The sequence below is a fragment of the Phaethon aethereus genome (assembly GCF_964289735.1).
Source record: "Phaethon aethereus genome assembly, chromosome: Z".
NCBI classification, from domain to species: domain Eukaryota; kingdom Metazoa; phylum Chordata; class Aves; order Phaethontiformes; family Phaethontidae; genus Phaethon; species Phaethon aethereus.
The window spans coordinates 56347920-56408867 of NC_138577.1; the positions used below are offsets into that span (position 1 = coordinate 56347920).

General features: G+C 39.8%; 2 protein-coding genes across 3 annotated transcripts; both read right to left on the reverse strand.

Annotated features, from left to right (window-relative positions):
- Positions 1–4836: 4836 nt before the first annotated feature.
- FKTN (fukutin) lies at positions 4837–20988 on the reverse strand (the record flags this gene model as incomplete). Its single annotated transcript, XM_082012827.1, has 9 exons — positions 4837–5050; positions 9194–9321; positions 10250–10383; positions 11504–11633; positions 13199–13331; positions 14775–15052; positions 16497–16700; positions 19500–19559; positions 20884–20988. The coding sequence occupies 9 exons, from the start codon at positions 20986–20988 to the stop codon at positions 4837–4839; spliced, it is 1386 nt and encodes a 461-aa protein (XP_081868953.1).
- Positions 20989–25455: 4467 nt separating this feature from the next.
- Positions 25456–56059, reverse strand: FSD1L (fibronectin type III and SPRY domain containing 1 like; the record flags this gene model as incomplete). 2 transcript variants are annotated; one of them, XM_082013220.1, is made up of 14 exons in its annotated part: positions 25456–25799; positions 27555–27643; positions 27971–28222; positions 28685–28782; positions 33749–33781; positions 36491–36617; positions 37300–37398; positions 37745–37954; positions 41990–42111; positions 44498–44520; positions 47052–47153; positions 50556–50687; positions 51636–51731; positions 56045–56059. In XM_082013220.1, 14 exons carry the CDS (start codon positions 56057–56059, stop codon positions 25680–25682), a joined length of 1518 nt encoding a protein of 505 aa, XP_081869346.1. In that variant the 3' UTR covers positions 25456–25679. The 2 variants fall into 2 exon arrangements, with proteins under 2 accessions (XP_081869346.1, XP_081869347.1); XM_082013221.1 differs by lacking the exon at positions 33749–33781.
- Between the last annotated feature and the right edge of the window lie 4889 nt (positions 56060–60948).

Sequence of the window (60948 nt, forward strand, 5' to 3'; positions counted from 1 at the left end):
GCAGTATAATCTGCACAGCACCGAGCATGACATTTCACCTAGTAAATTCTAGTTAAAATTGTTGACTTATCTTTTAAGCTGCAGGAAAGATTTATTTCAGGAAAACAGGCACCACCACAACAGTGTTAGTTTCCCTCCTTTAAGAAGAAAACTTTCATTGTCCCTTCCTTTTTTCAAGGGGAAAGTTCTCACCCACCCCCTTAATTACAGCAGTGACTTGGATTTGATGAGACTCATTCAGCTCGTAACCCATATGCTCTGCTGCAGTCTAAATCAACAGGATGTTTATGTACAAAACCAGCTTCAGTGCAGAACTCACTATTAGGCAATCTAATGCTATTAAGCAAGACCATCAGCTGATGTAAATCAGCGGCTGGTGCCTTTTTACCAAAACAGAGGATGTAGATCATGAAATAAAAGTGCTAGACAGTCTTTATGTGCTTGCATGCAGTCTCCCCAAGTTCACACATTTTGTTCTGCAATACATAGTGTGATAGAATTACATGAACAGAAAGAAAACAAGCCTAAACAGAGATGTAGCTGCCCCTGAATTTCTTGAACTGCTGTGTGAACTTGGAGAATTCTGCCAGTGGTTAATAAAGGACAGAACTAAGTTCCTGAAAGTCATTGTACTGTGACAAGCCATGCAGAGGGAAGGAGGGAAGGAGGGAGGAAAGGTTATCTGTATTATTACACAGATGTTACTCCTTTAACATCTCAATAATCTGTGCAAAACAAACAATTCCAACTGGCAGTGCAAAGCCAGAGAAAGAAACTGTTTTTCTTTTGAGCTGACAGACTTTTAAGACTATGACAAGGGGAAAGAATTCTAAAGCAGTAAAGGAAGCAAACTTCTTAACACCAGGAACCAGCATCTGTTTCAAGGCAAAGGGCATAAACAAATCAGCTGCTTTTTCACTTGGACAGCAGAGAAAGACTCAACTGTATTTTCAGGACTCTCTCCTATCTGTATCATCACAGTTTTGTCTACCTTCCATTTCTGACTTTGAAGGAAGAGTGGAGTGTAACATACACAGACCCTTCTTCTATCACAAGATTCCTTCCAGTCAGGTCAAAAACACTGGCAGCCTCCCTCAAACGCTCACTGTCCTGCGCAGCCAAGCATCGTCTGTTCTGTGTAGGAATTACTAGGCTGTTCTACAGCCTCAGTTTGGCTCAGACACACCCTTCAGAAGAGCTGCGTTGCACTCGTCGTAAATGATCACATTTTTCAAGTGTTCAAGATGCTGCTGTTTCCTATAATTTCCACTGTGGGGTGGTGATTCACTCCCAGTATGAGCTCTAGCATCTGATTCTAGAAATATAACCATTCTAAAGCTCATAGACAACGATTCCAATTTCCATTTTGTAAAAGCAGAAAGTTATTGAAAACTGCTAGAGAATCACAGAAAACAGGAACTTCCTCCAGCTGGAAGACAGGATTAACTACAGTCAATCCTTCCCTACAGTCAGTCTTGGCTTACATTGGTCTGACGTGTTCTCAGAAACCCCCAAAGTCATTTCTACATTTTCACATGTAAGAATCATAGAATAGTTTGGGTTGGAAGGGACTTCTAAAGGTCATCTAGTCCAACCCCTTGCAGTGAGCAGGGACATCTTCAACTAGATCAGGTTGGTCAAAGCCACGTCCAACCTGACCTGGAATGTTTCAAGGGATGGGGCATCTACCACCTCTCTGGGCGACCTGTGCCAGTGTTTCACCACCCTCATTGTAAAAAATGTTTTCCTTATATCTCGTCTAAACATGTAAAACACTAGTATGTAAAATACTCCAGTATTCTACATGGGTGACTCCAATTTACATTCTTCCCATTTACTTCTATTTCCTACCAAGTGTAGAAAAGGATCTCATACATCCCTGCCTTTCTGTCACCATCTTTTACAGCTTTTGAAAAATGGCTTTTCTCTTCAGGCAACCCTGTTTCTTCAACCTTTGCTTGCAGTTACTCTGGAGCTTTGAAAGTCTTGCTACCCTCTTCGCAGCTCATGGGCATTCCATCAATAGGCTCTGCTACATTTAACAGTCACGCATATGTAATGTGCTTTCTTTGCTACATGAAAAGCCAAGGTGCTTAGCATGTTGTTGCTTAAGAGCTTAAATGTATGCCATTAAGAGAATTTAAAAGTTGCCCTCCTCTCCAGAGCACTTTCAAAATGATAATAGTTAGGAAGGTAACATAGAATTAAACTTAAGCATCCATTTCAGATGAGGCAATTCAGGAGAATCTAACAGGAAACAAATGTCTAAATCTGGGTGTTTCTGTGGGGAATGGTAAGGCTTCAGCCTCACGGCATGCCTTTGAAGAGCACCAGTTCTACAATGTTTACACTGTTTACTCCTTGGGATACAATCCTACAAGCAGGAAATCTGCAGTCAGGGCACTGCACTAAGCACGACAGGAAAGATGCAGAAGTGCAGTGTGTTTATGCAATTGCAGTATCCTTTTTTCTACCTATGGCCACCTGCTGTATTCCAAGTGTATTTGTTGTGTCCAAGTGTCTTTATTAAAAAATAAAAGCTCAAGATAGACAGTCAATAAGCAGTGTAAGAAACTGTTCAAAATTTTTATCTGTGCGTTATGTCACGATAACTGCAATGAAGTCTGTTAAATGTTGCCCAAGATGACAAACCAAAGGCTGAAACTACATCTTGAGTTGCAAATTAGATGCTCCTTCTTTTTAATCATTGTTAAATATACATTTGTATCTTCTGAAGAGAAAGTACGTTAACCTGAAGAATAACTTACAGGTATAATCAACTATTTAAGACATCCTCCCTTTCAGGGACATGCATTTTTTTACATTAGTCTTTCCATCTGCAAATACAAAGTAAAAAATTTGTCACAAATATAATTTTCTGATAGTATCTTTTCTTTCACTCTTAGACATCTATCACATTTGAAAAATTTACAGGCTTATCTTATGTTATTAAACAGTTCACAAACTTCTTATTAAAGAAGTTCACAACAACAGAGTTCTGAACATGAAAACCATACGGACATTGGCTTTTTTCATTTTAAGGAAAAAATACAAAAAAATTCTACCTGAGAAATTATCCCTTATGATGTTAACGTTTACTTTATCAAGTAAATGGCACTAGCAGAATTTACATCTCTTTCTTCTTAATTAGGCAGAGCTTAATGAAGTTAACAACCGAGGAGCCAGTATGACAAGTTGTTGCTAGAAGCTGAATAATTTACTCCAGGGCTTCAGTGGCGGGAGACCACTGGAACCAAGAGGCTTGGCAGGAAAAAGCATACAGCACACTCCAGGATGAAAACAGCAGGGAAGCCCCAGAGTGCACCTGGAATGATACAGTAGTAAAGCCGTTGCACAGCAGTAGCTATTTCATCTCTCCAGAACTGTGCACGTTTGAATACACAGCTGAAAACTGCAGATCAACAGGATGCAAACCACAGACTCGACCTACCTCTACCCAGCAAAAGGTGGAAAACCCATGACCCATAGATAGCTTTTCTGCTTTTGCATGCAGAGAATGGATACGGGTTTCTTGCAAGTAAACATGAGATACATTCAGTACCTTGACACTGGTTCACAACTACTCCTGGGTCTGTACCATGTATTATAGTTGTAACTCACTAGCAGCTCTAGTGCCCTTGTCTTCCCTGCACAGCAGGTCTGGAACAAACTCAGGACACACACACTCATATGAAAGCTATTAGCCCTCTCCAAAATACTGAAGAAAGCTTACTTCACTGACCAAAAGCACATGCAGAAGCATGATGAGAGAGCAGACAGGCTTCCACTCTCTTCCCATCCCCAGCCTAATGTTACACTAACACTTCACTTGCAATTATGCTACTGCAAATTCGATGGAACAGCTGGTATTTGTACACACTTCTGTTTACACTTAGAGAAAAGAGCTGCGATTCTCCAAGATCTGTTCTGTAAGCCCATGTTAAAAAGAAAACTATCAACACCCCCATTTTTATTTACTTGTAAGAAAGCAGGGATAGTTACAATCTTCTCAAGTCTGGTCAAAACTCTTACATGGAGAACATACTAATGGGGACATCAAAACCAGAATATTTATTTTTTCTTGGGAAAGACATCACTGTGGCATACTCCTTCATGTTCTTAAAAGAGGAAAAAAAAAAGAAAAAAAATCAGGCAATAATTCCCTGTCATAACTGCATGCAGTGGCTAGTTCATGAAAAACCCAACTGCTACCGGAAGATGTCCAATGTGGATAGTTTCTCCTTCTATTTGTTTAGTATTACACCGTTACCCAATACCCCTTACATGTAAAGCACGGTCACATGGGTTCTGTGTCAAAGTAACATTCCACTCCCAAAAGCAACCTGCAGCATATCATAGGGATATATCAGTCTCAAATCAAGCACACTGGAGTTACTCGTAACTCTGGTGTTTAAAAGTTAAACATTCAGAGGACTTTCTCTGAAAAAAGAGGAACTTCTCTGGGATTTTTCCATCCTATCCCTCTCTGAAGCTTGAAAAGTGAACAGTCACAAGGTTTTGATAATCCCAGGAAAGTCTAAGCCATCGGGCCACTGTTTATATTTAAATAGTCAACTGCTTGTAAGTTTACTGCACCATTTCTTCTCTGTTCCCTTTGCACAGCTTTTCTTCCAGCTTCCCTTCTCTTTTCCTTTATCTGGAAAATGCATAAGGAAGGTGAAAAAAAAACCACCTGTTATGCAAAAAAGGGAAATGTCTCCTTAGGAAACAGATGAGAAGTTACAAAAGGAACAGATCTTGAAGCTTTTGGGAAATAGGAAATTACAAACTGACAGTTTCAAGGATAGCAGCCATGCTCCATTAGAAGTCAGGTGGTCAGTAGATTTGAATGACATCATCCCATTCATCGACAGGCCAGACACCATTGTACTGCACGTTGGATGGTGAGCTCTTCCAGTCCCACATCTTCACAGGAACCTTCCAGTCTGGGCCATAGTTGGCTTCAACATATTGAAGGGTTTCACAGGGCACATGTACCTTGAGTTCTACAAATTCAGTCCAACACAGAGTAAACTTTGGAAAGAGATACCTGTGTCATAACAAAAGAACACAGTCACTGGCAGAAGACTGAAAAACATTCATGGAGAAATAAGTCTCTAAATAAGTTCATGGAGAAAGCATGCAACTTCAGCAAGTGGCCGTGTTACATTTATAAATTTTTTTTTCTTACTTCCCAACTTCCTATCTATGAAATATTATCTACATACTGGAAAGAGGTGTTATTACCAACAATAACTAGGTAACATTTGCCACAAGTTCTTAGAAAGGAACATTTCTAATTCCTTTGCTACTTATTCCCATATTCTCCCACCTATAGGAAATCACTTAGTTCCTGTCTCTATTTTTCCACTTACAAACTGAATTTAACAGTTACCTCATTCAGAAGGGTGTCAAGGTGATAATACATGTTATTTGGTAGGGAAGATTTTGATAAAAGCAGGATTAAATACTTCATGATGAGTCAGACCTTTTTTAAAAACATGTTTTTACCTTTCTTCAGCCTTGCCAAACAAAGCATCCAATTCCCCTTTCAGTATCTATATTTAAACATGGTGCCAGACTTGGAGCAGCTGCAAAGAATTACAACACAGCTGCCACCCTGTACTTTCCAAAACATTCTTGGCCATTCAAATTTTTAAAAATAATTTATTCTAACAAACTGACCTTGTTCTGTAATGTTGTTTTCTGTAGAAGGGCCAACATAAGCCCCACCTGTAAGCATGCTTACACCAGTGGAGGTTCAGAGGTAAATTTCACAGTTTGATCAGAATGACATCCTATAGGTGCACAGTGTCAGAGTCGATGTGTTAAACCAGAAAATACCAAAGCCTATGTACTATTCCTGGAAAGGATCACTCCCAATTCTGAAGGTGTGAAATCTTCCACAGAAGAAAAAGGGATCTTAAAAATTCCTTTTCACAGGTTAATGATCTTAAAATTCCTTTTCACAGGAAAGGAATAATCACTTAGACCTTTCGAAAAAGAAGGTTAAAAGATTTGTGCATTTGCACAACTTAGAAACGCCACATGTTCCTTTAAGCATAAAGTTAATTTTATTCCTAAGCTCTGAGCAAACAGTTTCAGAAAATAAAACAACCTTGCTTTTATGTCTTAAATAGAGGGAGATAAAAAAGTGATCAAGCACTTTTGGATATATTTCCAGAGACTACTGATTAGCTCTAAACTAAACCAAAAAGCAAAAAAATGCCAGCTACTAAGGAAAAAACAAGGTAAACAAACTTTATTAGTGGATCTATAATCATCAAATTGCTATTTAGCTGTTTTTAACCCAGGAAATCATTCGTCTATCAGAACTGCAACTTTTGCATATGCACGCCAACTATCAGCAAACCACTGAAATAATATATCCTCCAGAAAGTGAACTCTGAATCATAATTCCAAGAAGGGAATATAAAAAACAGATAATTTAAATAAACTAATCTGAAAATTAAAAGGTCAGTTGGATATTTCACCAAAATAATTATTTAACTATTATTAAAATAAAATGTTTACATTCCCTGACAAAAAAAATGTAGCTTTCAGTGATGCTTCACACTACTGGAATCCTTGCTCATTGTTTTCTCATTCCAAGTTGCTGGGATAAGGCTACGTACTGTTGTACGTATACACTGCTCACTATTCTTTCTTCCAATTTAAGCCTCAATCAATCTTTGGACATAAAAGTAATGAAAAGATATTATGCTTACACACAGTCCTCTCTGTTAAGAACCTAAAGAATTAACTCATTTTAAGGATTAAGGCATACAGTATAGATTTGACTCCCAGATTCACTTTCGGCAAATTCTTCTTGCTGAAGAATGCAACTGTCCAGCATTAATTTTGTATACAACAGGAGGTCTCAACTGCTGTAACTCCAAGACAAGAGAAGAAGGATGTACGTGCTTGCTTGTGTCTGCAATGTTGAGGAAGTATTTGTGTACATGCAAATGCAAACCATACAGCCAGACTTGTAAGGTTTAGAAACCAGCTCTCTAAGGAAAGAGAGATCAAAAATGACTAATGAAAAATATTTTAGAGATTAAATGAGAAATACTTTCATCATACTTTCATTTAGCAAGACGTATAGAAAGTACGCCTGTGCAAATATTTAGCTTTCTGAAGAAAATGTCTTTTACCCTTCATTTTTAAAAACATATCTTGGAATAGAACTCCCACTGTTGTGATGATTTAGTAGCAACCAATATCTCTTCTGATACCACAGAAACAGCTGGTGCGATTCCTTTACATCGTTAAAGTGGATTTAGGATTCAGCAATCAATTCAGCAATTCAGGATTTTAGGATTCAGCAATCAGTTCTCTTTTGACTGACCTCCTCACTTTAGCCCCAGATTTTGAAAGGGCTGAAGGTGAAGCAAAATTGAGAGTCATTCTGGTGTTGCAAACATTCAGATCAAGCATGCTAAATCATCACATCTCGCATCACATCTCACAGCTGTTACCTTTTTTTCTCATTCTAAGAAGGTACTGGGAATAATACATATCTGGAAATATTTGGCTAAGCATTCTGAATAGCCATGTTCTGTCAGGGCTCTGGGCCTTTATAATGGTAAACAAGCAGTTTTCTTGCTCCTTTTCTGTATGGATTAATACAGTAAACTATGCGTAAGAAACACCAGTTCAGAATTAGAGGCTTCCTTACACTATGTCTAAGCAAATTAGTTCTTCTTGAATTAGAAAGCCATATTTGAAAAATTTGAAAATTTTTTGATGTGAAGGTAATTTGAAAAAAATTAGCACCAAAAATAAGTACAAGGCTACAAAAAAAGGAAAGTGTTTTATGAAAGCTGGAGCTCCAAAAGAGCTGTAATATCCTAGGATACAGGAGTTAGAGAATAGCACAGGTTCACATCTACCTCCTATTCTCATGCATTGGACCAGTCATATCAAAGGGGGTAAAAAAAACAGCTCTCAGTATCCAAGGTCTGATGCTACAACGGAATTCTGAAAGAGCACGTCAACTCCACTTGCATAGAAACATCTACTGCAATTTAGACACAACAGAAGCACAAAGAAAAGGAAAGGAAGTTTTTGGTCATCTTCCTCCTCAGAATGCATCACACAAAATCCTCCAAAATCTCATATGGAAAAAACAGACATGAAGCCTGCTTTGGAAAACTATGAAGATACTGTTGCTGTATTCTAAGAAAAATACCCTGCAACACAGCACATTTTCTGTGGGAATATTCCAAGACCTCTTCCTTTAGTCTATTTCTAAGTGTGCCTTTTGACTCTGATCATCAAAACATCTTTCCCAATCTTTGTTTGTCATTTCACGAACAAAGATAACTACGACAAGGACTCAACATTATCATCATCTGGATGACAGTGTTCACTAAGCTCCCATTAGCTAAATATAAGCAAATACATTTCAAGCAAAATATGAAAGATAATGAAATCCTAAATAAGTCAACAAGGTTTTCAACTAGTCTGCAACTGCCTTTTTCTGACTTAAGGCTGGTGACAGAAAGAAGCAAATCTAATTATCAGAATCCTCAATTCAGTTTGCTAAGCAGATTAGGAAGCTGTTGTACTTAATTGCTGATTTAATACTGAAAGGTATGAAGCAAGAAATGTGGGATCCTATTTAAAATTCCACTTTCAGAACATGAACAACAACAGGGTCCACAGTAGTCATCTGCATTGCTGTCACAACATTACAGTCAAAGTATTCCAAATCCCAAACTAGGGGGCTTACTTCACAAGGACAGTTGAGGCTTTCTGCTATAACGCTCTGTCATCAAGATAGATGCCTAAGGATTCATTTTTTACAGCAAAATTAGTTTGTGCAACAAAAACAAAAACAAAATTAAAAAAAAAAAATTAACAAAAAAATTAGTTTTCTTTCTCATCTTAGCTGTTTATTTAACTTGGAGCTTGTCACAGTCAAGATCTACTTGACAAATGACATGCCAGCATTGTTTTCGATTTCACAAAAGAACTGACATTAGACAAGCCCAGCACCTCTCTAGTAAGGCATAGTACTGTTCTATTTCCCTGGTCTCAAAGTGCAAAATCTCCACTGACTCTTCTCTGATAACTGCCTTTTCCACAAAAAGCACAGACTTTGCCAGGCAACAACACACAACATGCCAACACTAAACACTAACTTGTTCCATTTCTTTCCTACTAGAGGTACAAATCTAGTTCATACTTAAATTTCTTGCCCGATTTGGCCTGAGTTCCTCCATTCCATATGTGGTCATCCTCTTCATAGAAGAAAAAAATATCAAGCTTCACATCATCTCCTCCCTGGAAAGAGAGTTCCAAGCTGTCTTCCACCTGCAAGACAAAAATACACACGGTATATACTCATGAAAATACAAGGCGACTTATCTCAGCAGGTTTCAGAAAACAAATTTATTTTGGTCAGGTATGCAGAGTGACTCCTATCCTAACTGAAGAAAACACACTAAGTCTGCAATTTCTTTCTTTTTTTTTTTCCGAGTGCCTTGAGAACATTGGAAATATTCTGCACCTCAGTGGAACGACCTTCTCTTTCTTCCTTTTAGCCCCAGTTTCAGCACCATCTTCTTGTCCTCTGCCACAAGCAAAATCATCTCAGTGAATAAGCACATGGTTAGTAGGTTTCCATTCACCACACTTCCTCTATGATAAAATACTCACTAGCACCAGTAGTGATATATGACTTGAACTGTGGCTGAACCTTCATATTCCTGTATTTTTCTTTCTTTTCTCTACCATTCTGGAGCCTACACTCTGGAAAAGTTACATAAAGATCCACATAAGCTAATAATGAGCAAGCCCTGTACCCACCTCAAGCCATCCTTCCCTTTCTGATAGTTTTACATACTGGGCTACAAATAATCCCAGAGTTATCACCAATCCACCCATATGATGAGGCCCATCCAATCTCAAGACTAAATTCTACCTTAATTCTTAAGTTTCCCTAGCACGACCAACACAGACTAGACCACTTTAAAACTTACTAAAACTTCTTCTGAGGTGGAATTCAGACTCTCCAAAAAGGGCTGAAGCTATTAAGAAGGGTATTTTCTCACACATTGTTCAAGACAACACACAAAAATCAACAAGATTATATGTTTATTATATGAGGTAAAACCCTAATGAGTAAATGTCTTCCGAGGAAACTTCAGATACCCACTTCCACATAAGTGATCTGCAGCTGTACTCAAGCTTAGAAACCTACACAAAGACAAATGATGCAAATTGTTCATTATCTATGTACCTTGCCAAATTTGTGCTTCAGTGGTAACCCTGCTTTCTGAAAGGCTGGAATGATATCTGCTTTGTAGTCCCTTATAAAGACGCCCAAATCCACATCTTTGCTGTGAGGAATGATATTGCACTGCCTATACCAGCCTGAGGAAAAAACAAAAAAGGAAAAAACCAAACTATTAATTCAGGAACACAAAAGCAACATAAAAATGAACTGCCATAAGGTGACCAGGCAGAGATCTTTGAGTGAGGCCATAAACAAGACTTCTGCCTTTCTCTAGTATGAAATGAACCACACCCAAGAAAAAAACACTACTGCACATATAGCCAGCTCTTTCCTCCAGAAAGCCAAGAATGAGAGAGAAAACACTAACTCATTCAAAGATAAGATATCTTCAGTTTTCCAATCCATATGTCTTTAAAGGAAAAAATATTATTTATCTGGGCCCAAATCTAATCAGTAATGAACATTAACAGGGCTACAGCTGTGCTTTCAATTTGAAATTATTATTTTAAATAGTATCTGCGAAGTTAATCAACTTTCAGTCACCACTGCAAAACAGTAAGACAAGAAGTGGGACATCCTTTTGTCTGTTTCATTAAAGCAGCTTTTAGCAACTGTCTATTCAGAAAAGTATATGCCCTAGGACAAAACACATACAAGTCAAATGTGCACACACATGAGTTTTCACAACCTATTTTAATAATAAGAGAATCTTCACCAGTGACAAGATATTACTTTCATCTTCAGCAGAACTGAAAACTTGTCAACTTATTAGAATAGGTACTGCATTTTATTGAAAGGTTGTGTTATTTATTTTAAAATAAATAAATACATGTAAACTATATTTTAAAAGTTGGTGATAAGTACCAAATTGCACGGGAAGAAAAATCAGGTGAGAGTCTACGTGGGCAGCAGAAATATGTGCCTATCACTGTGTTTTCCAGGTAGCATTTCAGTTAATTCCTAGTCACAGAATTTAGGGAACTGCTGATTACTTTCTAAGCAGTGATCAACACAACATAGATAACTGCTAACAGCATTAAAAGCTTCACTGGAAATTTGCTCAGCATCTCCAAGGCTCACAGTTCTAAAGAAAAGGTATTTTGTCAGGAGCAAAAAGGCCTACTTCAATACAGCTAATGCCACATATTACCTTCTAACCCAGTACATTTAACCTCAGTTGATGTCACAAGCAATAGAGGATGAAATGTTTAAAATTTCAGATGAGTTTAAAAATGCAACATAACACAAGTGTTTTACCAAGGCATGTTCCACTGCTCAGCCAGAACTTTACTCCTAAGTTATTCAGTGTCAAGGCAGCCACATGGAGCAAGGATTTTGCTTTTTTTCTGAACTCCACTGCATCAAGAGAGGCATCATCAGGATACAGCTGGAAGGCAAAGGAAGAATAAGCAAGGTATTGTCAGAGAGCAAACTTTTCCCTTCGTTTTCCAGTGTCCTAAGAAAAAATTACCTTTAAAAATTTATGTATCATGTACTAGAATGACAAGTTAAAATTTAACCTCTGAAATGTCCAAACTACCAGAATGCAAAGTTACCGTAAAATGGAGTAAGAATGTATGTATTAGACACTGCTTCTCAGCGCTTGGCAACAACACAGATGAACCCTAGTTCTGCACACGATGAAGTCCATACACAGGGTGCAGGGGGAAATCAAGGACAGAATCAAAGTTACTTCCAGCACATTAATTTATTTGGCGCCATCAACTGGATGTTGACGACAACTGCCATAGAGTAGAAACAACCTGAACAGAAAATGATGCCCAACTTCCAGCTGCAACTGTGGCTGGATCTTGTTATTGCAAAGCCAAAAACATCACGGCAGTCTGGGCAAACGTTACCAAATCAAACACAGGAACAACGCACCACTCAGCTTCATGACTGATTTCTTAAGAGCTCTTGGGCAACACACAGTTGAATACTTACTTTTCGAAACAGATGCCAGCTGCTTATTTCAACATTAAAGCTCCAGCAAAGTTCAATATACCTTCTAAGGCACATTTTACCTGCCTGTGGCAATTACTGCCTGGAGGTTTTAGTGCTGAAGTGGAGCATGCTTACAATTTCTGTCCCTTACAGGTAAAGCGACAACACACAGGTACTCTTGGGTATAGTAACCTCCTGGTACACATACGGGGAGCTACAGCCTACGAGACTGAAAAAGCATGGTCTTCCTTTCCCTGAGAAGCCCCTTCCCCAAGACCTCAAGAGTCTGAAGAATGGAACCTCTTTTTTCCCTTCCATGAGATCAGAGATGGCTCAAATTCAGTGACCTGATTCTGCCTCCACAGTCCTAACTGTGGTAACTCTTGACCACTTTATACCTTGGTCCTTTTCAAGTTAGGACAAAATGCTCCCCATAGTGCAGCAGAAAATTTTTATACCATCTGCTAAATCAGGTAGCAATATTCTAAAAATAAAGCTCTAAACAGTGTTGAAAACATTAACTTAGGTCATGAAAAAGCAATGAAATAAGTAATTTTGGAACAAATATACCATTGCAAATAAATCAAACGAGGACCATGGAACGGCAGTACATGGTTCAGAATAATATAAAATGAAGTATTACTCGTAACTTCAAGAACTGCCATAAGGAAAATTAAGATCCATAAGATCTTAATTTTATTTACATGAAATCTATTTAACAGTAACAATGTTTAAGAACTATGGACATACTGGTTACTACTTCGTTTCAAAGTTTTGGAAAATGGAAAAAAATATGTTCACAAGTAAAAAAGACAGACCATGATTTTCAGCTAAACTTTTAATTTTATTATCACTTACTAAATTCTGTGGATTGAATCTCAGATGCTGTATCTAGCTTTATGTATGCAAACAGTCCCATCTAGGTAAAAAGCAGTAACTGTTTGTAGGTTGGGTCAATCGGTGAAAACACACATTACATCTCAGAGACACTACCCGATTACCACTAACCTGAAAGAAAGCCCGAGCTTCTCTGTACCTACATTCAAGAAATCTAGAGTGTGATATCTCCTCTAGAAAACTGGACGGATTTTTTGGAATTTGAACTTTTAGGTCATCAATGGAAACAAGCAGAAGTTCTGGCCTGCAGGAAAGAAAGATGATACATTGCCCCATTCAATTCCTTTACAAACCATAAGCCACTTTTTCCTCTAGGTCAGATTAAAATCTTAATGCATACTACTGGCAGTGATTCCTCTGTCTAAATACACCCAAAACCGATTATAACAGAAGAGCAACAAGAGCTTCATCAAATTTCCCATACACTTCAAAATTTGGTTTAAAAAGAAATTCTATGCCTTTAAGTCTATAGTTAGTTTGTCAGATCACTGATTCCTTTACTGACTCATGACTTGCACTGAACTTGTTCAGAGCTTTTGTTCAGTGCATTTGAAAATTCAGGCTATTTATTTAGTTGTCTAAGCATGGGATGCACTTAAGAACCAAATTCTTCCCTGTATATTGAGGCTATTTGCCTTTAAAATTAAAAAACTATTCAGATTTCATAATGAATGAAATGTGATATTTAACAGCTTACATGGTCAACTTCAAGTATTTAGGCACATAACTGGTAGAGATTCCATGTTTTAAAAGGAAGAAAGAATGGTGTCAATTTTAAGGAAAAAGTTAAACAGCTTTATTTGACCTGTGAAATGTTTAGCTGATTTTCTCTGATTTATGGCATATACGCATACCCTATAGAAACACTGTTCTCAAAGCCTAGTGGTATGTGCTTGGCTTTAAAAATAGTGACAAGATTTGCCATGATCTGTATTTCCTGAAATACTGCTATTGAAAGCATTGCAAGAAAAGGCAGACATTTACAGTAACTTTACCAATGCAATGCAAGATTTAAGCATGACTATGGACAAACAGTACCACAAATTCAAACATTTATGCAAGAAAGGAGTCCCCTCAGCATGTTAAGAGTGTAGGTTAGATGCAATGGTTGGCATATGTCTTTGTGGTACAAATGTCACCTTTCTTTACTCATGTTTAATACTGATTATTTGGACTGTTACTGAATGGATTTATGTTGCTTCTCCTTTTCATTTAATGTTCCATATCTGTATCAACTTTTGGACACACAGAAAGAACACCAAATATCTATCAGCTAGTACTAAATCTCTTGACACTTCTACTTTACCCTTGTGTTGACAGCACAGATTGTTATCAATAGAATATATTAATAGTAAACCGCTGACTCTAGCAGAAAATCCTCTAGTATATTCAACCTCAGCCATGACTTCTTTGACTTCTCTCATCTTTCTGCCTGCTTCGACTTGGCTACACAGCAACTTCCTCTAAAATGTAGTTCTTAATTTATAATTGGTCGAAGTTCCTATTTTCAGGTAAACAGAATTGGATTTACCATCACACCTTAATTTACCTGCACACTGAGGGCTGAACCATACATGAGCTAAATTTTACAACCTGACTTTAGGAAAGAGAGTAATTTTACATACAGGAGAAATAAGTTACTTTGGAAGTGCCGTTATGGCTTTTCGCTCCTCTGTTTTGAACTCACTTTTCATATGCTCCAGGGTAGCGACCAAAGTGGAGTTTCCGGAAAGGCACAAACTTTCTGTCCATATGTTGCTTGAGTCTCAGGGGGCCATGCCAAAGATAATTACCGGTCCTCTCATAAAAGACCACCAGGTGAATGGCATGAGATGCCAGTTTAAATATGTAGTGCAAGGGAATTTCAATTCCAGACAGGTCATCCATCCCATCCAAGCGGGGGTCCTTGTTTATAATCTTTAGCCATTGAAACCCCATTTTCTCAGCAGTTCTAAAAAGGCCCACCTAAAAATGAGAGAGAGGGAGAGACAGAGAGCAAGCGAGCAAGATGCTAAAGATTAGAGAAACCAAAACTGAATGCTAAATACTTGTTACTAACTGACATTATTCCCCATTTTCATTTTCTAATCAGACTTAAGCACAAACTGCTCAAAAATTTCTAAGACCTTAAAGAACAGCAGCCACAAGCAATTCCAGCCACTGTATTTCCTCGTCTTAAATTTTTTCCCTCAAACTAGTCAAGAAAACACCACATAAATATTGTAAGCCATGCTTGGACTAAGTTTGCTCCTTGCCATAGCACCTTTCTCTGCATCCTCAAACTGTTCTCTAAAGCTATTCTTGTGCCAAACTGGGAGTTCCTAAGTCCTTCTATAATGATAGCACTAATACAAAAACGATCACTGCAAAATCATCTTTTATGATGCACATAAATATTTGTCTAAATCTCACCAAATGTTGCACTAGGTAACAGGCTTTCATATTTCCATAGAAGAAAGGAATGAAATTCTGGCTGAATAAGAAAAGAACCAATCAGCATCTGAAGACCCTTTCAATTATCCCCCCTTGAACTGTTTTACACAGGCATATCAGCTTCTCCTCTGGATGCTACAGATATTGTCAATGAGCCACAAAGGAATGGGGAGATGGATTTATACTAGTGTGCTGCTACACAACTTTATTCTCAGTTTCTTGAACTTTTTTACAGCTATGGGTAAAACAACTGCCCAATGAGATCCAGAGTGCCACCAGTCTTCACTTGAGCAGGATTCCTTCAGTAAAATAGTCACAGACAATTCTAATGTCTCCTGTGTTTGCTACTAAAAAAAAAAGAAGAAAAAAGCTCTTTGTCACTGGTATCTTTAGTCTGTATAAATTAATCTAATAAATATTTCCAGGTGACAATTAGTTGATGAAACAATTGTTGATTCCATTTTGTCCTTCATCACATGCTACATCTTGATTTTTAACATATCCACTTAAAAATCTCAGAACACTAAAGGTAAGCAGATATACCAATACACTAAATGACAAAATAAAATGGTGTTAAGTACAAGGATGTACTAAAAGAAATGTAAACCATCGGACTGTGATAATCCTTCTAGCCTTATCACATGAATACCTGCATTTCCTCTTTGATAAATCCCCAATTCAAGATTTATTATGGCTGTACCTACATTACAGGCTTAAGGTTTTCCTTCCTCCTTTCTAAGAGACCACTTTCTTTTTTCATTTTGGTATGGCCTCTTACTACACGTTTATGAATATTGCTAGTGCCTGGGTACCTTTTGCTTTTTAAAAACATTTTCCTCTAATAATACTTTTACAAGATTTCCACACAATGAATTCAGAGGCCTTAAGACAAAAATGAAAGCATTATTTTCACAAAATCATAGAACAGTTGAATGCATTACAATACGCAAATACAGATTAAAGAAAAGGCACTTACTTCATGTTTCCATGTTTTGTCCAGTAGTGCAAACGTAGTAAAGTCTCTTGGAGCACAGAAATACTTGCATTCTGGACTAGGGCCATCAGAAGAACTTCTGATCTCTTCAATGTCTTTATCAACCAGTCCCAGAATCAAAGGATCGATCAAATACACTGGTATATTGTGACTGGATATTAAGGCTAGGAACTTCCTAACCACATGCTGTTTGACAGAGGATAAAATTAGAAGTTAGAAAAAGCATCTTTAAGCATACAAAAGTTAATACATTAAAACTCTTTGACAGAAGGGGAAAAAAACCAATCCACTGGCAGAAGGAAATTTTATCTCCCAATACATTTGCTGAGTGTGCACTTTACTTCCACGAACGTGGAAATGGAACTCTTCTCTTTCAGAACAGGTGGTTTTCAGGCTTTTCAGGTCCCTAAGACTAGAGTAAAATCCTTTCAGCTTCAATTAGACCTTTCTACAAGTTAAAGCATTCTCACTCTAGAGTGCTAGACTTCAGAATGGACTCCAGGCTAAACTCTAAATTCTTTCCAGCTCTAGACTGAGTTGGAAAGCACTTGAATAAACCCGAGATTATAGGATGAGATATGATGCATGTGTGGTTGCTGAGGGAGCTGGCTAACATCATTCTGAGGCTGCTCTGCAACATCTTGAAAGGCCATGGTGGTGAGGAGATGCTCCTCAAGTCTGAGGAAAGGCAGATCTCATGCCGTGTTCAAAAAGGAGGATCTGGGGAACTCTGGACACCTTAATCTCAGTCCCCAGGATCCTTCTGGAGCAAAAGCCCATGGAAAGTCACAACCAAGCACAGGAAGGACAAGAATGTGATTGGGAAAGCCAGGCAAAGGTAAACTGCATCTAATCACACCAACTGCCTTTGAAGAAGTCAGTGGGCAAGGTGAGAGTAATGGACATTGCTTTGACTTTAGCAAGGCTCTGGGGATGATACTCTGAAACAGTATCCCCAAACCTCAAGTGTGATGCCTGCTGTATATATCAAGGGTGATTCAGTGAGACTGTAGGAATGAGTGCTATCCAGTCTTTTGATACTACTGTGCCCAGAGCACTCAACTGCAGAAGGGCTTAAAAGCTGTAGCAAGAAGGTCCTGTGCCTGATGAGAGGATTTATTAACTTGACTCAGTGGAGACCTTTAATTAAGTACATTTAAATGACCATGGCACACAGAAATTTACAGCAATCATAGCCACCCTACTGTTAAAAATGTAGCTGATGTATTTAACTGTGACAGTTAGATTTAATGACTCAAAGTACCATTCTAATCAGAAAAAAAAAAATATTAGCTTAGAACAGAAAGGTTTTATGTCCGCTACACCTCAAGATTTCTGCAACAGATGTAATGAGGGAAAACTATGGCCTACTGCCCAAGCTACCGACCCAGCAAGCTGACCCTGCTTTCTAGCTGAAGTTCTAACCTTCCTCCTGCCCAGCTGCTGAGACTGTTCAATCAGACTCCACAGACCAGTCTCCAATTCTGGCACAGGGCTTTGGCTTCCAAGAGATGCAAAAACATGACGACAGAATGTGGATCAACACAAAGAATTTAGGCAGCAGCGCTACAGTTGCTGTACAAGCAGAAGCAAGGCCACCCTCTTAGTGATTTCAACTGTATGGAGCTGAAAGGTAAGTGACATACTAGCATTGTTTCTATTACTTCATTATGCACATATGTTGAAAAATACCTACTTTTTCCCCCACTGTCACTTCTCCAGGGAAAGAGATATTTTTAGTTTAAATGTAAATAATTGGTAGAAAGAGATGGTGATGATGTCAAGCAGATAAGAGAAACACATTCAAATAGAGTATTTTGGACTCATCATGCAAGGACTCTGAAGAAAACTCGGAGTGCTTTCCCTGGCAGGACCATGGAGCATTCTGCTTTGTTACTAACAATCTCATAAGATCAAGTTAAAGCTCGGTAAGAACTCTGTCCACAGACTGGCAAATTGGAAATCCACTGTGACTATGTCACCTAACAGCTAGTAGGTAGTTCCAAGGGGTGCCACTTCCAAGAACAGAGACACATTCCTGGCACAAGCAAGCAGTGCACAGAGCAGCTGGTTGGGATTACTCCCAAGAATAGCTCTTAACCAGTGCACCCTTCCTCTTGCTCAGCAGAAACAAGGCATTTAAATGGCTGTTTTGCTAACTTGCAACATTATATTGCATCCAAAGCAGAGGACAGCCAGCTCCCAGCAGCACATCCTACTCTTTAACCATCTGTGCTATTTTTCTGCTGAGAGATCTGTTCACAAAAGACTTCCGTAAAAGTGTTTCCAAACAAATGCCAACTACAAATACCACAACCAAGCTTCTGATACCCCGAGGCCAACATGATGTTTTGGTTGCACTCAACCCCGCAAACCTTAAGTAAGACACAACAAAAAATATCCCACTTCAAGTACCTAATGGCACTCCTAACACTGCTCCTGAACACTGGAATACAGCAACTGGTGCATGCTGAAATGTAACATTCTCCTGCTTGTGAAAAGCTTTAAGACCCAGCACAAGCAAGTAATACAAAACACTGAGCAGCAGCTTAAACAACTGGAGCAAGCAAAGGGGTACTCTGTGACCTGAGACTTGCAGCTGACTCTTTTACCATGCTACTGATCATCACAGAAGTTGCATGTCAAATAAGCCAATCTTTTCAGCACTCAGTCTGAAAGAACACAAAAGCCTGGGTCAAAACTTCTGCGTCAGAAAGAACAAGTTTTGCTTCTTAAAACATCAACAACGCTACTAAGGACTGCACAGGCAAGGGCTGCTAAGCTGTAACCACATCTCAATTCCGTTTAAAACTGATGTTTTGAAACACTTTATAGCTTTACTCAGTGAAGAAAGCATCTCTTAGTCCTTAGTACTAGAAAATCCCCAATGAAGAGGAAAAGAAAGCAGGACCCTGAGTTTGCAATTCCATGTTAGTTCTCTAAGACTTGCAGAAGAACTGTATGAACCAATGACATTGTACATACCCATCTAGTGCTGTCTTGGCCTGACTGGCTTCCTCTGACTTTGGAAAAAACTGCTCCATTCTATCAAAATGAAAGAAAGGGAAGGAGAAAGAAAAAAAAAAAAAAGTAAGTTTCAGCTGAATCTCTGCTTAGGATTTCTTAACAGGACATTCAGGGGCATTTATCCAGTTAGCACTTTGTAACAATTATGGCTGTGATTATGCCTCTGGTCACTCAACTACAGTACTGAACATGAAATCATAAAAAACTGCTCTAGTTTAGCGTATTTAGAAGGACAACGCAAGCCTTGGGGACTTCCAGACATGCAAGGATTGCATGATCAGGCCTCAGCTTACTAAGTCAGTATGCCAGTAAACGTAAAATAGGAAGATGACAAACACAAACACTGTCAGGCAAATACCTCTTGGGGAAAGACAGCAGGACTACGCCTCAAGTCTTTCCAGATGTAATCCTAGAGAATTAAATTTGAAAGAGAGTATGTTCATATGATAAAGCCAAGGCAGTTACTGGCTCTGCTTTTAGCTTTTCAGAAGTATGAAGAATTTCTCATTCACAGCCTTGCTGTTTACAATCAGAAACTATAAGAAAGCAGCCAAAGGCTGCAGTATCACCTAGCACTAAGGCTGCCTACATTTATTAAGAACGTCCTCACCAAAAGGAAACAAACTCAAGTAACATGATACCTATGAGATTTTCCTGTAAAAATAAAATTAGTTCCTTTGCTGAATCTGCATTGCAACTGTAAATTATGAAGCCATCAAAAAAGGAATATTTCATTCATAGTAACATTTACCTCTTCCTTTGTTACAGAAAATCACACTCAGCTGAACATTCCACGGGTAGTATAAGATCAAAATTTAATCTGTAACACTACAGAATTATGAACACTGATTCTCTAAGCACTAAGACAACTGCAGAAAAAGCTGTTGTTTTTTTCTAAAAACACCACTGTCGAAAAAACTGCAACCACCAAATGCTGCCTTCCTTGTTCCTTCAGAAAAGCCATAAGACAGCTCTTGGTTTGACTATTCTTTCAATAAAAATCACTTAACAACAAGAGCAGGAAGAACCGTGAAGACTAAAAGTCTTGGCGGCTCAAACCTGCAGCTGAGAATACCAAACGGCATCCCATTTTAGAACTAATGGGATGCCTTTGGCTGACATGACAACTTGAACATCAGGCTGACAACTGAAATCTGACTGCACCCCTGCCACATGAATCTTGTTTGGGCTACCTAGCTGCTTCAGGTCAGTACTATAGAAATTGCTAATCACATAAGGCAAGTTTGGGGGTGGCATTAACGCTGCTAAAGGACTCTGAAGAGAGCAGGCATTATTCTGAGTTGCTCCACACAAGCAAGCCTGTGCAGAGCCGCTCTCTTACCTTCTGCGATAAGTAGAACTTGTAATAGTACAACTGGAAGAGAAGGAAAACCAGGCTGGTCAGAGAAAGGAGCGCCAGGACCACGTTCTTATTGATTTTCTGCATTAGTCTTCGGGATGCTGTCGATCACCGCCTGGAAGCAGCGCGGCGTCTCTCATCTTCTCCGGTTTCCCAGCTCCTCCCTGTGCGCCGGCAGAGAAAAACGGGGCGCTGAGCAGGCCGCGCCTCCAGCCCGCCGGCTGTAGGCCGGATGCGCGCGCCGTGGCGGCGACTTCAGCTACGGGGACCGCCGCCCGCACCGCCGGCCCTCCCCGCTCCCACCCACGGCGCCGGGGTACCGCAGGCTGCCGCCGGGCTGGCCGCCCTTACAAGCGGTGCGGCTCCCCACCAGCCGGCAGCCTTTCGCGGCGGCCGTAAAGCACCGCCCGCCGCGGGGCGCGCAGGCGCGGGGCGGGGCTGGGGCCAGCAGGCACGAGCCACCCCGCCTGCCGGCAATCGGGGGCCTCTCGGCCCCGCCCCACCGGGAGACACAACACCCTCCCGGCGGTCGAACCCCGCCACGGAGTAAGATAAAACAAGGAAGACTTCGGCACGTCAGGTTTCAAATTTCTGTATTAAACCAAAAAGCTCGCATCACACACAAGTCAAAGACATCAAAACACTCCGCGGGCTCTAAGGCACCCCTGCCGCTCAGGGTGGGCAGCGAGAGGGCTCGAGGCCTCCGTGCTCGGGGCGCTCTCCGCAGCGGCGAGGGGCGGTGCGCTGACAGGCGATACTTGAGGTCCGGCTAGGCGATGGTTGGGTAATCCTCGCTGCAGGGACAGGCCTCGCAGGACAACGCACGGCAGCGGCATTGGGGGCATCAGGCAACGGAGCGTCCCCCCTGCTCAGCCTAGTGCAGAGGCGGTGAGGGAAAACCACGTCCAGCCTTCCGTTTCCAACAGGGCGTTCAGACCACTCGAGTTCAAGTGAGGCGGGGAGGGTGGCAATGATTAACAGAACTCTTTGCCGTTGTCTGTCAAACTGCATGTCACGTTCATAACCTGTGATCCTTATCAGACCAAAACACTGTGAAGTTAGCAGATTTTCTCGGGAAGAACGCCTAAGTATCCCCAGTTTTAATATGAAACAGCAGGAATATGGGAGAGTGCAAGGTAGGAGGAAACAGGATTTTCACATTAGCCTCTACTTTTTCTCCCTAGTGGATGGCTAAAGAAAGAAACCTGTCACCCTCTGCCATCCGTATTTGGTATTTGGAGAAGCACCTATCACCTGGATGCTTTTAAATCATCCCTTTTGAAATTAACATCCCTTGCTGTAGTTCATACAGCTTTCCATATTTCTGATGTATCAAGAACTCAAGGGCAACCTTCAGTTCCTCACAGATTATTCTGAAGTTATTTTAACTCTGAAAGACTACCAGTAATCAGTATTTAAAAAAAAAATAATTAAAAACGCCCTAATTTTGGTCATACAGAAGGAAACTCCATTCTACCCATGAAACAGCATCAACTCCAGAGCACAGAGGCTCAGGGAGCATTAAAGTCATGAGGTATATTATACTAAGTGTTAACTACAGGACAAAACTACATACCTTCAAAAGGTCTAATTCATTGCCAAAGAACAACCCCTCCAATCCCTGAAGTGGATTCCCCTAAGAAAAAGTAACTTCACAGGCTGCATGCATCCCTCTCTAGCTGCAGGTACAAACAGTGCACCAACTGCAACAAAATTATCACCAATATATTGGTACTGGACAGAAACTAGCTCAGAAAAAAGAAAAGTCTAAAAAAAAATCTAAAGTGCTTAAGGCAATTCTTCATATCCCCATTTACTAAAAAGAACTGGACTAGCTTTAGCAGCAAAAATTTGACATCTGTGCAAACTATTATATAACAATTTCATCCTTTAAGGGTAAAAAGTCACATGTTAAATTCATCTACAACATCAGTCAAACAAACTTGCAAGTCACAGTATGAAATACTTCAAGTTTCCTTCTAACTAAGTGTTAAAGAAAAATTACACTTTTACATTGTGCATATCAAATTTACCTTGCAGGTTGCACTACATCTTTCTAACAAAACCTCATAATTTAAATGCTCTTATGTAGGATTACAGATTACTCATGGTTCTTTCTCACTACACATAAACTTATTGTAAACATTCCCTTACTTTCCAAGAAGGGAAATTTAAATAGGAACTGTAGCTGAACACCCAAGATGAAGCCGATGACTGGGTAGCATGAACAGGTAATAGCCTGTTTCAATGTCTGTTTACCACAGTCATTCAATAGAACAAGTCTCAAACCAAGAGTGATCTGTCTTAACCCTCCTTTCCCTAAACACCACCAGGGTCCAAGCATGCAAGTCTCACTTCCTCACATACCACTGATTTCATAGCAGCTGAGCCCCTAAAACTCCTTTTACTCCCAGTAAAAAGGAAAGAAATGAGGAAGAAATATTTGAGATTACTACACAGACTATTTGGATCACAACATCTGTAGGTAATGTGAGAGCCAGATTCAGACACTTCATTTAAGAACCATGTCACCTTGCAGTATCTTTGTTTCAAGATCCAAACCACTAACCTGGCAGAGGAAGGTACATTTAAACTGGAAATTGTTTTGCACTTTCCTCTGCAAAAGAGATTACAGCTAACTTCATTCACAATGCAAGTATTTAGAGATGCTCAAGTTCCAGATATGAAAAGAACATTAAGGGCTCAACCATCCTGTCAATTTCATGATTTCTCAAGAGAAACAAAACTTTCTAAAGCAAGTTATTAAAATGATGAAGAAAATTTAAGTTTTCCACTGACCATCATAAAGAGTTTATTATGAGTCGTTTCAAGGAATTTCTCCTCCTCTTGAGAAATCTTGATAGACACAAAGGACCCATTGATACTAACAAGATTTAACATGATTAGATGGTCATATTTTTACAGACTAAAAAATACACAAAAGAAAGTACTTTGGCCCTGTAGGAAAGGAGCCAATTCACTATGGACCCTATCAGCATGAATTTGAAACAGTTTTCAGGTGATACTAGGAAAAAAACCTTCGGTTAGAAAACAGTTGATTCAAGTGTGTATCTGAAAATTATTTTTTCAAGGCTCCTGAACTTGATTAGAGGGAAGAAAGCAGATTTAAACACTCTGTAATACACCAGTAGTTCTCATTGAAAAGTTGAGATTTTCCATGAAGAATATAACATGATTATTTTTTAGCTCTCCCATGATCCTGAATCATTTGACTACTGCTACTAAGCTTCCAAGTAGGAGTTGAGATGATGGAACACCCAGGCTCACTTGATTTGTGAATGAAAATGTGTACAGAAGCAGATTGTATGTTAGCTGGCAAAGCATTTGCTCACCTTCCACTTTTTCCTTGCCCTTAAAAAGAGGAAGGCATTAAGTTGGAGACTATAAGGAGATTCTTTAGAATATGATCCTCTGAAAGCCAGTCTCATAGCCACATACACATGGCATATGGTACAAGCTAGCAAGTTAAGAGTGGATGCTATATATATTTAAGCTACCTTTCTGCTGGATAAAGACATCATGCAATTTCTTGATTTCTCTGGTTATCCAGAAAGTGCCAGGAATCCTCACCAGGCTAGTCAAAACAAGTAGAAAAAATGTGTGCCTGGGCTCAGAGGGTACTGCCCTATCACCAGGAATTTAGTGCTACTTCTGCTCAAAGCCAGCTTTGATAATGACACAGCTCTTGTGAGAGAAGTCTTAGCCAGCCTTGGAGCTGGCTTGAGAAAAAGGTGGAAGATATTTTAGCAATAGTATCCCGCCCCCATATTCTCTGGGGAGATACTTTTAAACTGAAGCTCTCACACCGTTGTTCCCAGCCTTGGCTGCATTGCAGCTTTGCTATTGGCAGACAAAGATTCAATTTGTCATTTACATCTGATGAACAATGTGAATTGCTGATTATCAAAATCCAGTTAGAATAATGCAACAAAATTGGAAAGCCAAGAGATAACCCCAAATTGACAGCTTCTGAGAAAGCAGTACCATGCTGTAGTTTTAAAAAAGCTCTGGATTTTTGGTTCTGAACCTCTTACCTGAAATACTTCCTAGCTCAATGGCTGTCTATCATAATGTGTCTTCACTATTTAAATATCTTTAAATTTTTACATTTTCTGTAATGTGTGATAAATGGAAGCTGAATTCTAAATATATATTTTAATTAGTTACTCATGGAAAACAGGAGGATTTTTTATCAGAAAAAAATCACGAACTGCTCTTACTGTTTCTCCATATTAGGCCTACAACTTCTTATAAAATTCTTTTGAAATCATACTGCTCTCATATTTTGCCAGGCTAGGCTAGCAAATCAATATTCTTTTGAAATACATTTTTGATATCACAAGTTCTAATGGGAAGCCCGGTAATAATAAAATATATAGTCAAGTAATTCATGTCAGGAGAGCTAATAAAATTGTATTGGTTATATTCTTCATAGAAAAATAATATTCATAACAAAATTAATATTCAAGTCCATAACAAAATGCTTAAATACAGTATTAGAAAAGTACATAGTTACAGCTCTTGATTTCTCCACTACCTTTTCAAATAGGCAACAGTTCAGTTTTCTGTCTGACATTTCTGGCTGGATTCACAGTAGGTTCCTAACATTTTAGCCCCAAACCTTTGCACTATCAGTACCCAGGCTTTAAACAGCAGTAGGTAGCAAACCCAGTTTAATCCAATGCTCACAAGCTTCTGTGAGTAGCAGCTACAAAAGACAAAAACCATTCAACAATAGAAGTGTTTAACAGACATTTCTAGGCAATATTGTTTAGGCTGCTTGTTGAACCACTCAACCCATTTTCATTTTTCTGGAGCGTTTTCACAGCACTTGGCACCTGCAATCCAGTACTCACTGTAAGCCCACCACACCAGATCTAAGGGAGAAAAAAAAAAAAATCAATAGTTTGAACGTTATGAAGTATCTACATCTCTCTTCTCCCATCCCACAATGGAACTAACAAAAAACTTATCCTGCAGATGTATTTGTCTTCTCTCTTGCTCTCTAGTCACAGCACGTTGTAAAACATCTTAAAAATTAGCTTCTGTGTGATTAAGTCCATAAAGTCTAAGAGCTTCACATACCATGCTTTATGACTCCACGTTTATAACCAAGTCTAAGATCTAATACTAAAAGACTTGGTCTTAGTAGGAAAACTTCTTGGAAGACCAATGTGTTAGCAGCAAGTACCTGAATGACAATGAAAAGCAATACTCTCACTATGCTAGTGTCTGAAAGCAGTGCTTAGTTTTAGTATGACACGGCAGAATTATGTCAATGTAAACATAGTACAAAAAGAATTAAGTTTTGAGAAGCTTCAGGGGTACAGGTGCCAATGACCTCTTTTCTACAACTGAGTTACATGAAAGAATGTATCTCCATGTTTGTGAATAAATTTGAGAGCTGTAATTAAGTAGCTTGTCATTTTTATTTTAACTGTTTAGGGGAACCCAAGTAGTATCTGTAAGACTGCTATCACTACGTGCCAGGGGATGTATGAGATGCAGACTAATAGGCTGAAGAGTGGTAAGCAAATGTATTGTTGGATGCCTTAGGAACTGACTTGAATGAGTCAGCCTTAGCATGCTAGAGGGCTGACTAATACATGTATCCCAACAGTTCTGAAGATATTATGTTCCCTGTATGTTGAAAAGGATCGGTAAGGCAACTTGCTTAGTCACCTCCAAATAAACCTGTACATCCAGCCAACAGTAGAAGTTCTGAAAGGAATTCTGTCTGATACAAGTGAAAAAATCAGATGTTTGGAAATGCTAGATGGAAGGCTGCCTGGACAAGTCACTACTTTTCCATTCCGCCTCCATGCCCAAAGGAATAACTTTACTAACCGGCCTAATCACGTTTTGAAATTACCACACTGTTTTCTATGGGCGAATTACAAGAGGCTAGAGATCCGTGCCTAGGCAGCTGGGTTGTTAATATGAATTAGCATGATAGCCTCCTCCAGATTCCTAAGTTTTCCCAGACCTATACCCAGGTCCCAAAGTACGATGCACTTTATGGCACCTTATAACGCAGCTGAGGCCTCCAAATTTAGTTACTTAAACACATTACTTAAATCATTAAAGGAAAACCAATTTGCAGTAACTAATCCTTTCCTTTTTTTGCAAGGTTTGAGTCTTCCGAATTGCAGCAAGTTTTCACTGATAATCTTAGAGCCACAGAAAAGTTATGCAGGCCAGTGAAATGACTGGCAAGAAAATCCTGTGAGCTTTTAAAGATTTGAAAGCTAGAGTCTTGTATCTCAGAGGGAAGCATTCGCTATTGTTCTGGCTCATGACACCTGCTCTGACAGCTCACAGCATCTTGGGCTCCTATCCGGATCAGCTTGTGTCAATTATTGTGGCAGGCTCACCAGCTACCACAATGTGCTATTAATTTACCATACAAAAATTAAATTACTTTTATTTACATAGCTAAGACATCCAGGTACAGATTTCTCCTACTGAAGTGCTATTACAAGCGCCACATAAAATAAAAAACAGTTAAACATTTTTTTGAATTATTAGTCAGCCAAAATCAGTGCTCCCAGTTTCCTCCTTTAAAAGGCAATTAAGTCTTCAGTAAACTGAATTCAGTGCTAGAAACTGAACAAGATTTTATAGATACTGACCATGAAGCCTGGTAATAATGGCTGGGTAAACTTTGTTCTGAAGGTGTGTAACAGCTCCTTTGAATTTGCGTTATAAAATGCAAGCTGACCTAAAAGAGGCAGAAAACAAGTTAAAATACATGTTTAAATACTACTGCTGTGCAACTTTTTGTAAAATTGATTCTTTTCCAGGGAAAGGTTTCCAGAACACACTCAATACAGACCATATGACTGAAAAATTCTCAGCTCTTCACATAGGTCCCACAATGAACCCAGGTCATTTGACATTACAAGCAGTATTGCACAAACAGCTTTAGGCCTTATTTTCGTAAGAGACTATACCAATCTGGAAGTAATATACTACTTTTGCCTTGTACTGCTTCAGCTTGATGCAGATAGCTAAGTTTTTAGCTAAATCTCCTGAGATTGTAACTTACCTCCATCAAAGTCACAGTATACTCCGATTCTATCTGGAACAGGTATATCTAGAGTCTTGGTTTTATTATTATGTTTTGCTGAAAATGTGGTTTGCAGCCAGTTGTTGATATGGATGCACCAGCTTGAACTAGTCTTTCCCAACTGGTCAAATTTCCCCAGGTTTCTATATGTTACTCCCACACTGTAGGATTTGCAGTCCTTCTGGGCTCTCACCTCCCAGTAATGCTGTCCGCTTTCAATAGCAGTGTCTCCTACCAAAACAAACCCACAAACATTTAGTTGCTATATTATTGCTATATTACCTTACAATGCTTGCTTCTTACAGGCGCCAGTAATGTCTTCTCTATTTTAAGGTGAAGGCTTAGAAATACAAAAATCTGAACTATAAGGAACCAAAAAAGTAATGTATAAGAAAATGGAATATAAATATAAAATAGACTAATGACACCATTTTTACCTACAGTCATTGAGACAGGATACGTTTAACATCAATTCACGGTTAACAGCAGTGAATGTCCATCACTAAGAGCTTCAACAGACTCAAAGACACTTGCTGTAGCACAAAGTTCTAGTGTTATATAGGCAAAACTACCTCTGTCCAGGACAGCATCAAGTACACAGCCTTGAACAATCACAAGTTTTCCCTCAAATTCTTACCTAATCTGCCCTTTGACAGCACTACACCTCTAACAGAGGTAAAAAGTTCACCTTACCCAACACGGTGTATGATTCACCAGTAAAATGATCTCTGCCACCCCTCGCTGAGGATCTTGTGCTAATAGGTATCCTCTTTGGAGACGGTGCACCACTTCTAAGAAGAAATGAACCGTTCAAGATTTAGATGCAATTACAGAAATGCACACTCAAACAAGTTTTCCCAAGTCAATTAGGGTGCAATAAACATATATAAGCTACTGAAATGACACATTAGTTCAGCCACTTAACACCTCTAAGAGTATGCATGCACAAGAACTGAGAAAGAAGAGATGACAGCCAGAAAAAATACAAAAGATTGTAACAAACAAATTCAGAGGCAGCTGAGAAAGGAAATGGGAGGAAATAAAAAGCAGATGTGTGGCCCACAGGTTGAATTAATGCCTGTATAAAACAGTGTTTTGCCTGTACTATGCAGAACCTTAGAGAATTTGTGTTTCTGGTCTCCCACATAAGCTTTCTAATAAGTCTTGTAGATCCAGCTACAACACTCAGGTAAGTATGAATACACTGTTGATATTCAATACCAAAATGTCTAATTTTCACTGCAATTTAAAGTGAATGGGAAAATAACATCAGCTGTGTTAAAGGTAGGTTTTTCAGCACATATATGGCTTGTATAAGCAATGACTGAAATACCAGCGAAAAGTATAACTCAATGAAGAATGAAAGGAATAAAACTGTGATAATTTTGTTTAAAAGTACATACACTGAAGATGATACAAAACCCAGGAGAAAATGAGACTTCCAGAGTTTAATGCATCACAACTCTGCTAAAAAAAATTATCAAACACCAACAGTATTTCGAAGGGTGGAGATTGTATTTGATTATATTAACTCTATCAAAGACTACAGAAAAGAAAATTATGTTAAAACACACTGTGCTGAGAAGCACACAGCAACTCCTCAAAAGTCATTATAAAATTTAAGAGTCTAATCCCAATCAAGAAAGGGTTAGATTTTCTAATCATACTTTTCAAAAGCATTCTCAGGAAGCAACAGCAAAATAAATGAAGACACACTTTGCTTTGGAGAATATTCTAATGAGCAATCAGTTGCATAAAAGAATAATTTTAATCTAATGAGGTTTTCCAAACATTTTATTTTATCTCCTTTAGGCCCTCAAAAATAATTCCTAGAAATTTAACCATTAAACAAAATTAAGGCTATTTGCAAATTACAGTGAATGTTAAACCTCAGTAGCCAGGGAATCACGTGTTTATTATTTTAAAGGCAATCAGTAGCAAAGAGTTTTACCTTCTCAAAAATAGCTATGCAGTTTAGAGTTTAATTTCATTGACAAAAAATTTAAAAAGTACAACGTAAGTCTCTGAAATACACGTGAGAAGTCATTTTCACATCCTCATGCTCTGTAGTTGTATTGGGTTTGCATGGCAAAGTTATGGTAGCTGACAGGCAACAGGGGAAAGTTCTGTGAGAGGCTGCTAGAAGCTTCCCCTTCTGTGCCACAGAGGCAGCGCCAGCTGGCTCCAAGACAGATCCGCCACTGGCCAAGGCCAAGCCAACTAGCGATGGTGGTAGCACCTCTGGGATAACAGATTTAAGAAAGGGGGAAAAAAAACCCCAACCCTGGGCAACTGTAGATGGAGAGGAGTGAGGATACGTGAGAGAAACAACCCTGCAGACACCCAGGTCAGTGAAGAAGGAAGGCGAGGAGGTGCTCCAGGCACCCGAGCAGAGATTCCCCTGCAGTCCATGGTGAAGACCATGGTGAGGTTGGCTGTCCTCCTGCAGCCTACGGAGGTCCATGCTGGAGCACATGTCCACCTGACGCCCATGGAAGACTCCACACCAGAGCAGGTGGATATGCCCAAAGGAGGTTGTGACCACATGGGAAGTCCACGCTGCCGCAAGCCCCTGGCAGGACCTGGGGCCTCATGGAGAGAAGAGCCCCCACTGGAGCAGGTTTGCTGGCAGGACTTGTGACCCCACAGGGGACACAAGCTGGAGCAGTCTGTTCCTGAAGGACCACACCCCATGGAAGGGACCCAGGCTGGAGCAGTTCATGAAGAACTGCAGCCTGTGGGAAGGACTCACATTGGAAAAGTTTATGGAGGACTGTCTCCTGTGGGAAGGACAGGAGCAGGGGAAAAGTATGAGGAGTCCTCCCCCTGAGGAGGAATGAGCAGCAGAGACAACGTGTGATGAACTGACTGCAACCCCCATTCCCCATCCCCCTGCACCACTGGGTGAGAGCACGTAGAGAAAAGGGGGAGTAAACTTAAGCCTGAGAAGAAGGGAGGGGTGGAGGGGAAGGTGTTTTTAACATTTGGTTTTATTTCTCATTATCCTACTCTGATTTGACTGGTAATAAATTAATTTACTCAAGTCTGTTTGCCCATGTTGGTAACTTGTGAGTGATCTCTCCCTGTTCTGATCTTGACTCACATGCCTTTTTTTAGTATTTTCTCTCCCCTGTCCAGTTGAGGAGGGGAGTGAGAGAGTGGCTTTGGTGGGCACTTGGTGTCCAGCCTGGGCCAACCCACCACAGTAGTCTATCATACATTAGCCTTAGAGGAGTTCCTACACACAAAATAAAGTTTTCTCTCCAACTTTTCCTTCAGCTACGATTTGGTAAAGCTAATTGCTACTTAAATGTCAAGTAATACAGTGAAGTTTAGCTTGTTTCCTTTCAACACTGATTTCAAGTTTTCTGGAATTGTTCTCAAACATGATTTCATAAGGGGTTAGAAAATGTCCCTGTTGCCTAATATCTTCATGAAAATAAAGTCACATGGGAATCAAAAGCTGAGTGGTGTTAAGCTGTCATACCATAAGTATGCTAGAATCTTTGGTTCATCTTCATGACTAAGTTTGTTTTATTACAGTTACAGAAATTACAAGAAATCACTGATTAAAGGTTGTCTACTTTAGCATCACCATGTAGCATATAAATTTGCTAGTACTGATCAGAAGACAGCTAGGCTTCTAAATTGCTTCCAAGAGTTGTATGAAGGGGGTAAGTTTATATTGTGCAAGTGCACCACATCAAATGCTTTTTAATTTTGTTAACATGCAGGAAGCTGTAGTTTACTTACCAAAGAAAAAGGTAACAAGTGATAGCATGAAAAAAAAGCAAAGCCAAGAATTAAAGCATAATTTCAGGGGAAGCCATCACTCTTTGCAGATTCCATCCTCCTTCAAGTGCATCAGAGACCATTCACTCACACTTCCAACAAAAGTTGCTGAAATTTTTCTATTAGATTCAGTATAAATGAGTTATGCAGAAAGCAATGTGGCCATTTAGAGAATCACCAAAAGAAAAATGCAGGTGCTTTGCTAGTATTTTCTCAAAGTTAGGAAGGCATTAAAAGGTCCTCAGTATCTTTTGAGTCATCTGTAAATGGCTACTGCATGTGCTTTGTCCCCTCAAAATCTAACAGCCTTTAACAGTTCAGACAACAACATTAAATATTTGGCATAAAAGTTTGAGAAAACAGTTGGTTTCACTTTTTCCCAGTGCTTAAGTCTCCCTTCCAATAGGGAAAGGTAGGAAATTTTATAGCAGAAAGTCAGTTTGGTGCCCATTTTCCAATACAGCAATTCCAACAATGGTCTTCATTAGCTACTATAGTAACTGATGCATTTCTTCCACTGTTCAGTGACCAGGTATTCTCATCTTATGGTTAGGATTGTTGCCTACAGCACTGCAGTTAGTCTCAGTTTTCTTATCCATTTCAGCAAGTAAAACATATTCCGAGCAGTAAGTATTCTTTTTTGGAGAAGAAAGGTCAAAGGAGGATATCAGGAGTTATCCAGAGGCCTTTTTCTAGTTTAACAAATATGTTACAGATCATTATGCATTTAATTGCCATTGTGTCTTTCCAAACCCTTGAAAGCTGCATATTTGATGTTTAAAACAATTATACTGCAACTTTTTCCACCAACTATGGAGCTAACTTCAAATTTTCCCTCTAATGTAGACAATGTTGTATCAAAGCTCATCTAAATCTCCTCCTAAAAAAGGTCAGCCTGAGAGGCAAAGCTGAACATGTGACTATGTCCTTCTACCAAACAAAAGGCCAGACCTAGGGAAGTTCTCTACTGGCAACTACAGACCAAGGCATAAGGCTCCCAGGGTTTGTTGAGCAAGTAGCAATACCTCCAAAACAGTTTTAAAACTTAGTTTAGCAGAAATTGATATGCTTTCTGTAGGAGAACTATTGACACTGCACAGCTTCAAGAGCTTGTTTTGCCTACACAACTTTTCTTTACTGCTGATCTCAAGCCAAATATATATCCACCTGATGTATAAATACTGAGAAGTAAAACTTACAAGAAATTAGGAACCTGGGCATTTGTTTTGGTCCCACAACTTCTAAACCAGTGAAAAAGAGCAAGACAGCAAAAACAGGAGAAGTAATATCTCAAACAGGATGTTTATTGGAAAAGTGATGAAAAAAAATTACACTGAAAAACACAGTTGCACAAGGAATAGGAGAATATTTTAGCTGCCTTTACATATCAAGAGAGGCACTCATTTGAACAATTGGTTCCGCAAGTAGAATTGCCATGAATTTTTTTTTTTACTTCATCCTCTTTGAAAGTATAAACACATTTATTTCTTTTCCTCTGATGTCTACTAACAGCTATAGCACAAGTTCAGAGGCAAAAAAGTTTTCAGATTCAAAAATAAGAACTAAAAAAATTAAGTTCTCAGAAAGGAACTCCTTACTGCATTTGTAAAAAACTTAGTGTGCCATCATGTGCCAGAAGGTTAAGTAAGCATCAGTATATCTGTAAGTAACAGGGATCTTTGTATCTACACTAGAATACATAATGCTCTTCCAATCACTGCAAATCAGGTCTCCCACACACTAGGATGCATCCTTCCAGGAAGACTGTTTTCCAGTCACTGGAGAATATATACATAATCTCTATTTGTATTTACAAATTAAGCTTCAAAATAATTTTAAAAAGCATACATGTACTATTACTGATAAAGGCTATTAGATTTATTTCTTACTACAAGCATAGGAAAGTAGCACAGATTCCCAACAAAACTAGGTGCAAGATCCTAGGAATAAGAGGTATATTATCACCTTCTATTGCTCTTCAGCAGAGGATTCTGGCCACTGTCGACAGAAATAAGTAGTCATTAAACAACTGTTCTATTACTACAGTAAATTATCCCCATTTTTAAGATGTCACTAAAACTTACTACCATGCTTTTGGCAGTATATGCCTATAAGGAAGTTATTTGTTCATACATTATCTCAAGTGGTACTCTTTATACCGAAAATGGCATGTTAAAGTCAATTACTTGTCTCTGAGGAAGAACTAGCCACTTTGTGGACAAGGCAAGAGCAATGGACACTGTTCACACCTTGACTTCAGCAAGGTTTTTGACCCATTCCCACACAGTATCCCCAAACCTCAAGAGGTGAGATATAGACTGGATAGTGTGCCATAAGCTGTGTAGAGATCCAGTCGACCACCAGGCTCACAGCTATGGATAGCATTCTCCAGATGAGAGAATCCCACACAATAGGACAGGTTGGGGGACAGCTGAAGAAAAAGCAATTCTGCAGAAAAGCAGCTGGGAGCCTTGGTAGACAACAGGAGCTGACAACAGGTGGACAACAACAGTTGGACAAGCTGCATTGTGCCCTTGTGGCAGAGGTGGCCAACCACATCCTGGGCTGTAGCAGCAGGACAGCAACCAGGAGGCCAAGGCAAGCAACTGCTCCTCTTCATTTGGCACTTGTTGACTGAGCCTGAAGTCCTGTGTCCAGGTTTGGGCTCCTCAGGTGTATGTATACACTGACACACTAGAGTAAGTCCAGTGGCAGGCCAGCACAACAATTAAGGGATGGGCGCACAAGACAATTAAGTTTGCTCAGCCACAGGAAAACAAGAGTTAATTGTTGTCTTTAACGACATAATAGGAAGGTACAGAGAAGATCAAGCCAGGCTTTTCTCGGAGGGGTGCACACTGATAGCTGAGAGGCACCTGGTACTCATTGCACCACAGGAAATTCCAGTCAGATATCAGGATATTCCTCCCCCCCCCGGCAAGAAGGTGACCTGGAATAGAGGCCCAGCAAGTTAACACATTCCTCATCCTTGCATATATTCAAGGCTCAGCCAGAGCAGACTGATCTATTGATGTTCTTCCAACTATATTTATTCAGTTATTCTGAATAGCCCATATCTAAGTGCGTAACACTCACCAATCCACCAAGAATCCTGTTGAAATTACTTGAGCACTCTTCCTAAATGAGTTAGTTAGTAAATATGTTTGTGGCTGCCACTTTTACAAGAGTTATGTTCCATCCTATCTGGTTTGCTTTATTGGTACCTTTTCCTCACCAATGAGGATTATGAGATAACCAATTCAAACCAATAGTACCAATTTTATTTAATCTTAGCTTTTTCAAAAGAGCAAAGCAGCCAGCTCTTTCCTGTTGCTTTGTTGGTTTTTTTTTACATTAGAGAAGATGTCCATTCACTAGTATTGACCTGCAACATTACTAAACATAGAATTACATCTGTTGCTTGCCGATGTTTACCTTATCTACTGTATTGGGTTTAAGCAGCAAGGTTTTGGTAGCTGGGGGGCTGCAGTGATGGCTGCAGTGAGAATTTGCCAGAAGCTGCCCCCACGTCAGATAGAGCCAGTGCCAGCCGGCTCCCAGACAGACCTACCGCTGGCCAAAGCTGAACCAACCAGTGACAGTGGTAGTGCCTCTGTGATCACATATTTAAGAAAGGGCAAAAACTGCTGTGCAAGAGCAGCTGGAAGAGATGAGTGAGAATATAGCCACCCTGCAGCCTGTGGAAGACCCCATGACACAGCAGGTGAACAGACCCTGAAGGAAGTTGCAGCCCATGGAGACTCCACGCTGGAGCAGGTTTGCTGGCAGCAGCCACAGCCCTGTGTGGGACCTACACTGGAGTAGTCGGTTCCTGAAGGACTGCACCCCATGGGAAGGGTACAGGCTGGAGCAGGTTGTGAAGGACTGCAGCTCATGGAGTACTTTAAGTACTGGAAGGCTGCAATAAGGTCTCCCCAGAGCCTTCTCTTTTCCAGGCTGAACAACAACTCCATGGGAAGGACTGTCTCCCTTGGGTGGGACTCCATGCTGGAGCAAGGAAAGAGTGTGAGGAGGAAGGAACAGCAGTGACAATGCATGATGAACTCACTGCAATCTCCACTCCCTGACCCACTGCACTGCTCGAGGGGAGGAGGTAAAGAAGTCGGGAGACCAAAGTGGGGCCTGGGAACGGTATTTTAAGACTTGTTCTTATTTCTTATTATCTTACTCTAACTTTTGATTGGCAATAAAATAATTTAAAATTTCCCCAACTTGAGTCTGTTTTGCCCTGTGACGGTAACTGTGGAGTGATCTCTCCCTGTCCTTATCTCAACCCATGAACCTTTCGTCATATTTTCACTCCCACAGTCCATGTGAGGAGGGGAAGCAATAGAGCAGCTTGGTGGGCACCTGGTAGCTAGCCAAGGTCAACCCACCACATCTACAAGTTGTTTCAGTACCTTGAATGATACAGTAACTAAAAATGTATTTTTAAAATAATCATTTCCTATTTAATGATTAAGACACATTTCTAATAGCTTCCATAAATAGCCTCCACATCTGTGTGACAGGGGAAGGGAAATAAAAAAATTAAATTTTTTTCCAGAGAAAGATTTCTGAATGAAAATTCCTTTGGTGTCCCACTTTGTCCTACTCAAATGCTTTGATTCCTCCCTGCCCTCTTCCCTTAAAATGTCAGAATGAGACATGCAGACAACGTCAACATTTACGAAACAGAGTTCTTACCTGCTTTTATTTTCCTTCCCTTTTATTTTTTCTTGGCCTTTGCCTCCAGTAGCATCCCATTCAACATAGGTATCTTCAACTTTCAAGTTCAGGTGAGATGAAGTACTGTCCAAACTGAACACAAATGCTGGTCAAGACAAAATGCAAAACAGTGAAATGATATAATGCTCTCTCCCAACAGTGGCTATTCATAGAAAATTATAGAAGCAGTAGTAAAATTGTAGTAGAGCACTATTCAATTTAATAGAAACATCAGCTTTTTAGTTAGGAAGCCACCATTCTCAGACAAACCTATTTCTAACATGATGTCTTAATAACTTTAGCAATTTGGAGCTCCGTATTTTTAATATTGACAGTGATTAGAATAAAAGTCAAAAAATCCTTTTCAGCACCTTCTGTTTACCAAAAGCTATTACCTGTCACATGCTAAGTACCAATAACCAGTCAACTACACCAACTAATGTTTAGATGCCCTAAGAATCCTACCGATGCTCAGCCACAATGTTCATCATCGTTTGCTATATGTTGACATGATGTAGTGGCACATAATACTGTCAATCCACAGTTCAAAATAGTCAATGTCAAGCTCTGTTGCAGAAAGTTAACATCACTACCTCATTTTTAGTGTCTGAATGCTAGAAGGACAGCTTTGTGCCAATAAATTGTTTACAAAAATGGTTGTCTTCTTTTTCACTTAGGACAGCAGTGCTCATGCAGAAGCAGATTTAATGTGCTGTTCTGCCTTCACATATGAACTTTTAAGTGCCGGGTTTACACTACATCTAAGTTTAGAGGCTTTCAAGTTTTACCTTTGGTTTCCAGAGTCACAGGATCGGAGTATTCCCCTGCCACAGCTTTGTTGCAAGCTTGTACTCTAAGGTTCATGTATTTTGTGTCAAATTTCAGACCTAAAAAGTCAACGTTTAAAAACTTGAATTGCTATTAATTTCTGATAATTTTTACAAGACTAAGATCTACTCCATGTAGCTGTCTTCCATTTGTCTCGTTCTGCAAAAAACAAGCTTAAATATCAGTGTGATCATCATTTAACACGTTTTTGTTTTTTGTTTTTTTTTTTACAAAATTTCAAATTCAAAATAAAAGGTAGAGCCATTACGTACAAAGCACCTAAGACTAATGTGAAACAATGGAAACTTCATTACATGCAGGAAAACGTGTATTTTGCAAAACTTCCACACATAAAGAGTTCATATCAATATTCTTGGTTTTGAAGTATAAAAAAAAAAACTTTACCTGATAATGTATATTCAGTAGCTTTAATATAGTCTATTAGTTCCCAACGCTGTTCATCTTTTACTCGAGGAAGCCCATCAAAGTTGGTTTTCCTATACTCCAGTACAAAATGATCAATTCTACTGTCTTCTTCAGGCATTCTCCATGATACTGTTACACAGTTATCAGCAACCAGACATGCTGCTAGATCTATCTCTGGGGCTTTAGGGACTGCAGAAAAACAAATATACAGATTAGTTTAAAAAAGAGAATGGACCGAACATTAATTTGTTCTCGTTCAATTTATAGATTTCAGAAGGTGCCCTTGGCCCAGTAACACTCATTCCTTTTAGAGGATCTATTCCATTAGGAAAGCACAATAGAAGACAAGGCATATCACTTAACATGCATTTTACAAAATTATAAATTCGCATTAGCTCTCTAGATCTTTTGATGCAAATGTGAACATTTGCATCACGTTTTCCAGATGTTAGTTTTGTCAGTAAGTTGGGCTGATCCCCTTCTGGAAGCAGTAAGAAGGACATGCTAGAATAAAGTGGACTTAAAATTATGAACCTACTGTTAGAATAACACTACAAAGGAAGAACATTAAGAAGCAAACTTATTTCTGAGTCTTTGGAAGGCAAGTACAGCTGCAGCCCTCAGATAGTATCACTTAAGTTTACTTCCACCACTACAGAAAACTAACAGTGTAGCTGTTTCCACCAGCCAGTCAGCAGACTCCTTTTTATCCCTTGTCTTGAAAGAAGGAGAAAGAATTCCTAAGACTCACTAAAGACAGAAGTTTTGTTTACACACAATAGAAATCTATTTCCATGAAATCAAAGAGCACTTAAGTCACAGGAAAACTTTTTTTTCAAAAGACAATATGTACATACTCTTTGTAGTGTCCAAAGAGCATTCGAGGAAGACTTTTACTGGAGGAAGTGCAAGGATGTTTTATTGTCTGCAGTTTTTGGAGGAAGGATCTGCAAAAGCTTTTCCTTTGTTTCAGCATTCACAAAAGCTTGAAATAGATCTAACATTGACCTGCAAGTCAATGTATCTAGCAGGAACATCCAAAAAGTACAATACTGATGCATCTGTGGCAGCAAGAAACGTGCAGATTTTGTCAAAAATCATCCATTTTCCTAACACTCAACCCCTTAACTGTGTTGTTCCATATAGCTATGTCCCAGTGCCCAAGTCCTAATTACATACAGGTTGCCTTTATGCAGCTGAAACAACTATTTCTTGAACAGATTGTTAGCCATGATTCGCCTCCACAATGACAGATGACAATCAGTATCACATGAATTATGGTTGAGTCATTTAGAGATGTGTAATTTTACCACCTAGATACAAACACCTTCCAGCTACAGCAGGTCCACTTGAAGCAGAAGGCCCAGTTTGCTTTATGCACACTACTTCTCACCTTTCCTTCATGATCTCTTCAAAGTTTTTAACTCAGCACTACCAAAACACGCCCTTTTACCCCTCTAATCCCTGCATTTTATGCCAACCAGGAATTACAGAGAAATGGGTCATATAGGATTAAAATGCTTTAGAACAAATAAGCAGCACAGAGAAGACTGTAAACAAGAGTATTCAAGTCTGTACTGGTTTTGGCTGGGACAGAGTTACATTTCTTCATGGAAGTTTGTACAGTGCTATGCTTTGGATTTGTGATGAAAACAGTTTTGATAATACAGGGGTTTAGTTACTGCTACACAGCATCAAGGCTTTTTCTGCTTCTCACACCACCCACCAGTGAGCAGGCTGGAGGTGCACAAGAAGCTGGGAGAGGACACAGCTGGAACAGCTGACACTAACTGACCAAAGGGATATTCCATACCATATGGCCTTATGCTCAGCAATAAAAGCTAGGGGAAGAAGGAGGGAAGGGGGGGAGCAGGAGGGGAGGAGGAAGAACAACAGGGGACATACAGAATTATGGTATTTTGTCTTCCCAAGTAACCATTAAGTACGATGGAGCCCTGCTTTGCTGGAGATGGCTGAACACCTGCCTGCTGATGGGAAGTAGTGAATGAATTCACTTATGCACACAGCTTTTGCTTTACCTATTAAACTGTCTATCTCAAATCAAAAGTTTTCTCACTTTTACCCTTCTGATTCTCTTCCCCATCCCACCATGGTGGGAGCAGGGAGTGAGCAAGCAGCTGTGTGGTGCTTAGCTGCCTGCCAGGGTTAAACCACGACAAATTCTCAAGTATTAATACCATCCATTTACCATCAAATTTCAAAGACATCCAACAATAATTTCAAAATATTATCAGTAAGATCCCTTCTTGAGCAAAAGCAAAATTAAGATAAGGACAAGTATTTCATAACTTATATGTGTAAGTTTAGCCAATTATTTTTGTCATGGTATAAGATACCAGATAAAGAGTTATCCACGTGTTTGGAGTAACCAAGCCTTCAGCATAATTATGGCAAGCACTGTTCAAATGCCTGCATTACCACAACACCAAACCTGCTTTCAACTTCCCACACTTCACTCCAGTGTGCCAACAGGTGCCCCTTTTGACTCCTCACACACACACTCACTCTTGGGTGCTTCCTTTTCCCTCAGGCTTGACCCCAGGTTTCACAAAGCAGAATCTCTGACATGACATGCACCAGACAAATTTATTAAGTGGTACAGCAGTGAAAAACAGCTTGAGCTGAGTACCTCCAGAGAGGGACCCCAAACAAAAGAATCTCTGGGCAATTATACACTTACAATGTGAAGTTCCCCTCCCCTCATGAGACTGTTTGGTCCAACTGGAGTATTTGGGTCTGGGGTCTCCTTGTTCCTCACTGGATCCTTTCACTGTCTCCAGGCAAGCTGTTCTTTTTCTTCCCTTGAGGAGGCAACTTCTGCCGATTGATGTGGCTATCTTATCTTTCTAATTTACACCGGTTTCAGGGCCTTCCCTCATGTAACTAAGTAAGAGTTCACTATTGGTATCTAGGTGAAAGTTCACAGCTTGCAGCCTGAGGCTTTTTACTAACACTATACAATGGATTCCATATGCACTAGGAAGTGACTCCTATAACAATTAGTATTTCCTGATGTATGAAGGTCTATCAATGCTCACTGCAATTTTGCCTGCAACAGTCTGAGCTATCAGTATTTGGTGTCAAAGTAATTTGATAGCTTGTCACTACAGTAGAAGAAAGCGAGATTGATACCCAGACAGTTAATTTTCCTGTACAAATCAAATGCCCAAACAATTTAGATTCCTATGTATTTGATAAGAAAAATGCATGTATAAGAAGGGTCATATCTTAATCTAGATACAAGACTTTGTTCCTGCTTGCTGTTAGATCTTTACACTCCCATTCCTGTTAAACAGGTGCATTGTGATCAGCTTACCTACTTTGTGCCCTTATCTATGAAATACAGAGCAACAATTGCCACACAGAGTCTAAGACTAAAAGATTAATTTCTGCTTAGACAAGGCTAGCTGACCACTAGGAATAATGTTGGTAATTTACTACACCTGCTACCACATACCGTATCTACGGCATACACGATAAAGGGGCAGAAATGTAAACTGATGCTGCCAAGTCCTTAACAGATTTGGATAGTGACCTAGGGATGAAACAATTTACATCCCTGCCAGCAGTATTCTTGTCAACATATTCTTGGTATCAGTCAAGGGCAAAGTGGTTTAAATAGGAAAGCAACATGAATAAAAAGACATGAAAGATATATACTGGAATACTGCACCTAAGTTTACTTTCAAACAGTAACGAACAGATACACCAAGACAGAATTTGTATTATGTTAGTATCATTGCCCTAGTAGATTATCCCGCTCTTGCATTTCAGACCATATCATCACTCTTGTAAGCAACGTATTAGCTTACATTTCCATGCATAACACTACTGCAGACAATAAGGACTTTGGAGTGTCACTAAACATCAAGCTAGCCGGTACAGTCTTAAGATACCAACGAAAACTTCAGGAAGTACAGAGGAACTGACAACTCAAGAAAAAACATGGTCTGGAAGACTCATTCTCACTTGAGATCAATTTTATTTTTTGAAATTCTACATTACATAGAAATTAACACAATAAAACTAGAAAACTCTTTTACCCTCAAGGTATTTAGTTTAACATCCAATGAATGAGTTTAGGTACTCTGAAAAGTTTGCTCATTAGGCTGCAAGAGGTGTGGTTTTGTTTTGTTTATTTGTTTTAAATATAGTAAGTTATTCATGTAGTAACAAGTTAAACTCACTGCATACAGTTTTTACCTGGCAAAAACTTTACAGCCTGGAGCATGCGCCTCTCCAGAGCGAAGTCCACCATCAAGTGAGTCATACTATCACTGACCTTTGGTTTCAGAGAGATGCGGAACGCTGAAGCCATTGTGACTCTAAAGTCAAGAAAGCAGCATTAGCAAAATGTATTATGCATTGTTTAAGTCCTACAGCCATTTTCAAAACCAGCAACCAGTTAATCTGTATTGTTAATGTCAAAGTGTTAGCCAAAATAGTGATCAGAGACCAGAACATTTTTCTAATAGATAACTGTGTACCATTTAGTACAGACTCCAAAACAGAATGTTTTGCTAATGTGACTGTCTCAAAGAGAATATGGTGCGATCTTCCAGTTGTTCCATATTACTAGGCAAAGAGATACTAGAAGTGACTAGAGATGATCTTAAAACTTCTTTTATTAGAAAAAAAAACTTGGATAAGAGACAAAACTCACATCACTTTAGACAAAATCAGGAAGTATGAAAAATGTGGAGCAATGCAGAATCAGGATATTGTTTTATATACTTAAAAATTTGAAACTTGAACCTTTAGCCTAAAAAGGTCCAAAGACTTTTTTCGCTCAACAAGATCCACTCATTACCTCCAAAGTGCATTTTCACGTGTTAAGTATTTCTCTGAGGCATTTATAGATAGCAGGGAACAAGCTGAATATTCTGATTTCTTCATTAGGGGATAAAGAAATGTTTAAGTTGCAGACACCATATTGCTTCAGAACATACAAGTATCAGGTCATTCTTACAAGATACACTGAAGGACAGCTCCCATTTCCACTTCTGAAATCTTAGCTCAGTCCTTATTCTGAATACTCCTAAGACACTCCTGTACTCCTTCAACTACACCACCAAAAAAAAAGGAGGACAGGTCTCATCTATAGCTCTGTAACTCTGAAGATATCAGGCCACACAGCAGAATTTGAGTAACATTAATTCAGACAGCACACAGGTCCTAACTCCCTGCTTTGAAAAAAAAAAAAACAAAGACAATATTCTTAACTAGAAAGTAATATACACACCACAAAAGTCAACTGCAAACACTTGTATTCAATTTACACCCACAGATCTATGGCACCTCTAGAACATCACTTCCTGTGAGCTATTAAGTACTTCACTAGTATGTAAGACAGATTGTGTGCTAACTACAGGTAGAAAACAAAAATTCAGGTAGTGAAAAGGGGAGAAGAAATATGAAGTTGGATATTAAAGATACAAGCATGTTGAGAGTGTCATGCATTACAGTTTTGGGATACAAGACAATTATGACACTGAACTGAACATTGTAAAAGAGACAGGTCAATTGATTTCCCAAGACAGAGTTGACATTCTGAAATTCAGTATGGGCTGCCTCGCAGATTCCATCGCTCAGACAGACAGGTAGAGTAAATCCCTCCTTAAGGAATAATAATCCTCTGATTAGCAGCAAGAAAACACTAGGCAGTCAGCTTCAGACAGCTTTTTAACTTCTGTTTAGGCACTGATCTTAGAGAACCAGCCGCAACTGGTTCAAAAGGATTGGATCACACAGCATTTCAAGAAACTAGAACAGTAAGAGAACACTTATTACAAAGTATTAAGATTCCTATCACTGCCACTATCCTTCTGATTTGCTAAGGACACTAAATCTTTACCCTTGGAAAAGGAACAATTAATTTCTCTAGCAATTACTCATTTTACACTAAACTTCAGAGAATTTAAACAATCAGACCCTTCCCTGAAAACCTGCAAATTGAATGTCAGCCTATTTGGTCTGTAAGAGCAACATATGCTGGAAACACCCTGTGAGCTGTCTTTCAAAATATTATGCACATCATAGTAAGTTTTCTGAACCAAAGGTCAGACTCTCAGAACACAGATATTATTTCAAGTGAAGAAAAATGGCCTTAGTATTTATCTCAAAACAGCAAAGTTTTGCTTTATAAACAATGGTTTGAAGACACAGTTCAAAGAAAAGCTATCAGAAATAGCGATTTCACTGACTTTAGTCAGAGTGATGTCACCAGAAATATTTCAACGACAAGATTTTTTGCACTGAAAATGAAAATTAGCCAGCAAAAGCTTGTAAGGACTTAAAAACAAACAACAAGGTTTTCTCATAATTTAAAGGGACAGAGTCAGCTTGAAACATCATTAAACTTCAGCCATCAGGTATTAATAAAATAAATTATTAATAATGATATTCTGTATTAATGATACGCTTATATATACTTAAAATAGTAATAGCTGCTGCTGCTGCAGAGCTCTACTTCCCTGCATTAGAAACATCCTTCTCTTTATTAAGGTATGAAAGGCCCACAGTCAGCAAGGAAAAACACTACATGAGAAGCACAGACATTTTTAGTTGTCCCAAAAGTTGTGATGTCACAACAAACACTTAGGAAAGAGTCAATTAATTTGATTTAAGCTGACTATGACCCTTTCAAAATAAACGCATTTTCATGGATAAGATTAATTCAAAGACACAAAAGCAATTGACTTTGTACTGTACCTATCATTGATCTGTCTGGCAGCCTTGATGCGTGTCAGGGAGAAGAGAGAGAAAGTAGTTAGTATTTCCATGCAAGTATCAATGGTGGTAAGATGAAAGAAGGCTGAGAACAATGTCAGCTGTGTTGCTCAGATTTGAAGATCAAAATTAGTTTAATACATAGTTTTTCCCAGCATTTAAATGATACCACTGAAGCAGGTGCAGAACTGGTGATGGCGTACTTCAAAGTTAAACATTAACTGGCATTTGGAAAGACAAAGATCCCTGTCCTTCACCAAGAGGAACTGCAAACCTAAGACTAAATGTTATTGTTGAAGTAGTGACGGCTTAGTTAGATGTGTTGAATCCATGCGTGGAGTTAACTTTGCTGCTTGATCTAGTTGCCAGTCAGCTGAACTATTTTCCCTTCCAAAGAGGAGACAAGAAACATCAGGTAGCTTCACAGTTTAAAAATCAAACAAAACTGGAGGACTTCCAAATTTTTCATTAAATACAAACCACACTCAATTAAAAAAAAAAAAAAAAAATCACAGTTGTCCCAACTATAAAACCAATTTTACATCCCCAAAATGGGAAGCAGAAAAAACAGTGTTGAGAAATAATTTAGCTTAAGAGGTAGCTTTGTTTTACCTCAAAGCAGAGTTACTGTAGGAACTACTGACTGATTTTCCCACATGATAGCTGTAGACAAAACAGAGCTACTTAGAAACAAAAACCTTCTTCATAACCTCTTCATAACCTTCTGCACTTTGTGGAGTATGTTGTAGCCAGGACTCAAACAGCCTTCTGCAAGACAGTCTTGGCTTAACTCCTTTGAATTTAGTTTGTTTCCATGGTACTGGCAAAGAAGGGTATTAGCCCATCTCAGATGATCTGCCCAGCAGTGTCAAATCACATCCTGTCTAACCACTGAACCCTCCTGTGTACTGGAATTCATGTTCTTTTGACTTCCAGGTAAGACAATTCAGTGAATATAGCCAACAAAAATTTAACAAAAAAAAAAAAAAAAAAAAAAATCTTAGTTTAGTCATATGCTAGTTTCTCCCAAACTGATTCACTAGATGATCCAAAGAAAATTTGTGCCAACAGAAGAGATGAAGGCCTGAAGCTGTCCTTTCAGGAACACTGGGTATTCCTATTAGCAGAGCAGTAGATTTAGCTAGTTGATAGCCAAGGCAATATTACCTTAAAATGCCGTATCCAAAGGCACATTTACAAGTGCAAGCTAGTGTAATACAAGTTTCAAATCCTAGATATTAAGAGTTCACTGAATTGCATTTCAGCATCTTAAGCCTCAGACTCCAAATTTAAAGAGATTTTTTCCCCCCAGCAAACACTTAAATAACTTTCCTTATTGTATTTGATTGAAAAAAACATTAGAGGTATTTGAAAAGAAACAACTTACATAAAATTCAAAGCTATATTCTGTATAGTGTTCAAGAGCTAACTTAATTTTTACACATCACTATGACATGACAGAAAGGACAACTCAAACTGAAGTGCTAAGAAAAATATTCAGTTTAGGAATTGTCACTTCAAGGCAAATAAATCAAAGCTGACACTCAGAAAGCATGACAGTGCACAACACGTTGCCAAAAAGGTACAATTGACACAGTAAAACAGCTTTTCTGCCCGTTCTTTTAGAACAATTTGTGTCCTTGTTCCTGTTAAAATGCAGAAAGGCAAAAGTAATTGGGTCTTGGATTTGGCATGGCTGACCCCACTACTAATGTGAGGATTATTATAGCAAGCCTAGTGTACTGAGTCAGTACAGTAGAACTGTTTTATTAATTTGTAACTATATTCTTTGTTAGATACATGTTGCCTTATTTACAAGTCTACTGTGGTAAAGTACCCATTATTTGTACTGGAAGCACAATATGAGGCCCAAATCAGGCTCTTGCCTACACAGTATACAAATGCATTAGGTTTTGGGGAATAGAGGAAGAGTTGCCCTAAATTCAGTTTCATAAGATATTTCAGGACAGCTATAGAGTTCAGGACTGCACATTAAAGATCCACAGCTTGCATGAAGTTCTGCAAAACAAACATCTTGTCATCCACTAATGGCTGCAGCTAGAATACAGAGACTCTCTGTAAGTGTCACGTAACAGTCCTGGGCAACTGACAAGTCACTTGCCACAGCTCTGAGTACTGGCCATCACACATTTTGTAAGTCTTGGTTCAGTTTTACAGAGATTTATTTCACCCTCACTTTCTGGGTTTGCTTACTGTCGTGTACATTACTTAGGCCTACTAGCATGAGTGCAAGTTTGCTTAACACTTACAGTTGTCCAGCAGAAGGCATTCCTTTCCCTCCCCCCCTCACACTAAGTAAGAAAAAATATTTATTAGAGATTGCATAAAAATTCAAGACTATATAGTGCTTGACTTGGCCCCCTGAAAGCATCAGCTGTATCTTTATATGCCTCTCCATCCTTATTCTCAGTATTCCTGGTAAGTTTGCAGGGTCCAGTACAGCAATGCAAAGAATATTGCAAACTGAGACAAATACCAACACCTGCCTTATAGACATCCATTCAATGTTTTCTACCTTTAAGAATTCCACAGGGTCCTTTATGTCCAGTGACTGCGCAGCAAGTTCCAGCAGCTCTTCAGAACTCTCCAGGGCGTTACTACACTGGCTAAGCTGGTCCTGAAGCAAAACCAGAAAGTAAGAATCATTTGATGTACTCATATTAAAAAAGTGGTTTATAAGCTGTCAATACTAGAACTACATGGTTTTGCTATGCATTTGTAACAACTTATTGCCTTATCTAATCAAGACTATTACCTCTGACACATCATATTAACTATAACTTCACTGTGCTTGACAAGTGCAAAGTGACACATGGCACATCCTGTAAGGGGAAATCCAAAGGGGAAAATGTTGGATAGGTGCTGAAGTCTGATTTAAAAGCCAGATTTCATTTTCAGGCCTGTTTCACCCAACAGCAGGATTTCAGAAACAAAGAAATGCTTATATCTGTGTGCACTACAATTTCTGTTTACAGAACTGCACTTCATCAATGAACTGATAATGTTTAATGTAGCAGTAGCCTTGAAAAAGGCAATGATTTTATCCTCAACTATCTCTAGAATTGTCACAAGACGATCCTGAAAATCAATATTGCTGTATAACAAATGGGCACAGTAGAGGAAGGGGAACAGAGGAAGAAGGGCAGAAAATAAATTTCTTTCAGGATTATTTAAAACTATCATTAGTAAACTACATTCCCAGCATATAAAAGAGTCCACAGAGAATTTCCAGTATTACATACTATAGGTATATCCCTAAAAAGGATTAGTTTTTAATACACTGCAGGATCCTAAACATACTGTAGGTTAAACAAGATGTGCATTTTAAATGTGCCAGCATCTTTCACATCATCATTCAACCTGCAGCTGTTTTTCTACTCATGATACTGTAATATCTCAGAAAAAGACAACAGCAAGTAATTCTTTTTCTTTAAAACACTTCAGGAAACACAGCTTACTCTGAAGTAGTCACCATCTTAAAAGCAACCAACAGCTGCATCAACTTCAAGAACAGACTGGTCTCAAGCACTTCAGAAGTGTAACTAGTTTTGGCAGGCGTGGTGAGTTGACCTGGGCCAGCTGCCAGATGCCCCTCAGATTTACTGTTCAAGGATAAAATAGCAGCAAGGAAACAATCCAACAGCTAGAAGTCTATACACAGTTTCCAGATAACTTCTGAAGCATGCCATTAACACAAGTTGTCATTCATCTAATACAGTTGCTCTCCTCTTTGGAGGATATCCAATGCTGACAAATTCAGCTATACCATGATACTGCCAAAATGGCCCAGGCAAACACCTCGAAAGAGAGAAGCAAATGCCAGAGGCACTTTCAAACAGCTTTGCAGAAATGACACAGTAACTGGATGCTTCCATTACTGAGATACATCTCAATTTGGGAGTTAAAAATAAATACTTTAGTGTCATTAAAATACACTGCCCCAAAATAAAGCAATGTATTTTCAAAGCAAGTGTTTACAGAGAATTTCTAATTTTCAGCCTTAACTTCCAAGGAAATTATTTGGGATGGATCAGTCTAAATATTCATTCCTCACCCTCTTCCACCACTATGTAGCCCCAGTATTTTAAGTGACAGCTTATTCTCAACAAGAACATCTTGTCAACTACAGAAGACTAGTAGTGAAGACTAGACTACTAAACAGCACAAACAGTTTAAGAGGACAATAAATTCAGCAAGTCCACTCCTTTAAACAGGATGTTTAGACCTCACTGAAGTTCCTTCCTCTTACAAAGTTAATTTGCAGTTCCAGTGAAAGATAATGGCTTGGATTAATACATTCAATGCAGCAGCTTTCATTTGTTAGTTTGGTTTGGTAGATTGACTGTTGGGAAAAGCACTCTTGCAGTGCCTCAGTTACAGAGGAAGCTTGGTCTGTCATCAAGTAAAAAGAATGTCCTTTGGGCCTGTAGTTAGAGAACAACCTCAGCTGAAAGACAAGCAGGACACTTAACAACTGTGTCAGTGATCCATAACATTCTACTTGTCTGCATCCTCTTCTGACTAAGCAGCAGCTCAGCTGTTCAACACACATACTGGGCAGCAATACTTGATACAGCTGTACCACACTGACAAGCTTTCCGAAGAACTTGGTTCAACCACACCTAAGCTTGATCAAATTAGATTAGCTATCAGAAAATTAACACATATTAACAAAATTAACAGAAAATTTCAATGGTAAAGTCAAACTGACATTTGAAGAACTATCAAAACAGGTTTCAGTTCCACAATCATTTCTTGCAAGATTAGTGAAGCTTTTCTTCACTAGAAGGTAGAATAATTGACACATACCACAGTTGAATTTCTCCTGTGAGCTGTTCATTGAGAAGCACTTATGCTTTAAGCATTTAAGTCCTGTGTCCCTGGGTGTGGGTAGACCTGTCCGTTGAAGAAACTTCAGAAGGACTATAAGCAGACGTATGGGGAGAAAGATTAAATTTGAGGTGGAAAAGTGCACTTAAGCACTTAAATTGTGCACTCAGAAGTTCTGGAATCTTTTACACCCAGCCTCTAAGTATGAACATAAAACAGACATTATAAGGAAGCCTGTGGAATTTGTTTCAGGAAACCACTCCTAGAACTTCTTGAAACTGACTAGACACAAGGTGAAATTTTCCAGGAACATCTTCCTTATTGCTTTGCATAAGCAAAAAGAACTAGATGGAAGAACGCTGCAAAGAGAATCATTTAAAGAAAAAAGCTGGAGAAACAGCTTCTGCTTAAGAGATGTAACTGTGCTTTGGCACCATGCAACTAGACTTTCTGAAAGCTAGAGCCAACTTGCTACATGCTACTGGAAAAAAAATATATTTTATTTATTTTATATATATATATATATATAAAATTATTTATACATACAGGTTTCAGAAACTTACATTTTTGTTTCAGTTTCTCTGAAACCCATCAGAAAGATTCTGCTGAATGAAATTATACAACTACAAGCTGTTGAAGTTCACATAGCAGGTTTAGTAGCAGGCACCAGTGTAACCTGATCCCAACCAATTCCCACATGTATTCCTGTCTGCATATACAATTTGCTTGATGTTAACAAGTGGACAATGCCCAGTTCTATCAATAAGACAGCCTCTGTGCTCAAGATGTGTGGCATGATTCTTGACTAAGTTCAAGCCTGAGCAAATCACTTAGGCATGCCTACATGTTCACACATATTCCAAACTGGAGAAAGAAATCCTTTTCAGTCCAGAAGCTGTTCATTAGTTTGAAGGTAATAAAGATAGCCAAGTCCTGCCCCTGTACAGCCACTCTCCACCTGTAAGCTCCACAGGTTACTTCCTTTCTACATAACAACGTTGAGAACATAAATATGCTAGAGACCATGAAGCAACCTAGAAGGGATCAGAGATGTATTTATATCAAAGAAAACTTTTACCTTACACTTACTGCATTTCTTGCAACACTACCAAAATCTTGAGATTTAAACTAGCAGTTTAAAACTGCTGCCAACAGATGCAAAAATTTACAGATGTAGTTACACAGATACCTGCAGAGCTTGAATTTTACGAGCCCCTTCTTGCTGAATAGTGTTGGCCATACTCCCCTTCATCTCATCCAATATGGAATACAGACCATCAAATTCTTCATCCAACTCGCTGATCGCATTAGAAGAATTTACCTGAGAAGAGAATTGAAACTGATGCAATTTGTAGAAACAATGTAGACTAGTCTTTTAGACTGAAAGTCACATTGTTTGCCCACACATGCTTTGCCGTGACTAGATACCTTGCAAGAGCTCCTCACCTTACCAAAAGGAAAAAACATTAGGAATGATGGACACCTTCTAAGCAGACTTTACATCAGGACATTGAAGACTGAAATCCGTGCAAATTCCATGATACTCAAACTTGCACAGAACCAACATACTTGGTAACTTTGTTCCATGCCAAAAGGCCTTAATTTCCCTCTCTCAATTACATATGGATCGCTAGATGTTTTTAAAGAGGTGGTTACCCAGTTCCGTATAAAATGGTTTCATTTGATACTAAAAACTGCACTCAAGAAGCCAGCTTAAAGATCTGATGGATTATGCCCATTTCTACAGTTAACTTGGCTCAGCTTCAACATGAAACGAACACCTTACAGCTTATTGATAGGCTAAAGGAACCTAAACCTCATCCTAGTGTAGATGCTCTGAAAGGTAAGTCTAACTTTTAAGTTAAGCCCAAAAATTTGGAACTACAGAAAAAAGAAAGAGCAAAGAATTTTCTCTCCAGTATCAGGATGGTCTCATTTTTCAGTCCGCCAAACAAACTAGAAGTCTAAAAAGATAGACTACTTCCTACTAACAGGAATTTAAGATCCTGCATCAAAATCCAGATTCTCTCTTCCACACAAATCAAATCCTACAATAGCTTTTCACAGGAAAAGCAAACCCACCATACCTTCCAACCAGTGAGAGACTTAGAAAAACATTTTACTTTTTAACTGGTTCCAACATGAAGATAGGTTTTTAAACTTGATTCTTATAGCCCATCCATTACACACTACCCAAACAGTTTGAAACTGACAAAACTGGGAAGTTGCTCCCCTCTCATCTACAATCTATGATTCTTAACATATATACCTGCACATTTTTTATTGTATGGTTCAGCATGTCAATGAAGTTGTGAATTTCATCATTTTTGTTGGCTAGAGTAGAGACAATCCTTTGCAGAGTCTCCTAGAATAACAAAAACAAGTGAGAGAAGTTTAAAAAAATTACAAGGTTCTTTTACCTCATCACCATTTCAACATATATGGAAATTCATCATACACATTGCAGTTGTGGTAAGTTCAGCTCTTATTCTGATGGGATCAGGAAATACATTTTGTTAGAAAAGAGTAACAAAGGTCTAAGAAGCATTCCACCAAACTAAAGATCTCCAGTTACTAGTGTAAGAGAAATAAAGAATCTGTTTTATGATACACCACTGTGTCACACCTTTTGCTACCCAGCTGTTACTGCAGCTTCCGAGTCATTTAAATCAGACTACCTACTGGCACCACAATCCACCGTATACAGCTTCTCCAGATAAGAAAGCTAGCGCTTGCACAACTGAATAGACAACCAATAAAGAAAGAAAAAGCTGGTAGAAGTTAACCCAGAGAAAAATTAGCATTTTGTATTGTCACAAGAAGCTGGTGTTAAATAACTAAACTGACAATTTAATTCTATATACACAATAAATCTGTAACAGTGATCTGTAAACTTGTTCTACAAGTTGCAAAATATTTTGGTGAATAATTTACATATTCCAATCAAAAGTGACCTCACAGAGGAAATCTTACTAATAGCTAAGAAAGAGAATCAAGGTTATTTCTGTGGTATGCTACTCAAGATACTAAAAAGCTTACAAAACACATACTGAAAATGCATTTTTAAATTAAATAAGACTACCAAGTCTAATTTTGTTGGGTAGTCAGTCACATATTCTAAGAACTTGACAAAAAACACATCAATGCTTGGTAGTCAGGACTACGTGAAGCTGTATAATTAAAGCTCAGAGCATTTTGGCACATGTAAGCAAAAATAAAGGACAAGGTGAAGAGGTAACTAAGAATTTTCTGTTATTTAATTCAGGCTGGTTGATAACAAGTTCTAGAAATCAATCTGACTCCAAAATGCTAGATTTGCCTCTGTAAAAAAAAATAAATAAAACTTGTCTTAATTATGATTAAGACCTTATTAAGCAGTTGGACTCATGAGTTTCAAGTTGCTCAGCTTAACATTGTTACTTGGCAACACCTAAGAAATCGAGACATGGGGAGTTAATAAGCACACCTTAAAAAGAGCCAGACCACCAACAAGATGTTGCAGAGGTCTCTCCCATAAGCAATGTCTTAATAATCATTTACTACTTGTATCACATTTGTTTGCTAAAAAGCAAGGAAAATATTTTATTCTTTCACAATGTCCACAGCGAACCTCGACACTATGTCCCATGTAAGGAATCTCTCCACTAGTCCTAAGCCATGCTCATACCTGTTTCTTCTGACCTTCAACAGTTTTCAACGAATCTGCAGTAATGTATTTATTGGTACTCCAGCCCATTGCCTTTTGGCACAGCGCTATGCTTACAAAGTTAGACCACCCGCAGAGGAAAGTGAAATTTTACATCTTTTACCACAGGTGTTGTGATGGTGTTACACAAAGACACAATGGACCAGCTAGCAATGACTGAAATTAGGAGGAAGATAAACAAGACCAGATTGGCTTCTTTCAGAAACACAGGGTATAGCAAATCTTGATAACTTCACTACAGAATCTTTTCATTGTCTAGTTAAAACCAAACAGCTTTAAAGACAATATTGTACACATTAGAACAGCAGATGAAACACCATTGTCCAACCAGCTGCTTCTGCATTCGCTACTGACCAGAGGCAATTGGTTTTGCATGTCAGTTAAGCCTTAGATCCTATAAACATAACTGTCAATTTGCATGAACAAGAAAACTCCCAATCCTCTTTAGCTAGGACTTTAAGGCTTACTCTGTTGCATCACATGGAAAAAAAAAAATTAGGCTTCTTGTACATAGTACTGAACAATGTTTTTTGTTTTTATAGCTACATGCATTTAAAGGGAAGGACCTACATGTGAGGAATGCTTAGAAAACCTTTACACAGCCAAACACATGGCAGCAACTGGAAGATAGCTGTCAAACAAGGGTTTCCAGTACACCTCAAGTTAAAGTCAACTGGTCAAACAGGGATCAGTAGGGCTCTTTCTAAGCAAGCTACCAATTTCTCCAAACAGAAATTCTGCCAGGTTTGGTCAAACCTGAACAAGTTTAGATGCATTCTACAAACACAGATGCAAGATGCCTAAAAATATCCACCAGCAGTAGACAGATTTTTTCTTAAAACACCAATGCACAAGACATCAGGACAGAAAGCCAGCTTTTAGGAATCACTAACATATACTACTTTCTAATGTAATTTTCTAATCACTAATACATAATAAACAGATTTTCCTCCAAACATACCAAGAGACATGCCAAATTCAAAACACTGCACTGTTGACATTTCTTCCTTTAACATTAATTTCTGAGAAATCGCTACAATTACATGTAACAAAAAGGGTGCTGGAAAAAATACCAAAGTTGAGGCTTTGGTAACTTGAGGCTAAGTTACTTCATAAAAGAATTACAACACCACCAAGCTCAGTAAGGCTTCTTGATATTTCTACACTGAAGGAAATTTATATTTTCTTTTAGTTTTCTCGGCTCACATGTGTTGTGAGGTCAGTTTCAAATTCATTTTCAAAACACTATGGCATGTTTATTACAGAAGTAATTTTTGCTGCTATCAGTGAGCTTCGTACCACTCTTCACTTTTATGTCCTGTTCTTATACTCTGATTCTAATGCATTTTTTTCTGCAAAGAGCATATGGCACTCATAAAGCAACAGTGTGGGTCCACAAAGGATGAAAAACATAGAAGGATATGAAAAAGGATAGGGAGCCCTCCATGTGGTGGCTTGCAGCCATGCCAGGAGTGTAAAAGCAGATAATATACCCTTCTTTGAATAGCTAGTAACTAACATCACATAGCACCTGTTGAAGCAGATGGGCACCTCATAAAAGTTAAAGAGTAAACTTCAAGAAATTAAACAATTAGACCTGCTCTGTTTAAGAAGAAAGTTACCCACTTGCTCAAGATCATACTTAAGTCTTATGACATGACTGGATGCAGAACGGAGTTTCTGAAGCAGCCTCAGGCCTAGGACAAAATCCTGTGTCATACTAACCTTTATGTGCAGATTGAATTTCAAACAAGACGACATACTTACTTAGCCTCCTTTAATTTAATCTTCTGCACTTGTCCACAGGTTGAAGTTGCCAGAGTTTGAAGGAGTACTTAAGACAAGACTGGTGACAATAGCAAATTAACAAAGTATCATAAAATATGATATGCAATTTTACTACTGTATTCAGAACCTCTGAGCAGCACTGAAATTCAAATATGATCAATGATGCCACTCAGGAACATCCACCTAGGGCACGCACAACAGTTGCAACCCTCATTTACTCCTCTGAAAGACTAATCTCACATAAAGCTGGCATAGGCAGACAGACTCAAATTCACATAGCATCTACCAGAAGCACACTTTTTTGGCATTTCCTTGCAAAGCATAGAGTAGTACAAAGTGACAGTGCACAAACACTTAACTAAAATAGCAAACATCTATGACCTGTAAATTTCAAATAACATCCAGACCCTCCTCACAAACCAGTTTCCAAGCTAAGGAAAGCACAGGCTTCACAGAGACAGTAAGAGAAGCCCCTTTGGACTGCTAGACTGAAAGCCAAAAGGCTGAGTCAGAACTTTTTGCAGAGTATAATTTTTAGAAAGACTAGCCTTTGATTTCTCTGAGTGGGCAGATGGCAAGTAAGGGAAGGAGGGAATTGCAGGGCAGCAACCGGAGGGGGGGGGCGGGAAACAAACAAACCACGCTTTTATTAATTAGTTCCCTGCAACACAGGATTACATCAATAGGAAACAGAAGGGCCCATGTACACACCATAATCACTTATGACAGGAATACACAGTGTGAAAAGAGCTCTACACCAGAGCCGGGCTACATTAAGATGTCGCAATTGCAGCGGTAAGGCCAGCACCGGAAGCAAGCAGACATGGAAAAGCCCCTCTCGGTGGCCGTCCCGCCACGCCACCCCCGTGCCCCTCCACAGGCGCAGCCTTCCCCGACCTCCCGCAGCACCCCAGGCGGGCGAGCGCCCTTCCCGCGCTGTTGCCCTCCCGCCAAGCGGCGGGTAACGTTTAACCTCCTCAGCCGCCGCCCCTCTCCCTCAGACAGCCAGGCCAAGCACCGGCCTCCTCGGCTGGCTCCCAGAGGCAGCCTCCCAGGCGCTCGCCGCAGCCTCCGCGCCGAAGCGCGGCGGCACAGCCAGCTGAGGGAGAACAGGCCTTCCCCCCGCGACCAACCCAGCCCAGCCGCGACCCGCGGGGAGGCAGGCTCCCGCCGCCGGCACTCACTCGCTGCTCATCCATGATGAGGGAGGGAGCGAAGCCCGAACCAGCAGCAGTGCTCAGCCGCGAGGAAGAACCGTTACGGTCTCCACCGCCCTCCGGCGAAACCGCCCCCCCAGCCCTGCCTTGCCCTGCCCCGCCCCGCCCCGCCCTGCGCTCGCGCCCCACCCTGCGCTCGCGCTCCAGCACATGCGCATCCGGATGCAACCACACTGCCTGCGCATGCGCGCTGAGCTCCGCTCCCCCCACCCCCGTCCCACCCCCGTCCCACCTCCGCGCACGCCGGTGGCACGTGCGCCTCGCCTCGCCTCCCGGGCAAGTGCTTCTGGGCATGCGCCATCGGAGCTGACAGCCGCAGAGGGCACCGGCTGCGAGTTGGCTGCGCTGTGGTCCGTCGGTTCGAGTCCTGGCACCGGCCGCAGGGGCGCGGCGCGGGGCGAGGCGGGGCGGAGCGGCAGTGTCCGAGCCGGGCTGACAGGTGTCTGTGGTGGTCCCTTCGTCCGTGGGCCGGGACGCGGGGGCTGGAGCGCACACACCGCGTTTGTCAGGCGTGCCACCACGTCCCTGGCGGCAGGAGAGAGAGCAGGGTCTCCCCACTGCGAGGCCGGTGCCGAGCTCCAGGCGACAGGAACCCCGAAACCCCGGGTGACCTCCGAGGGAGCTGCGAGCCCCGGGCACTTGCCTCCCGCTGCGCGTTGCGGGGAAGAGCCCCCGCCGCCGCGCCGCCGGCGATGCCGTGGAGCCTGTGCCCTTACGCTGGGCGTTACGTGCGATTGCAACAATGCAACAATCGCGATAATATACGTTGTGTTATGTTAGCGTGCTATACTATATGTGTTAGGTTAGACATCCTGCGAGGCGGCTTTGCTTCATCTCAGAGTTCACTAATCCAATTTTAAAAAAGAAAAAAGTTGTTTCACTGCAGTGTTGGAAAGAAATAGTAATTATATAATGCTGATGTTTTGCAGAGAAACAGCTATAAAACAGCCACTGGGCTGAAGTGTAGCTTTGTGGTTTTACAGCAGCTTTGAGCGCTGTGCTGATATTAAAAAGCAACGCTTTTCACAGCAGGCGCGCAGCGATGGGAGCCCACTTCCAGCGTGGAAATTTATCACGGTGGGGGGATTTTGCCACCCACCAGTGGAGGTATCCCTCTTTAAAGGCATTTGAGCTTCCATGAGTGCTGTCTCACCATGGTTTTAACTTCTCCATCAGCAGCGCTGTACAGTCACAGGGCAAGAGGAAAAGCAGAAGCAGCGCGGTGGTGTGACCTGCCAAGAGGCGTAGCTCCAGTCTTCCCAGCTCCATCCAGAGGTCTCCTGGGGGTACATTACCTGGCACTGGCAGGGCCTTGGCTGCGGTTTGAACGTTTATTGTGTCTTCCAGGTACCCGATACCTTATTTGTTCCAATTAACACCCACAGCCTCTGCTAGTGGTTTCCATTTGAAACGTTCTTTTGAAAGAAAAGGAAGAGAAATTGTGTCTGGCCACACCTCAGGCTGACAAGAGACAAGGAGTCTTACACCCACAGGAAAAACACTTACTGCTGGGACCAAGACATGGCTGCTCGCCTCAAGGCAGAGGGTCTGGCTCTGGCTTGCACGCCTGCTGATTTTGCTAGTCCTGAATAGAAAACCCCAACAGCCTTTGGCTTTAGAGGACCCCATAAATCTATTGGAACGGTTTCAGACCATTTGGAGCACAGGACATATCTACCACTAGAGAAGTCAGCAACCTGCAGCTCTTGGGGGATGTGGCCTGTGGTGGCAAACAGGAAAACTGTAGGAACAAATGATAACTGAGACTGCTCTGCTCTGTTGCAACCCATCTGGTCATCCTCCCTTCACATACATCCTTTCTGTTTCATACCAGAATGGCAACAAGGGGTTTCAAAGTTGGGGAGTGGTTTCAGTTTCTCAGTGATGACATCTTTTCAGCACAGGACTTACCTATTGTATCTTCCTGAGGGTAAAAAACATGCTAAAGCTTTTCAAGAAGACAGCTATGGCTCTTGAAATGGACTTAGTGCCTACATTTCTAAATAAAACTTCTTAGGGAGACTGGAGACGTATCATGACCATAACTCCATCAATCAAATATAAGAGGCATCGATGCTGTATTTCCCAAACAAAATACTAAAATTCAAAAGGATTTTTAATGTATCAGCCTGGAAGAGAAGTTGGCAGGTGGGTCAGAAGTAGGACCTGTGGTCAGACACTCGGGGTGCCAGTAATACCAGCCTCAGGAAGGGGTACATTTGGCTCTGAAAACTTTTGCAGTGTGTTGGGGTGGGTGGTTACGTTGATTTCTGAAGTTGTGGGCCCACTTCTTAATTCCAAGTCTGGATTATGTGGAAAGATTCAGCCACATATCTTTCTATATGATTTCTCATTTCAAAACTGCAAATGCAAGGGAAGGGTCACCATCAGGAAATAACTCCATGGTTTTATGGGTTCCTTCAGCACTCTTGTGAACATAAATTGAGCAACAAAATATATACCAAGAAGATTTTCTGTAGAGTTGTTTGTGTTCTTTTTTTCCATATGGGACATTTTCAAAAGAGGAAGGACTGGTGAGAAGAAATATTTCAGGTTATTAGAATTGGCCCTAAAGGAACCTGTAATGACATATTACTGCTTTATACACTGGGAAATGGGGGAACATGGCAGGAATACATGCGGATCCTTGGCAGCCCTTGGGAACCTGGGTCCTGGACAAAAACGCTGTTAGGTAGGGTGCCTGACAAGCAGATGGTCACTAAGCTAACATATGAGCAGAAATGCTGCTGGCAGTATGCTAGAGGGGATAGAGAATATCTTCTAAGTTAAGGGTCTTAGCCTATTTCAGGCCAAAAAGAGATGTCACAGGAAGAAGACTCAAAGGAAACAATCACAAGAAGTTAGAGGAGGAAGAATACTTCAGCTCCCTAATACAAGAATGGACCATCTTGGGTCATCACAGAATAATACCAGTAGAGGTTGGATTTAATCTGTCTCCACACAAGGTGGTAAATTAAAAATCTGTTTATCAAATTTGTCTTTAAAACAGAGGTTAGAAATTTAGGGAAGAACTTGGTGCCAGAGCAGCTTTCTTCTGGCACCAAACACACTGCTTCCTTACAGATAACACCTGAAGCTTAAAGCAAGATTTAGCCTTACCTGGCCACCTCCTAGGAGCACTTAGTATCTTGAAACTCATGAGAATGACAATATTAACATTCTTTTCTTCCAACTCCAAGTATAAGATTATGCGATTTTTTTATTTTCTTCAAACAGTGCCAGATCCATCTATGTATCGTGTTAGCAGAAGGCAGCAGATTGTTGCATTTCTGTATGGAAGAAGGCTTGGAAGTGGCTAAAACTTGTACTAAAACTCTGTCTGAGAAACCAAGCTAGCAAAATAAAAAGATAGGAAGATGGCTGTGGTTGTCCTTTACAACACAGTAGATGTGCCTTTGTGCTGGCCTTGAGAAGGGCTGGACCCTGTGATGACTGCTACAGACATGTGAGTTGCTTATGTGCAACTTGGTGTGGCTCTGGCATCAACTATCCCCCCTCCTTCTGCAGCTCAAAGCCACTGGGACCTGCTATTTTGAAAAGGACTTCTTTCCGTGTCTTAGGAAAACAAGGCAGCTGACTCCCACCATCGACTTGAAACCTTTTTGTGCTTTTGAAGGTATGTGCGTGGGCATATACCAAAGCAAGGGGAGAGTCCCACACAAACTGCCCCAACAGGCTCCTCATTGATGCAGGCTTTTCTGCTGCATCAATTTTTTTCTTTTTTTTTTTTTCCTTTTTCTTTTTGAGCAGAAGGTCAGAAACCACCAGCACAAGCAGTCAGCCAGAGGAAGATCAGTAGAGCAGCAGAGAAGCCTGGATGCCTTGGTATGTGGGACCTGATCTGCCCAAACAATTTGAGAACAGTAAAGGCTTCCCTTGGCTTTCCTCCCAGCAAGCTACCTGAAAACAGCAGGGCTGGATAGTAGGGAGGGTTCCTGGGAGTCACTGTGGATGAGCTCATGACAGTGCTGCTCCTTCAGTCCTTGATTAACGCTTCATTACCTTGATGAACACCAGAGCCTCAGAAGTCAGTCCAGTGATGGCTCATTATATTAAATGTAATTACTGCTGTGTTTCTATCATGACTCAAGAAAACAAGATTTGTGCAGTTTCCTTCTCCCTACTAACACCTTCTGAACTTTTTTTTTTTTTTTGAAACAAAGAAAATATCAGCTGCAGTTAAAGAACTGAACTGAGAAATTTTGATTAAAATGCCCCCTGGTATTCCCAAACTGGCAGAGATGTGCCTCTGTCAGAATGTTCTGCTTCATACCAAGAACAGAGGACAGTGGGCACAGGAAAACAAGCTTTCCCACTGTTCTTTGAATCAGTTAGTCACTGCACTGAAGGAAACACAGTGAGGTTTTATTTATGCGCATGCAGAGAAGGCTGTGGCCATCAAAACTGCTTTATTATTTCAACAGGCTCTGCAACCATAGAATTGAAATGTACACGCAAACATTGCTTTCAGAGGAGAACTGTGTGTTATATACATGCACTTAGTATAGTAGGGCTTTGATTTTTGTTAAATTTTCTTAGTAGTTTTAGAGTTAGAAAGGGAGGAGAGTAAAATGTGTTCTGAGACTTGAAGAACTGATTTTCCTCCCCTGGAATGCACATGAAAATCTACTGCATTGCTGTAGATTGCATTATACACACTAAGGTATTATTTTAAAACAAAACAAAACAAACAAATAAAAAAACCCCAAAACAGAATTAAAAACAAGCAAAAAAGAGCTGAGATTTGAATGGCTCTTCACTTAATGATACTTTCATGCCAGTGTAAATAAGTTGTCAAATGAGGTTTTGAAGATTTTAAAATAATATTTTCCTCACTTAAAGCACTATAA